Source organism: Protopterus annectens, chromosome 2.part1 (genome assembly GCF_019279795.1).
Source record: "Protopterus annectens isolate FY-2018-M chromosome 2.part1, PAN1.0, whole genome shotgun sequence".
In the NCBI taxonomy this organism is placed as follows: Eukaryota; Metazoa; Chordata; order Ceratodontiformes; family Protopteridae; genus Protopterus; species Protopterus annectens.
In genome coordinates, this window is record NC_056729.1 from 294,706,248 (window position 1) to 294,778,336 (window position 72,089).

The following is a 72,089-nucleotide window of genomic DNA, read 5'->3' on the forward strand; positions in this document are numbered from 1 at the left end:
CACTTCCCTTCTCCAGCTGAACTGGTTAGAGCTCCCTTGCCTGCTTTCTCTGACTCAACTACTTATTGCCCATACAGTCCTATACAAACCTGACAACTGCCCATCTCCATCTGACCTTGTCCAACCCTACACTAACTTAAAATCTCTTAGGTCTGCTAATAAAGTATTGTTGAAGGTTAACAGAACCCAAAACTTTCACAGCATCTCCTTATACTCACATACCATTGCCAAACACTGGAAATCTCTACCTCAGCATATTCTGTCCGTCAGTGATACACATTCATGTAAACAGTTCCCTAAAGGAATATTCCACCAAAGAGAGGTATTACTCATGTTCTCTAACAGGCTAACTAATTTAACCCCTTACTGTCTAACTTCCTTCTCTCCACCACCCATTGTCAATATTTCTTGGAGCTTGATCCTTCTTAGCTTCAGTTTGTGATAGTTTATCCTGAAAAAAAAACAAATATATATTTTTGTTTTGTCTCTATGAATAGTATAATATATTCTGCACTCTAGTCCAGTACCTAACACCTCACAAGTAGTTATGCAAAGCCCTCACAAGTAGGTATTCAAAGCCCCATAACTAGGGGAAAATGAGCAGAGCACAGTCCTCTTACCAGGTTTGCATGATGCCCAGCAGTGCTCAGCAATATTCATTGAATGCATCCGGTTTCTATTTTTGGATGTCTGGCTCATGTCTGATACGTGGGTGGTCTGCTCATGCAAACAAGGAGTACATCGCTATAACCATATGTGTGAAGCAGCTGACTGCACAAACACATGCAAAACACCCAAATAAAACAACAAAGTTACTTGACACACACCCCCTTGATGTCATCGGCATCCATGGGAAACATAAACATCGTGTAGGAGCTTAAACAAAGTTAACAGCCCTACACAGTTCCTGCTTTTTGTAATTCAACAAATCCACTGCTTTTTGCATTAATTTGCATAATAACCATGCTGCCAGCCTGGAAACTACACCATTAGTAGCGGTGTAAGCTGGGTAACACACAGGAGTATGGATTTAAAGACACAAGGCAGGGTATTACTGTACCTGTTGTGGCACTACATTACGCTCCTCTTTTCCATGATGTTTCTGCTATTCATATTTAAAACCGCAGCAACTGGCACACTGCACAAACATGGAAAAAAACATAAAAACATATTTTAAATGTATACAAAACTTACAAATCCCCTGATGCTTTTGGACAGCCACAGTGTATAAATCGCTCATTATATGTGTGATCTTACCTTTTCATGGGCATTCTATTCTATATTTCTAGACTTTTACATGCCCTTGCTTCCATGTAGACTCCTGTACATGGAAATTTTCCGTGTACACTACCAACATGGACACAGAGTTTACAATGTTGTGTTGAAGGGTGTTGGATCACTCAACCATGTTGTTTCACTTCATTAGCATAAATTTCAGATAATTATGCTAAAATTTGCATTTCACAAAAGTTTCCATTATTACGTGTGAATGCACATAATTTAGCACTGCTACACAGAGTTTACTGAATCTAAAACTCACTGTGGCCATGTTTTCATCACGCTGAGATGTGCACATGAAATAAAAGACTGTGTAAGCTTTATTGAATTTGCGCCTATGTCTTTTCCAGCCCTTATATTTTACAAGCAGCACCATTTTATTTTAATTTCAGAAAAATTATTTTCAAGTCACCTGGTACATTGCAGGATTTGCTGAGTTTTAGCACAGGATAAGTTCATAAGCTTAAGAATTATTATGAGTTCACTTCTGCAAAGCAGCATTCTAACATACAAATTAACACATTGAGCAATGTGCTAAGATTTAGCTCAGAACACACTATGAATTATGAGCTTTGAATTTATCTTATACCTTTGGTTGAATTACATTTCTCCCAGTCACAACACACTTCATAACATTTGTGTCAAACCAAGCCTTTTCAGTAATTTGTTTTCAATCTTCGTGAAAGTAGCTGTCAATTCAGTATTCATTTCAGCACATACAGCTTAGTCAAAATAAAACAATTACATCAGGAAACCATTTACCAAAACTTATCCATGAGTCAGAAAAAAGGATTCCTCCTGCAACACTTTAGCTCTCATCCCTGTGCTTCCTCTTTAGCCATACTTTTGCAGATGTTTGCACAACCACTTGTATACTTCCTTTTACTTACCAAAACTAAGCATATGACATTTTGTCTGAGTTTCACTATGATAAGCAACACAACTTTGTTTTCTTTTCTATCCACAAGCACAGCCTTTTCAAAAGTGCTTATTGGTGATTATTGTAGCATAAGTTTGTCTTGCCCAGAAAAAATAAATAAATAAAATAACTGTAGTATAGCTTCACTTTCTGTATATATTTTGCTCTCTCTTTCTCTCTCAAGTGTTGCATCCCACACACGTTTCAATATACCCAGTAACTTATAAGCATTTTCCATATATTTTTACATGGTTAACAGTAACAAGGTAAAAATGTGTCCACATTACCAACCATATGTGGCGTTGTGAGTTGTTAGCTCAACAAAATATGTACTATTTACCACATTCTCTATCTTCTCTGGTGTGCATCAGGCACAAAACAGTCAGCTTTCAGTTAATTCTCATTCTGTTTAAAGTAGTCTTTAAACAAAACTAAAACTTGACATTCTTTAGTAGAACTGATACATCACTTATTTTAGACTTTCACAAACAAAACAAGATTAGAATTCACAGTACCTGCTTTAGAGACTTAGAGACTCAAAGAAAAAAATCTCAGTCCTGATAAATTTGATGTGCACAAGATCTCACAGGTTTCTTGTTTAGTTCAGTGTTATTTATGAACAAGTAAATATACACACAGATATAAACATAATATATAAAATATAATGTATATATAATATATATATATATATATATATATATATATATACACACACACACACACACACACACACACACACACACACACACACACACACACACACACACACACACACACACACACACACACACACACACACACACACACACACACACACACACACACACACACATATAGATAGATAGATATTCATATGTATGCATCTATACTGATAACACAAGTCACTGAATGTGTACCCCTAAAAAATTAAGGAATGCATTTTTTCAGGGAGTCTAGAGTCCAGATCCCCATATGGGTATTTATCTTCCACTTCTTATCTAAATATAATACCACCAGGTTTATAGCAGCATGGGCGAAAGGGTCAAATTTTATAGGTTTATAGTTTTGTTCTAGACTATCAACCACCAGAGTCTTTATTAACCTAGCTCTTTAACCCAACTGAGCTCTGTCCTCAAGTACATTGGCTGCTTGTATGGTGAGGTTATGTTATATGGTGGTAGCTAAGGGTTATGTTGGGGGGGTATGTTAGTTTGGGATTAGTTAACTTACTTTTGGCCTCTGTTCGTCATAGACATGGGGGTCAGGCCATGGGTGAATTTACATTTTCACATCCAGTGATCAAGGTTTCACAATGAACTCTACTTTACATGGGTGGAAAGCCCGTTCCATAGTCTGGGGATCCTTTGAGAAACATATCAATCTCTCCAGCATTTTTTATTTTTGTCACAGACAAAGTTCAGGTCCTTGGATCTAATGTTCTTGGTACTGTTTGTTTTGTGACTGTGTAAGTGGTCCATTACAGCTGGGTCTGAGGATGCCTTATATGCCAGACAAAGATCACCTCTCAGTAACCTGTAGGAGACTGAGGAGAGAGATAGGACCTTAAGGTGATCTAGGTAGGACAGGGTATTCATACCCTGGATTCTCCTGATTGCAGGTGCCTGGTTAGGTACTTGCCAAAGGAAGCACTGTATTTAATGACAAGTCTGATAAGGGCTGAGTAGAGTGGTACTAAAATTTCCTTGGACCTGGATGCCATACTCTTGCTTATGAGTTGGATGACATAAAATTATTTTCTTATTATTTTGTTTACATGTTGGTCAAAGGCCAAATTACTATTTACATATTTTCCCAAATCCCTAAGTACTGGGTTTACCCTTAGGGGTGTTTTATCAATGGAGTAATTAGCTTGAGTGGACAACTTCCTTAAGGACACTATACTGCATTTCTTCATATTGAGTTATAATCCGTGGCTCTGGCACCAATTATTTGTTTGTGTCAAACCCTCTTGCAGGATGTTGGTATCATGGGGGAATCTATAATAGCTCCCAAACTACAGTTATCTGGGAACTCAGTGAGCCAGAGGCCTTTGACATTAGCCTTGACTTCTCAGACGTAGATACCAAATATGTGCCTGGCCAACACAGAACCATGGGGTTCACCACTGGATAACTGGATACTTGTCTCTTGGTGAAAGTGGCCTCACCAGTCCTGACCTTTTTTTGGTCCTATTGCAGCCAGCAATCCAATGAATTATGTTGGGATTTATGCCCAGTTCTGAGAGTTTGACAACAATACCTGAGTGGGTTATTATATTGAATCCCTTGGTCAGGTTGAAGTAGGCAGAGTGCACCATTCTTCCCTCATCCATAGCCTTGCTAACTCCCCAGAAGAAGTCTATCAGATTGAGTATGCAAGACCTTTCCTTGACAAAGCCATACTGGGATGGGCCAAGTGTCTGTAGGTTGCCAGTGTCCTTGTTGATCATTTTCATAATTCTTTAAATAGCTTTGCATGTTAGACTTGTCAAACTGATCAGTCTGTAGTTCCTGGGGTTGGCTGATGGTCCACCTTTGTGGAGAGGGATGACCGTTACTTCCCTCCTTTCTCTCTGTATGTAACCTGTTTTGAGGCTGTAGTTGAAGAGTACCAGTAGTGGTCCTGCCTAGGTCATGTTGGGGGCTATTTAGGAAGCAGCTTATATTTAGGGAGATTCACAATGTCTCTTCATGTAGATACCTCCTAGGTCATTTACACCCACATGGACTATGATAGAATCATATTGGTACATGTGGTGCAGTGACCTGAGTGCCTGCATCACATTACAGATATGTAACTAACAGTTATCTTCTCCTTGTCCGGCCTGCTGATAGGGGCATCTGTGTGTCATACAATAGAATGGCCATGACAAGCATACCAGACAAAGTGTTAGCTTGCCTTATAGATTTTATTCCTTGGGACCATTGGGTGTAGTCTTATGTGTGGTGTTAGATTTTGTTTTTATATGTGCTTTAGTGACTGCTGAGGATGGATATTGCCATTAAGTGGCTTAGGAGGTCTTTGAGGTTTCAGAAGTTTCTTATAAGCACCTCAGTATAAGAAGGTCTATGTACTTGGAAAGAGGTATATGTGTAAGATGCAGAAAGTGTGTGTGCGTTCTTGACAACCTTGCTAGTAAGTGAGATTTTAGCCTCCAAGAAAGTTATGTATGGACATCTCTGGCCTACTATTTTAGTTTCTTTAAGGATTAAAAGGTTGTCAGAGTATATGAGAGAATTGCTACATTATCTCAGGGTGCCCGTATGTACCAATCTGGTCAAAGAGACAATAGAAAAATGCATATCCATATTGTCAAGACATGCATTAGGGCTGGTCTATTATGGTTTAGGGACTTGGTGTTAGAGAGAGTCACGTGAGGTGTCTAAGATTAAGGCTAGCTGTCATGTAGTGCAATGATCTCTTATTAGGGCTGCTCAATACACTAACTTGCTAGCCTAAGTTTAGCTCCACTAAAAGCTTTACTGTGTTATATGTTAAAGTTCCAAATACTAGCTTTAGATACATTTTGCAGTATAAGCATTTGCTGCTGTACAGGACACTGCTAACAGCTTCAGCATGGTGAGTAGATGCTCACAAATGTGCCAACTTTATAGCCATGGAATAAAAACTGAAAACTAAATTCTATGCTCTGTGGCCAAATAATTACTACACTTTGAGCTTTGTGGAGTGCTTCTCAACTTAGAAAAAACAGACAAACACATTCTGCACAAGATGGATGACAGTGGAAATTCTTAATGTAAAAACACAGCAAAAATGACTCTCAAGTGCAGACAAACACCAAATAGCTAAGTCCCTGGCTAGATCGCCCTTCTGCAAGGCGATTTAAATCAAGGCAAATCAGTAAACCAACAAACATACAGGAGTTTTTCAGGTAAGCAGTTACGTAAATGCTTTGAAAATACTGTAAAACAGTAGCAATCTTTTAAATTAGCAGGTGCAAGTGCAAAAAAATACAGTAAAGTTCCTTGTCACAGCCTGCATGGCTCTGGATGCACTAAAAGCACCATGGATTCACAGGTGATGTTGCCAAGCATTGCTTAACTTTGTGGTAATGAGCTTAGCAATAAACAGCTACAGTCAGAGCCCTCACAATGTGTTTTCTAACTTGGATAGATCAGGCTACCACTTACTGGCACTAGATGATTAAACTCAGTCTTCTTATTGTAAAAACACACAAAAAAGGTATTGTCTTTAATTCTGTCAAGTAATTAAAACAGGCAACTAGTTAGTGGTAATATGGCAATTTAAGGCAAGGTAAACCAACAGCAAGGCAAAATAAGGCAATACTAGTCTACAGCAATTCCAAACAGTTTTAAATGCACCAGAAACAGTTTTATTAATAAGGGAATTTTCCCAAGATCAATAGTGGTTGGTGGGTGAGCACTCTGTATTTGCATCTATGCAAAACAATGGGAGCAAAGACATATTTAAATAGCTTATACAACTGACAATGGCAGTTGTGGGGGTATGGCTTTGGTAGTCAGATTACCATAAAGGGCAGAAATAGAGACACTGGCTGATTAAAACCAAAACAGCAAAAGGGAGGGTTGTAAAAAAGCATTAACATATCTGGTGTAGAGATACTTAGCAGCTAGATCCCTTTGCTTAGAAATTTAACCGGGAGTTGGTCTCAAAGCAGAAAGGCCGCAATAGCTAGCACTCACTAAAACACAGTGATGTATAGACTCAATAAACCAAAAGCAATCAGTCCATACCTCTCAACCTCCAGATCAGAGAATCAGGGACAAAGGACCTTATAACCAGAGACAATCAGGAACACCTAATTAACATAATATATGCATACTGAAATAAGAACATTAACGAGCATGCCCACACATTTTCAATTACAGTGAATATAGCTCAAAAGAAATCCGGACAAAGCATAAGATAACAAGGGGGACAAAGGTCCAAACATTAGCGACAGATTTTAAATATCTGTCTTATAAACCTTGAAACATGCTACAATAACAGTATATATTTTAGAATGCGTTTTTTCTGAAAAAAAAGGAAAATTAGTGACTTTGGTCCTCTCAGCCTGCAATCCATTTGCCAGAAAAGTGCAAACAAAATATATACCTACCAGGCTAGTGCTGAAATTCAGCAGGATAAATCCAAGGAAAACAACCACAAGACAAGTCCTGATGAGTGATGGCAAATCTCAGACATTTTTGTGCCAAAATACTGCTCCAAATGCAATGCCATTTGCCACATAGCTCAAGCTCACCTTTTGCCTTCAAAATACCCACTTTTAAAAATGGTCTCCTCGAGTTTAAATGGCACTGAAACAGGGATTCTTCTTTGAGCTTCTTGTTGTCCTCTGTATCATCTGTTCTGTTACTACTGGTCTTCCCCAGTCTTGCTCATCAAACCAAATTAATCAACTAACTACAGAATCCATTACTGCTGCTTATATGTGGGCTGAATGGATGCTGCAGACCTAACTGAAGACCAAAAACACATCGGGTACATGATTCCATATGTAAAAAACAAGAAACAAAATGAAATGAAGCAGCATGCAAATGAGATGTGATAAAGCAATGTTCTGATTGGCTAAGACATCTACAGCCAGAATAGAGGTTGCTTTACCAAAGATCTCTTGGGGGGGTTACCTAAACTGGGCAATCAGGGGATTAAGCTTACTTAAGCTTAAAAACTGATATTCTTGTGGAATTCAGGACAATGCAGAGCTGTGATCCAATCAAAAGTAGATCTGTAACAAGCCATTTATAACTAGACACCCTGTCTGACAGCCACACACCCCATTGTAGCTACATATTTACTGCTGGGCCTACTTGGCTAGTTTAACAAAGGTGATTTAGGTAAGGGACAAAATAATTCACATACAGGTAAAATAGAAAAAAATAACTGCTACAAGACAGAGATTCACTTATCTGGTATAGAGATACTCAGCAGCTAGATTGTGTTGTTTAAAGATGTAACTAGAATGTAATCTCAAGGCAGAGAGACCACAACAGCCTAAACTGATGACTTATGTTTCACTGTGAATGAGCTATGATGAATTATTATAAGATGCAAAAGTCAGAGGACCCTGCCACTGCAGATAACTGTGAAACAGATTGTATTTAAATACTGTTCAAACTACTTTAGATAATATGTACTTCAAACGAGTACACTAAAAGTAATATACCAAAAAAAAAAAGATTAAATAATCCAGAAAATGAACAAGATGCTCATTAATGGAGGCTGCAAGACATGAATGATATTAACTCATAGAAAAATTGAGGAAAATAAAATCTTTAAAGATATGCAACTTAAAGAGAAAGATAAAAAATAAGAACAATTACGTCTGCAGTAATCTGCAGTAGTAAGTTCAGTGCAATGTGCAGGCAAGATTCAAATCTGTTGGAGTACTGGATAGATCCCTTGTCCCCTAGACTGACGAATCTCAGTGAGCATGTTTATCAGTTTTATTTAATCAGCACATTCAGAGTACCAAAGATGGGAACATGTGAAATTGACACTTCACTACTGAACTATCTTAACTGTCTACAGATAAAAACACTTATACAAAGATATAATACATTCTTCCAAAATACATAGCCAAACTTTGAGGTGAACCTGGTTGCTAAAAGTGCTAAATGTTATAAAATGGATATCAGGTACAACCAATCAATTTGAAAAATAGCTCCTTATTTTGCTGTAGAAAACCTCACTCATCTGTGTTGAAAGTGTTGCTTATAAAGATCAAAAACTGTAAGCCCTTTTCCAAACAGCAAAGTAGAAAATAAGTGATGCAAAAATGTACTCCAAATTAAAATCTGGCAAATAAATATAAAACACATATTTCCATTATGTTTTTGTTGCCCAGAATAACTTTATTAAAATATATATAATTCTATTGAATTCACCTTGAGAGTCAATACCAGTATTTACAGACTGGTTTAATATTGCCAAATGTAAAATTCTGCCACAGGGAAATTGATAATGTTGGCTACTTTTCCCTAAATGAATGAAAATTTAAACAAGTTCTTTACCCATCATATGCCTTACCTTAACTAATTCATCACACTAAGTTTATAAGTATTGAACAAGCAAAGCACATTTCCACTTATTGAAATGATAGGACATAGTGGTATTTACACTGCATCAGAAATGCAATTGCAAAATGATTAGGTGGAACTGAGTAGAAATAAATGCGTTGAACTCCATAATCCTCCAGGCTTGCACCCATTTGATAAGGTAGAGTCTATATATTCTAAAATGATAATCCAAATAATTATATATTCTACAATCTTTTGAAGACCAGGTCAGTGCTGCATCTTTTAGAATTTTGTTTTTTGTGTGTGAGCGTGTGTATATGTGTATTTTAGTATGTGTGTGTGTGTGTGTGTGTGTGTGTGTGTGTGTGTGTGTGTGTGTGTGTGTGTGTGTGTGTGTGTGCGTGTGTGTGTGTGTAGGGGGTGGGGGTTGAAACTGGGTTAATATATATCTTGCTTACAACAGTCTACACTTAATCCAAACAGAAATGGATGCAGCTGTACTTCTTCAGAAGTCCTGCATAGCAAATATAGATATAGAGATATTTCAGATAAATAGCAGAACACAGTTTGACATCACATATTATGTAGGCCTTTTTGTATGGCAGGAAGTGTCCTCTTCTTTTGAACTTATTGTATGTTACATAATTGTGTGCATATTTCTAAAATAAGCAAAATCTTCCAGCAAAACCTGTTGGCAATCCACATGTAATAAATTTTCTGATATGAGTTATCTTAAACACATGTCACCATTTCTGTTTCAGGTAGACTGATATCTATAACAGCCCTTAGGTTAGCCCAGAAAAGTCCATGTTTGATTTTGTTCTTGGGCCATTCTAGATATGTCCTCTTTGCCATGAGTCCTTTCAGTCTGTAGTATTTTGCTGGGATTGTATACTGGGGGATTGGTTCAAGTAAAATTAAAATGAGATTATCTGCATTTTCACTGAAAAGCTTGTGATGTGCAAAATAGAGTTCATAGTGACACCACTCACTCTTTATAAAATTGGAAGACAAGACAAAAATGGACTTGTAACTTTTCTCAATGCAGTTAATAATGTTTTCTATTATGCTTTTCCCAGCAATGAAGTCTCGTTGATGCTGACAGATTCTTAAAGGTTTGTCCCCTTTCTCCAAGTTTGGTATAAGGTATTCTTTCACCCAGTCGGAATCAAGCTGACTGTAAGAAACAAAAGCATGAAACTTCATATCTGGCAACAACTGTGAAGATTTCTTTTTCAGCACTCTCCTTTTTGTCTGTGTCCATTGCCATACCATTCTGAAGTACCATGGTAAATCAAGATAGCGGCATAATGCTAGCATACTGAATGTAAAAGCAAATGCAATGATGAGAACAGTAATAACCAAAAGAGGTATATTACACGACAGCTCTGGTAAGGAGAAGTCTTTCAATCCTGTTCCATTAAACACATCTGGGTATTTACATTTGTACATATCTGGCCAGCCTACCAGTTTCATGTCCAGTCTGTTTGAGTGGCTAATGAAATTGTATAAGTCACAGGTGCATTGATATGGATTATTCCTTGCATTAAGGATTGTTAAATTGTTACAGTCTTTGAAAATTTCAGAACTAATGCTATGAAGTAAATTGTTTTCTACAACCAGCAGTTCAATATTTTTAAAGTCACTACAACCAGGGAGACTACTGAGATGGTTGAAACCAATATATAGTTGCTTTAGACATGTTAAATGGACAAGATTTCTGGGAATATACGTTATTTTGTTGTATTGTAGATCAAGTATTTCAACTTTCTCTGGCAAGCATTTAAAAACCGTGTGTTGCAAATTGTTGAAAGACATGTTTAGCTTCACAAGAGATTCCAGCCAACCACATTCCTCTGGACCACCATCATAATGAAGTTGGCTGCCACTAACATCAAAATGTTTCAAAGCTTTCATCATTTTGGTCATTTTGCTGACCTTGGAAATCTGCTTGAATTTATTGCCTCTTAATATGATGGATTCCAGAACTGGAAAATTAGGACAGACTTGAGACGCTTGATCTGACAAAACATTGTTTGACAAATCTAGAAAATGCAGTGTACTATTATAAGTTGGACAATTCATGAATACCATGGGAGCCTCTGTAACAGACAAATTCTGTATGTTCATATTTATGAATAGTGTGGTTAAGTAAACATGATCCATATAAACTATTGTAAATCTTACCTTTTTTAATGTTAAAGCCTTCAGTGAGGTGTCATTATATGTAAAGTTTAACTGTTCAACTTTACCAATAATGGTTATGTTGTTGATGAATAAAGAAATAAGTGATGAACTCCAAATGTCTTTTAACATACCCAGAAAAGATGTCCACGTTAACATAAGATTGTTAAGAATTAGGCTTGATAATTTCTGGTTCTTCAGAAATGGAGTTTCTTTCTCATGATAGATGTTATTCCCAGATGTGAATAAAACATTTGATAGTTCTAAACTTAGTGATGAGAGAATAGCATCTGTTACAATAGTCCTGGCCATGGATTCATTCTTGGGTAAGGAAATATGTAACTTTTTAGATTTTAGACCCTTTAGGCTTCTATATTCATAAACAATAATATTGTCTAAGCCAAGAAAAACTGTGTCTATTTCCAGTGGAGATTTGAATTCTAGATTATGTTTTGACAGATTTGCAGTACTCAGTCCCAAAAAGTTTAATCTTGGTAAAGAAAGAAATTCTTCTCCTAATATCATGATTTCATATTTATTGTAAGAAATATCTAAGTATGTCAGTGCTACTGTATATCTAAGAAAGGAACATTCAGTATTATGTAGCAAATTGTTTGATAAGTCAAGGTATGTCAAATCTGTATTAAACTGGAAAACTTCAGCAGGAATAACTTTAATCAAGTTAAAGGACAGATTCAAAAATGTCATCCTCATCAGCGGCTGAAAATCAAGCCTGTGGATTTCAGATATCTGGTTATGAGACATATCAAGCATTTGTATTTCTGTTGACATGTTTCTTGGAACTGAAGTCAGACCCATTGAGGCATAACTTTTTATATGTTTCCCATCAGGCATAACAATGCTGTTGCAGAATTTAAGTAGCAAAATGCAGATAATGATCTTTATAATATTACTTGCCATTATTGTATGTCATTTGTTTCATAGAATTGCAAAAAGGAATTCCAGTGGTGCTCAAGTGGTAATAAAAAGGATGCTAACCTGTGAAAACAGAAGACAGTCCATCAGACCATATATAGATAAATATATGTATACATACATACATACCATGCATATATACTCTCTAGCTTTAAATGAGTCAAGATTTGCTGTTTAAGAGCCCACATATTCACATAATCATTAAACACAGCTGAACAACTGGCAAATATAATATTAGATTGAATTTATAATTTATAAAATTTGAAAATATTTTTAAGCAATAGAAACAAGTAGAAATGATGAATTAAAATTCCTATCAGTTGTGAACTTTATTAATTTTTTTCACATAGAGATAGTCTGCAAATAATTTGCGAAAACATCTCAGAAGTTTAGCCATACAGGTTTGCTGCACATTCTATCAGCATTTTGATAAAATTAATATGGTTGATTTTCTGTTAAGTGTTCGTCTTCAGAATGTAAGGCTTATATGGCCAAAACATTAAAACCAGTTATCAAAATCCAAGAAAGAAGGTAGTTTAGATTTCTACATGGCTACTGGGGGTCAGTCTTTAAGGGGTAACCAAAAATAACAAATTATGTTGTATTAAAACTGCTTTTTTTGTATTGTATTTTTGGATATCCTACCTTCATGTGTCATTCATTCCCTTACAAAAAATATGCAAACGTCTAACTCAGACAAATGCAGCAATCTTGTTTTGAAAATTATGGATTCTTACTATGAAGTCACCAAAAAAAGGAAGAGCAAACAAATGACTGTGCAGTCAAAGAAACAGAAGTCAAGATGGAATTGAGAAAAAATAGCATATAGCATAACAAAAAGGTGTGCAATGAGTGCAACATGTAGGGAGGTGTAATTCAGAGACATAAGAAGGACCTCTGTGTTACAGATAAATAGCATGATATGCACGGCATGCATATAAGTGTTATAAATCACAACATCAGTAATCATGGCTGAAAGGGTCTATTGGTCAGCCCACCTACCTATATTAAAAATGCCATAAAATCATTATATATACAAATGGCACAGATTTAAAAATGCCATACAATCATTATATATACAAATGACAACATCAAATATGTTGGAGTGATTCAGGGACATACATTTAGTGTGAGAAGCCATGGCACTCATCTATTTTGAATGCTAGGATAGTGTAGAGCAGTATCACATATGCTATGATAGACTACAATTACCAGAAGCATTATCCAGTGGGTGCCCATCACCTCCCCTGACAAATTAATAAAGGTATTGTCCATTAGGCACTACATTTTCTCTACTACCAACATGCCCACTAGGCATTTTGTTGTGAGTACCTACTATACTGTCTGCTGTCCTTAAACTGCTGGGGCCATGGACATTGTCTACCATGCGCCATAATTGGTTATTCCAGCTGTGGTCACAGTGCTATTTACCTCTCCATGCCTATACTGAATTTGCCAGAATCATATGTTTCTGTAGAAAAATTGCAATTCAGCGATGTATCCCCAACCAATTGTCCCTGCAGGAAAATGTCTCACAACCTATAAGCCAAAATCTGAATGGTAAATGTCAATGTGGTTTAAAAACATGACTTGATGTTTCAAATACTTTTGCACGATAATATTGTATTATTATTAAGTAATGTACAATTTTATGTTTTATCATGAAACACAGGCAATTTTACTTTAGTTAGCTTTTATTACAAAACACTCTGCTTATAATTAGGATTACTGGCTTATAGTAATCATATAATTTCTTTCTGCTTCTAATTAATTTAATGTATTTTTATTTGGAAAACAAGCTGAAGACATTTGATTGTAAGTTGTTTACATTTAATAAAAATGTTTCATTATTTCAAAGGCTGTATCCTGTGCAAGTTGCACAGGACAATGTTTTACTTTTTTTATTTCATTTCTACTTTGTTAACCAGGTTGGTCCCTCTAGGCTAATGGTCACTTCTCAGGGGAAACTCACGGTAGTATTCATACTGACAGAGAGAAATTTGGCCATGGCACTAGAGAACCTCTACTCTTTTTGACTTGCTAGGGCCAACTAGAAATTCTTATGAACAGATGAAGGGGAAAGTCATGGAAAAGTCAAGGAATCAAAGAATGGAGGCAATGTTATTCATTGTATTGAGTTTGGAGAGGAATTGGAGCTGGCAATGGGTATACTATAAAATGAGGTACCAAAAACTGTTTTGAGTTTGGGAGGTTTGGATGACAGAACTCTACAAAAATGATATAGTAAGCTGATCCAACTGGACCCAAGGTTTTATCATAGTCCCAGGCAGTAGAGTGGTTTGCAGAGGAGGATCTATGTGAGTCAGAACTAAGTGAGAAGAAGAGTCTTTTGGACTAGACATGCAAGAGTCCAATATGATGTCAGCACATAGAAGGTTGTACCTCCAAGAAGGAGCTATGTTGATGTTATAGCTGTAGATACTAATAGAAGGCATCAGGTGAAGTTGAATAACCACTATTCAGATAATTGCAAAGGGAAACAAACAGTGAGCAGGTACAATGCTTGAGATAAAATAATTCAACAGCTTGCTTTTTTCAGCAGGAGCTATTTGCTTGATAAATAACAGGGAAATGGACAACTTTGAGTTTTTATTAGTATCTTTTGTCACTTTTAATTTGCTGAGCAAAGTTATGACTTTAATTGACCAAAGTAATTTACATTGCTGGAATAAGTTTATCTTTCTTTCCATAGCCGTGGAAGCCAGAAAATGAATAGCTGTATGATTTTGAAATGTTTTACTGGATGAAAAAGTTTTTTTGTGTAGTTTTGATCTTTGTGCATTAAATTTGTTTGGTTAAATAATTATATAATGAACAATCTATTTTGATGGCGGCACAGGAAATCAATTAGGAAAGGATTGCATGCCAGTGTATATTAATTGCAATAAGTGGTGGACTGGTTATGTAGGAAATGAGGACAAATAAAGTAGTTTTGAGCAGGAGAAAGAAGAAATTGCTATACAGGAACAAGAAAAAAATACACATATAATGGAACAAGTTGAGTAAGAAAATATAAAATGAATATGTGGGTGAAGGAGAAACAGTGATCTTCCAGCAATTAGTCAAGATGCAGTTTTGGATGAAATAAAAGAAAGATGACCAAAAGGCCTGTAATTTACAAAAAAGATGCTCCAGTATGGGGAAGAGTAAGGCATAAGATAAGGAGCAAATTGGTATTAATGAAAGAAGGTAGAGCAAAAAAGGAAAATAATTACTTGTATTAACTGTCTTTGAATATGAACGGCATATAGACAATGGAAAGAAGATTATTAGTGATAAAATGGTGTAAAGGATATGACATCAAGGTAGTCATTCTATTGGATACCAGACTTTTGTCAAATATACAGAAAATTCACAATTAATATTTATGGAGAAACACCATAATGAAATCACTAATATGGAAACATGCTCTTCCATAGCTCTATTACAGAAGTATGCCTTACATAACTGGAGAGACAATTAGTACTAGATTGTATTTGTGAACATGGAAACAATAACATTAGGTGACTTCAGATGTGATTTACAAAGGACCCATAAAAAGCATGAGAAGAATCTTAAGGATGATATGGAAATATGTCAAATATTTAACTGACAGTAAATGAGAGGCAGGCATATACTTATAAAAGGAGCAAATTTTGGACAAAACTCATCTTTACAATATTTTAAAATACTCTCCAAAAATGTAACAAAAAGTTATATAGTGGGTTTTCAGATAAAGATTTGGACAAAACCTTGGGAAAATAGAAAATTACTAAAATGGGATAAAGAGGTTAAAAGTTTACAGGCATATGTGAAGATTAAAGCCTATGAAAAAAGGAGAAGAATCATGTGATGAACATAAAATTAACTGCTTTTTATAAGGATTAAGAATTCATGGTGGCTTGTCTGTAAAAACAAATATAAATTAATGTGCAGATCATGAATACTACCCACATTAATAGGAAAATATGCAAGTAAAATAAGTGCAGTTGGAAAAGAGTGTACATTTATAAAGAAAAGATTTTTTTCTGATTAATTAAGTTAAAAATAAAATATTTTTATTTACGCAGAAGTTTAAAGTGAAAAGGAGGAAGGAAGATGTACACCCTTTACTATAAAAACAAGTAAAATATAGACAGAACTTTGCAAGAACTGCTATAGGGAAGAGGGAACTAAAAGCAGTGTATACATGTATTTACAAGAAATATATAGACTGAAAGAAATGAATGAAAATGTACAATGGGTACATTTCATTCTTATAATGAGTATTACTTAATTTTAATTTTATTAAAAGCACAAATGAAAGAGGATGGGTTGTTCCAATAGTTAATGGGTGATTAGGAGAAGAAATGAAATGGAAAAGTAAGTCAGACAAGGATTCTCGCTGAGCATAGTGTTATTTGGGATGATGGTAAATGCACTTATTTTGCAGGTAAAATGTTGTGAAAAGTGTGAATGTATTATTCAAAAAGGGTATGAATGCCACCAGTGATGAGTTATGCAGATGTTGTAGTGGCAACAGTTAGAATATATTCAAATGGGAATTGAGGAATTTACTAGATCATGTTGGCCTTAGTCTTAGTATAAAAAATAAGGGATATAGAGGCAGTGTTAGAATAGGATAATTTTATTTTTCAGTGAAAAAACTTAACATTTTAGGGACAAAGGAACTTTGGCTGAACTTCAGGAGATAATTTGGAAAATATATATTTTGTCACTTTGGCATAATTTAAGAATGTATAACCACGTCATTCTAGTTTTTTTAATTGAGTTACAGTGCTGGGGTTTATATGCTTTCGACCAAGATGAAGAAGGGTTTGGTATCTTTATTTTTCTTAGGGATATGATGACCCTTGTTAAATGCAATTAGAAGAGGGTTAATCTATAATGAGAGGGAAAGATGGGTTTGGGTTTAGTAAATCAGGTTATTTCAGTTCTTTTAATTTTTTCTGGATTCTGACTTTATTAAAAGAAGGAGAAGATAAAGTCATCACAAGTGTTTAAAACTGTAAGTGCTGGAAAAGTCAGTCTTCAGCAACAAGATCAAAAAGAAGAAGAAGGTGGAAATAACTGTATAATGTAAGAAATAAAAGAATGAGAAGTATGAATAAGACACTTGGAGGAAACACATAAAGAGTGGTATGACATCATTCTGAAACATTTCATTCATACTGATCTTTGTGAAGGCATGTCAGAAAAGTGTAAGGTCTCTGTAAGAGAAGGAAAAAAGATTTGAAGGTGTGAGATAGTGTGAGAATTTTATTTAGAGTGTCGTTAAAAACTATTCCTGTGAAAGGGTTAATGATGTACAGCCAACGGAAGAAACCAAATGTAAGATATACAGCAAAACTTAGACTATAGGGCATATTTTTGGGAATGTCGCAGAGCAAAGCTCTTTTGGGAAAACAGTAGAGAGATATGGGGAAGATAAAGATTAGGGAATGTTAACATGAACATGATTTTGATGGGTATTATGAAAAACGGAAACATGATAGCAATAAGTATGATATAAAGATGTTTGTGTACCTATGGAAATTATGGTTAGCCATATGTGCAAAGGTATTTTTATATAATAAGAAATGGACACTTGACAAAATTAAGGATAATAATATTTAAATGTGAACAAAAGTCTGTGGTTGAAATGAGTTGTTTGCAACATGAAGTTTAAGTTGTTGCTTCTTTTCTCGGTTCTTTCATAGGTTCATAGGTGTGTACTAGGCTAATGGCCCTGGGGCCTTTACAAGCCTAGCCATAGGATTAACCTGGCATAGTGCCGCCCAACCTTAGTTCCCAGTGTCTCTGTTGAGTAGGGCCACTGGTGTTATCCCCAGGGTGAATTTTCTGTTTCCCATCCACTCATCAAGATTTCTCTTGAAGAGGGCCAGTGAGGTGCTCTGCTCGACATGTATGGGAAGTCTGTTCCATAGCATGGGCAATCTCTGGGTAATGAACCTGTCCCTCCAGCATGTTCTGTTAATTGTGGTAATGAGATTGAGGTCTCTGGAGCATGTGGTGTGGAGAGATTGGGATTTCTTTAGATGTAGCATTTCTAACAGAGCTGGGTCAGACATGGCTTTATAAGTCAAACAGAGATTGCCTCTAAGCAGGCAAAATGAGACAGAGAATAGTTGGAGTTTTTTGAATCTGTCCCTATAGGACAAGTGTTTAAGGCCTAGGAGCCTCTTTGTGAGGTACTTTTGTGGCCTCTCCCATTGCTGCAGGTGTCTAGTGAGGTACATGCCAAATAGGGCATTGTACTCTGTGATTGGCCTAATGAGGGAAGAGTAGAGGGAGACAATGACCTCTTTCTTCCTGGATGCAAAACCCTTGGTAATGAGATGTGCCTCATATAAGGACTTTCTGACCACAGTGGCAATGTGGTGATCAAAAGTGAGGTTGCTGTCAACCTGTGTTCCCAGATCTCTTATAATGCCTTCTGTGTTCAGTGGACTACAATCAAAGTGGTAATTCATGGGAACTGGGTTTTTCCCAAAGTGGATGACAACACATATTTTGGCATTGAGCTTAAGGCCATGGTTCTGACACCAGTCATTGGTCACAGTGAGGCCATTCTGTAGAATGTCAATATCACTTGGGGAGTTAATAATAGCTCCTAACTTGCAAATGTCTGCAAACGTTGTCAGTCAGCATCCCTTCATGTTGGCCTGGACTTCAGAGAAAGTAGATACCAAACAGGAGAGGACCCAGGACTGAACCCTGTGGGACTCCACTTGTGACTAATTGGCAGCCTGACTTGGAGTCAGCTACTTTCACACTGTGGGTTCTATCTGTGAGCCAGTTTGCAACCCACCTAGTGATATAGGGGCTGATGCCAAACTTAGTGAGTTTTTTTATGATTCCTGAATGGGGAATGGTATCAAAAGCCTTAGCCAGATCAAGGTAGGCTGTGTGAACCACCTTGCCTTCATCCACAGCTCTGGTGACTGACTCAAAGAAGTCGACCAAGTTAAGCAGGCATGATCTGCCCTTCACAAAACCAAACTGTGTGGGATCCACAGTTTGGAGATTCCCTATATCATTGTTTATTTGGTCCATGATGATGAGTTCCATAGTTTTGCATGTCAGACTCGTCAGGCTAATGGGGCGATAGTTCCCAGGGTCTGTAGTCACTTCTCCTTTGTGGAGAGGGATGATTGTAGCAGTGTGCCATTTGGCAGGGACAAAGCTTGAGGTGAGGCTGTGATTGAACAGGGCACACAGGTGAGGTGCCATTTCACTCTGTAGTTCAGGTAGAACACAACCAGGGATATTGTCAGGTCTCATAGAAGCTGTATTCTTGGCCTTGGGCAGTGCTGTTTTAACCTGTGCAGCAGTAATACTGGGTGCCTGGCAATCTACTGGTATTGTGATTGGTCCATTGGGGGTGTGAGGGGGGTAAAGTTGGCACTGAATCTGTCAGTCAGTATACTGGCAATATCTGTTGGCTTGGTATAGGAGGTACCATTGTGCAGTAGCTCAGAGCAAATCCGGGTATTGCCATGGAGATTCTTTACATAACTATAGAAGGTCTTGTAGTTGGCTTTATTATCTGCTACAATTCTGTTTTCATACCTGGCTTTAGAGGATTTGATGAGGGATCTCAACTTTTTGTTGAGGAAGATAAGGGAGTTTTTCCAGTCTTGGGACTTCACCTTATTCTGGATCAGTTTCCTCCTTCTGTCGTAGAGTTTGTTTATGGAAGGGAGCCACCAGATTGTCTTCCTTTTTCTGGAGGAGAGTGGCTTGGTTCTATTGGGTAAGGAAAGATCCATACATTTGTGTACGTATTCGTACAGTGCATTTGTGTATGATTCGTCGGTCATGCAATTATTCTCCATTTGCATGGGTGCCACGAAGTTAGCCACCTCTGTTTTTAGGATCTGAAAGTTAGCTTTGGAGAAGTTTTTCATGGTGGTTACCTTTGCTGGGGGGGGTGGGAGGGATGTGGATTTCCAAGGTGATTAGTTTGTGGTCGGATCTAACCAAGGAGGAACTGACTATTGGTGTAGAGCAACAGTCGCCAATGTTAGTAATGACCAGGTCAAGGATGTTGTTAATTCTAGTGGGGATAAGAATGAGCTGGGCCAGGGCATTGGAATTAATGAACTCCATGAACCTTTGGGCAAGTGTATTGGTACATGAGTAGTTAATCCAGCCAATGGAGGAGTAGTTGAAATCATCTAGTAAGAGAGTGTTAGGTTGGACCCGAATATTCTCCAGGGTGCTAAGGAATGTGGAGTCTTGGGACATGACTGGGGACCTATAGCAGGCTATGACCTGAATCACTGCCTTACTCAATGTTAGCTGCACCTGAAGTATTTCTGATGCGTTATGTTGGGCTACCAGTCTGGAGGTGTGCACATCCTTTATGAATATGGAAACACCACCACCATTGGAGCTTTGGTCAAAGTTCTGGGGCCGAAAGGTGTGGAATGAGTTATAGCCTGGTAGTGCAGGGGTGCTTTCTACTGCCTTGAACCAGGTCTCTGTTACAACACAAATGTCAATGTTCTCCATTTTAAGGAGTGCCTCGAGTGAGTGCATTTTGAGATTTAGACTTCTAGCAAAGAGCAACACGACCCTCAGATTGCATTTGTTTGTAGCTGTTATTGTGATAATTTGGTCTTTGGAACACCACCTAAAAAAGGCACTATAGGGGTGGCAAGAGCCTTGGCCAGTATCAAGAAGCCCAGGGGTTGCAGATGCAGGTGATCTCTGGCAAAGCATCAAAATCTGTCAATCATGTCATCCCAGACAGACAGATTTTGGATTCCCTTAGAATGACACCAGAAACTTAGCTAATTGTTGAAATCAATCATTTTCTGCTTGTACTGTGGTATCATTCTGTGTGATGATAGGATGCTGCTCAGGGCTAGGGTCACACCCGCCTGGGCTACATAATCCGAGAGCTCCTCCATGTCTCTTTTCATGTAGTCCAGGGAGATACGTCTCAGGTCATTCACACCCACATGTAAAATGACAGAGTCATATTTGTACCTGTTATTGAGCGACCTGAGTGCATGGGTTATGTGTCAGATCCTGGCACCTGACAGGCAGCTGACTGTTACTTTCTCCTTATTCAACCTAGTGAATGGAACATCAGTGTGCATCACTGTCAAGTCACCTATCACTAGTGTGTTGGGCATGCTGTTTTTCGTTAGGGGCTTTGGTTGAGTGGCATACTGTTTAGGAGAGTTATGTGTCTCATGATTAGTGTTGTGGTGGTTGAGTGCATTTCTGCCTTGGATGTCTCTGCTGCTTGGGTAGATTTTTATTGAGAGCCTCCTCAAAGGTGGGTATGTGGTTTGTGTTTTTATGTGAAGGCAGTGCTGGTGTGTGTTCCAGAGTGCTATGTATTCCATGTGGTGTGCTGCAAGTTTTGACCTCCTCTTGACCAGCTATTCCGGTCATGGCTGGAGAGTGCATGGCTTCCAGTTTGGATATATAAGTGCATCTCTCACAAGTCTGAGTGCTGGAAGGTAAGAGGAGAGCATTGTCGGTGTACATGAGGCAGTTGCTACAGTGCCTCAGGATGCCCAAGTTCACCAGGTTAATAGGAGAAAGCACAAGGAACTGACCTTTAGACATGCCTGGTGGGGTGGGCATTGATAATAAGTACTATATTTGTTTCTTTGTATAAGGTTTAGTGCTGGTAATTGCTACAAGAAGTCTGGTAAAGTGCTAGACTAATAAGCTAGTATAAATGCAGGAGAGGAGAGAACTAGTAGATCTAAGGGAAAAATTGAAGAGCAGGCTCTGGCACCTCTCAGAAGCTTTCAAACAGTCCTAGATACAGCAAGTCTGTATCTGGAATAGACTAGTTACAGGAAAGACAAAAAACAAGAGCAAACATGGGCTTTTAAACCAGAAAGTTGAGATTGATGGAAAAACTGTCCAAATGGCCAATAAACTACAATTTCTGGGCCAAGAACCTCTCCTCTTGTGATAGATAGGCTACCTAGTGCTTACCACTCCCAGTGATAAGCTATAAGATTTCCCTCCGACACAGAAAGGCTTGCGGGGCTCAGAAGCTTACAGTCTTGGACACAGCAAATCTGTATCTGGACTAGACTAGTTATGGGAAAGGGGGAAAACAAGCACAAACACAGGCTTTTAAGCCATACAGTTGAAAGAGATGGAAAAAACTGCCCAAAAGGCCAATAAATCACAAATCTGGGCCAGAGACCACTCTTCTTGTAGTAGATAGGCTACCTAGTTCTTACCACTCCCACTGATAAGCTAGAAGGCTTCCCTCTAACACAGAAAGGCTTGGGGGGGGGGGGGCTCAAAAGCTTGCAAACAGTCTTTGATACAGCAAATCTGTATCTAGACTACACTAGTTACAGGAAAGTGGGGATACATGTTCAAATGCAGGCTTTTACATCAGAAAGTTGAGAGAGATGGAAAAACTGCTCAAACGGCCAATAACTACAATTTCTAGGCCCAGAAACCACTCCTTATGTAGTAGATAGGTTACCTAGTGCTTACCACTCCCACTGATAAGCTAGAAGGCTTCAATCCAACACATCAAGGCTTGGTGGGGCTCAGGAGCTTACAATCAGTCCTGGATACAGCAAATCTGTATCTGCACTAGACTAGTTACAGGAAAGGGGGAAACAAGTGCAAATGTGGGCTTTTAAATCAGAAAGTTGAGAGAGATGGAAAAACTGCCCAAACGGCCAATAACAACAATTTCTGGGCCAGGAACCACTCCTTATGTGGTAGATAAGTTACCTAGTTCTTACCACTCCCACTGATAAGCTAAAAGGCTTCCCTCCAACACAGAAAGGCTTGTGGGATCAGGAGATTACAAACAGTACTGGATACAGCAAATCTGTATCTGGACTAGATTCATTACAGAAAAGGGGGGAAACAAGCTTAGAATTTTTTTATTAAATGAATGTGTAAAAAATGAGATTTTGTGTTATATGTGAAGATTTTTTTTAATTTATTAATAAATATCTTGTACTCTTCTCATTGAGTGCAATGTGATATTTTACAATCACTTGAACTACCATCAACTCAAGTTGATGGGACCTCAGTCTAACATCTCATTCTAAGACCTGCATACTCAGGAATGCAGTACCACCACTTCCATCCCCTTTGTTGCACTGCAGTGCCAGTACCTGAAAATGAATCCAAGTACCTGGTGTGGGAATAAAATCCACAGCCTTCAGATCATTTACCACCAAAGACAAGTGTGGTACCTGTTGAACCACTACAATAATTTACAATCCATATATACCATTGACAAAACTTCCTATGTTGAGAGTGGCAAGTCAATGTGGTCAAATTTAACACGTTTCCAAGCAAATCCTCTGTGACAAAATTTCATTATTATGTTATTTCATACCTGATTTTCATATTATAATTCTTTGAAAGTTTTGTTAAAAACTCTCAATAGGAAACTGTTATGTTATACTTTATATGTAAATATAAAAAGTGGGATATTTTTGAGAATTTTACACTGGAAGTCATGGGATATTTTTCAGGTTCAATTGCCAAGACTACAATACACTGGACTTCAAAAACCTTGATTGCTATAGTTCTGTGTTATATTCTACTTCCAATATACAGATCAGTGTTATTTTTGAGGGATGTCAATTTCTGATTGCTAGTTTTACATGAAATTAATGAAAGACTTCTTCTGATTATAAGAAGAAACTCATTCAAAAGCCTTTTTTGTGTGTGATATATCTGTCACATGTTCCACCATTGATATTGTTTTCAGTAATCGGTTATTCAATCACATTTGCTCCCCCAGTGCTATGTTCCAGCTACAGATGTGTAAATAGAACTCGGTTAAGCATTACATTGCAGATCAGGAAGTGGTAACCTCTTATTAACCTACAAGAAATATAATATAATAGTTCCTGATGACTTTCAGAATAGTTCAGTTTTTTTAAACATATGATTTTATAGTAAGGAATTGAACCCTTTAAGTTCATGCAGGAGGCTTATTTAAAGACTACAAAACTGCAGTGCTGTATTCAATAATGGGTCAGATCAGTAAGGTCAAAGGGGTGCAATTATTTTCCCAAAGTGATAACTTATGCCCTTTCTACTGATTCAAAATATACTACATTTACTTACATTAAAAGTGGGATTATTACAATTGCACCAGATGTGTATTTTTGTAGACCAGCTTGAATGACATTGACATGTTTTATTGAAGTAATTATGATACTCCATTTATAATCATGAGTGCATTTGGCAATCCGTAGCTCTTTTTTTCATTTTATACCTAAAATGAATAGTTCAGACATGAATGAATCTGGTATGGTACTGTATGTAACAATACTAGTAATTCACCCTGCTGCCATGAATTGTTGCATTCTGTTTTCTGCTGTATAAGGAATTGCATATAAATTCCCGTTTGAAGAATAACATGAAAAGTCTTAGCCATGTATAGAAAACTACTAGTCACTGTTAGCCATGCATCTTGTGAAGTTGTCACATCTTCAGAGAATGCCAAAAGATTCAAAAGATAATATATCTTCTTAAAAAATATGTACTGTACTGTCCACACACTATATTAAACTCCATATCCATCTAGGGGTTGGTGTAAGTATATGACTTCTTTTCATAGTGTCATAGTGGGAAATACATGCATGTCCAGTAAAAAAAAAAAAAAAAAAAATATATATATATATATATATATATATATATATATAAAGTCCAAAAGCACAAAGCAGCAGTAGGCAACCACCAGCTTGACAAAAATCCAGTCTAACTTCTTTTTGTAAATAACAGATAAAAATGTTTATTCGGTAAGCACTTTCACATTTGCTTCATCAGACCATAAAATTTTTCACAATGAACAAAGTTACTTAAATAGTAATCATGGGATAAGGCATCAAATATCCTATTAACTTTTTAAAAATATACCAACCTATTGTAAAACTTTTACTAAAACTTATAATACATTCAAGCACCTTCCTTACAAAAGGTAAATCCTCTCATATCAGTTAACTCTCATCACAGTTTATGCGAGGCTTGTTAAAGTACGTTATAATGTAGCAGAAATATATGCTACTGTTATTATATTTAGTTGCTACAAATGTATAAGCGTACTGCTACCTCAACATTTGTTGCAGATGTAGCAATATAATAAGTATTAACCATATCCATCTGAGTGCAAATCATGCAACCCATCTACAGTTTCCATTAACATTTCTAATGTTTTAGTAAGACATCAGGATTGAGTTCTACAGTAATGTGCATAATGCCATAGCTCCAAAGTTATGTGATCATCTCACTTGCGGCTTGAAAACGAGTGCTCAAACCCAATGTTTCTATGGTTACTAAAAATTCTAAACACAAATATCAGTTTACCTGCGCTATCCGACTTTACCTCCAAGTGGATTAAAAAACATTAAGCACTGTTGTATTGAATGATATATGAAAAATATATATAAACATACACACCAAAAAGTAATAGCCTGTTTACCCATAGAGAATGGTTAAACACGGTCCCATTCTATATTAAGGACAAGTGTAAAATTTAGGCTTAAGGTAGATACGTTCACAAGTCCTTGTAGCCATATAGGTTATTAAATGAAAACAATGCATATAAACACATTTTCCATACAACACCAAATAATTTTTTATATCGAATGTTTTAATAACTGACTATTTTTAGAGCATTAGAATCATGCTTTCCAGATGCATGATAACAAATATACAATAAACTGCAGAAGTTTTTTAAAAATAAGCAAGTATGAAAGTAATATTTATATTAAATTATAATGAAAATGTATTAGTGGAACTTCCTAAATGGCCATTGAGTAAAGATAAAGGATATTAGATACTGTTTTTTAAATATAATATTAATTCAAATGATTCAATATCATATATACAGGTGGTATATATTGCAGATAATTTTAATGCTATATCAGATATAAATAGCTGTAATACATTGTCTGTATGATATAGTAATCTAAATCTTTTATGATGTTTCTCGAAATGCATATAGTAAATTCTTCCTATAACTAATAACCAGAATAGGATGTCATTTTGTTTGAATACTAGATATAATAGATTAGTACTTTAAAACAGTAAAGACTAAAGGAACTAAAATACTTTGTAGCTTGTAATATATAGTTCTCTTTACCTGATATTAATTGATCTATTTCTTAAAACAGGTTTAATTGAGGCTCTTTCATTAAGGCCTTTGCCTTTATCTGCCCGCATTCCAATTATCCAAGTTATTTCTTTATTTTCTGTATTATTTCTTATATTTCCTTCTCTTACAGTTGGTTGATTAATATCAATGACCATAAATTTAAAAGTATGTTCTTTACCATATAATTGTACGTGTTTAGCTAAAGCATTGTTATGATATTTTACCCTAATAGCATACAGGTGCTCCCTTATTCTATCTCAAAGAGCCCTATCAATTTTTCCTATATAATAAGAAGAGCAGTACTGATAGAATGCCAAGTATACCACATGCATGGTATTACAGTCTGCTGTGACTTTGAAATGGTAGATTTTGCCCATATCAGGATGCACAAATGTGTCTGTTATATTTATTTAGGAGCAATAATTACACCTGCCACAGGGAGATGTTCCTATATGGTGTTCATTTCTTATTGTAGTTGTTTGATAGCACAATAATCTTTTGAGGTTGGGTTTATTTTTAAAAAGATATCTAGGTTTATCTCCTACAATATTTTTGAGGTCTTCATCTTCATCTGTAGTAAGTATATGCCAGTGTTGCTGTATAATCTTCATGATGTCATAATTATTATTATTATTGAAAAGCATATAAGATTTAAATATGCAAATTAAGCCAAGTAGCACTAGCGTAGCGATAGAGACGTTGGCCAAAGAGGAGGTAGTCACGGTTCGAGCCCCCAAAACATCATTTTCCATTTGTATTTAAATAATCATGAAACAATCCCCTGACATATATATATATATATATATATATATATATATATATATATATATATATATATATATAAATATAATTTAAGTAAAATGTAATGAAATGGGCCTTGTATTTTTGAAGAAATCCGACATAATAAAATATAAAAAAAAGATCAGAATTGCCCATAACTTAGCAAGGCTTTAGCAAGCTGAATATGGGTGCCCGTAGGTGAGCAGCGCTTTAACAAGCTTAATATGAGTGCCTATAGGTGAGCAGCACTTTAACAAGCTTAATATGAGTGCCGCAGGTGAGCAGTGGTTTAACAGGTTTAATATGAGTGCCCGGAGTTGAGCAGCGCTTTACCACACTTAAAATGAGTGCCCGTAGTTCAGCAGTGCTTCACCCAGCATAATATGAGTGCTCATAGCTAAATAACGCGTTACCCAGCTTAAGCCATTTGTGCGGAGCTGTGCAGTGCGCCAACCAGCTTACCAGCGGGCAACATTGGGCAAGCTGTATCAAAGCCGCCTTTACACAGACACACCTCCTAGCCTGTCTAGACAGTAGTAAAATAAAAAAAGCAATGCCCAGGGTCGAACCTGGGATACTGTGCACCATAGTCAAAGTACTGAACCACTAAGCCATGACAGTTGTATTGAGAAATGCAGTATTAGCATATATATAGGAATGAATGGAAATAGAAGCATGACAAAGCAGGTTTTTTAAGCTGATAAATATCCAAAACGGCCAATCACAGATAAGTGTGGGAAAACAGGCATATATATAAGCCCCATAGGCGGGAATTCACAGCATAACTGATTGTGATACCCATTTGCAGTCACGATGGCAGGTGCAGGAGAGGGAAGTCGCTTTAGAGCACAAAGGTGGGGTGTTGAGGAATCAAAATATATGGTTTGGCTCCTAGTCCATTATCATGAAGCACAACTCATGCAGGGCCAGGTTCACTGGGGTGTATACAAGGCAGAGGTGTGGAACCGGTTGGCACATGATCTCACCAGTGCCACAGGCATTCCGAGGACTGGTGAACAGGTCCATCACCACCATGCAGACCTGAAGCGACGGAAGGAGGACCAACTGAACCGTTGGATCCAGGAGGCCCGCCAAATGCCCAACACCCCACTACTGAGTAAGTATTTATGTAATTAAGTATGTAAGAAATGCTATCCTAGCCTATAGTATGGAGACATATGTTCCAATATTACTTCCTTTATATTACAGCTGCAGGTGTTTGTTCTGCGAATCAGCAAGCCTATGCTGATAGGCTGCTGAGGTTGCACCACCAGGCAGGTTAGTAATTATTTAGCTGGTATTGTCATAGAATATAAGTGAGACAGATTGTAAAAGAGTTCAGTGTTGTAACCCACTAATAAAGGTCAAATAAGAAGAAAGATTCTGCTAGTATTGTAAGATTAGATAAGTGATGCAGCCTGGAAAATAGTGTAATGCAATCCAGTAATAAAGATTAAACAAGTATCAAATAGAAGTTTCCACCTGTATTGTAATATCAGATAACTGCTACAGCCAGAAAATGAGTGGTAATCAATCAACAAGGTACAGACAAGTGTCAAATACATCCTTGTAAATTCTGCCATATGAAATAAGTGAGTCAGCTGGAAAGGGTTGTTGTAAACCAGTAATAAATGTTAATAAAACCTAGAATTAAGTACCAGTCTGAAATGTAAATATAAAATAATTGAGAGAGTGTGAGAAAGACAGTTTGAAGCTACCAAGAAAGCTGTAATAAGTCTGGAATAAAGGTATACTGCAGTCACTACATTATGAAATGAATGAGACAGCCACAACTAAAGAGTGTAATGTGTTAAATAAAACACAGAACATGGACTGTGCCCGTCCCACAAATTGGATATGTTGCTGTACCCTTGCATTATGGAAATAGTATGGTTGTATGAAATGCTGAACATCCACAGTTGTCTAGACCCATATAAATTAAATGTAGCAGGATGCTGTACCTGAACACAGCCAGATATAAACATATATGAATAAAAATGGAATGTATATTAATGTAGCAGTAACATCCCCATCACCAACATTCCTAAGGTTACATACATGAAACTGTACTAATACATGTAGGGGATATATATCTGCATCTACTAGGCATGCACAGTATATGTATAGGTAGTTTTAGTTGTTAATGTAAAATTTCTCCACTTTACCCTATTTTCACAAATGATGCCATTCCACACCAAAGCAGGTATGTGTATTCACAATTAATTCCCATGGACATTTGTCCTGTTGGTTCATACATATCTGCATGTACATTGATGCATGTGTCCCATTCACATATCCAAACCTGATGGCCTGTTGCCACCAATCAACCCTGCATGCTGTTGGAATGTGCACTGTTTTTCTAAATATGGATGTGTTATGCTTGCTGCTCAATGTTCGGAATTCATGGGTGTTTGGTTAATGGGAATACTGATGCATGCTGTTACAACTAATTTTGAATGGTGTTGTTTGTTACTAACCCAAAATGCCATAAAATACTGCTAAACATAGGACAACAGGGAAGGTGGGTTTCAGCGGACCCACCTCTCCCACCTCAGCTGGCGAGTGCACCTGGCACCAGTGCCCAGGCCGGGACCTCCTCCTCCGGTGGCCCTGTGCCACCTTCAGGTGGAAGCACTGCAGGGAATGGGGCTTGCCCCCCTCTGCAAGCGTGGCCGGAGGAGAGCCTCCACTCTCCCTCCATAAGGTCCGGTCTGTGGTGCGTAGTGAGATCAGGCGTTCTGTGACTGATCCCCTACGCCAGCTTGAAGCGAGGGTGGCGCAACTCACGGGTGTGCCTGCCCTTCCTATCCAGCCCCCAGCACAGCCCCGGCCTGGGCTGTGAAGGTGCAGTGGTAACTGCCTATGGGTGGGGATTTCAGTTCCACTGTTGCCATCTGTGGGCTCATGGGCTTGTGATATCCAAACATCTGTCCCCGTCATTTGTTTTTACCCCCCACATGTGTCATACTCCGCCCCTGTATGCGTCTTGTTTGTCTTGTCTGTTAACCTCCCCAACCTACCTCCTCAAATATACCTACTTCCTGTACCTCACATTCCACTCTCACCTGAAAAAAAAAATAAAAAAAGGGCACTCTGTTCCTACAAAAAAATTACGCCCCATACATAGCTACCCAATTCACACACATGTCCACTGGACATGTAAACTGATAATTCTAATTGGTAGTATAACATATTTTGTTGTCCTCACCCGTCTCTCAGGGGTGGAAGGTTTCAAATTCCACACCAAATTTCACACATATGCACAGCTGTTGCTGATAAAGAAATGGGCAGCTATGGGCCTTCCCTACATCTTTTCTGCACATCCCGAGCTTGTTTTCCTACTGTCCTACCCTCTTTGTGCCCCCTTTTTTACCACTTTCCTATCTCCCCATTTTCTTTTCTTTAAAAGAAATTAGCGCGGGTGTTAGCGGGAGTAAGCACTTTTAAGCAGTAGTCAGCGGGTGTGCGCTTGCGCTTAGCTAGCGAGTGTGCTCAGCTAGCGGTGTGTAAGCATCACGCAAACCAGCGTAAACCCACTTACAACTGCTTAAAAGTGCCTTAGTCACTTTGTATGACAAGGCCTGCAGTCTGCTCATCAGCAAAATAAAATACCCCTGTCAGTCTCGAACCCCGGACCTTGGAACCACTAGTCTGCATGAATTACCACTGAGCCATGGCAGATATACAAGAACTTGGTGCTGAAAGAAATATATCATAAAATACAAGGAGTGAATGTAAAGGGAATATAGGAAGGCCATTACACAAAGCTTGTTCCCTGAATCCTTACTGGCAATTCTTGTGGAATTGCATTACATTAGTGTGATAAGAGAAACAGCCATGCTAGGAGGTAATAATGTTACAGTAGCACCTTACAAACCCCACACAGTATCAGAACAGGATAAACACCACCGTATTTGAATAGGTATGAGGCCAGACTTCCCAACTGTGACTGATTTACAGGGATGTCCCTGATTTGCAAAAAAATGTTACCTGCACCCCACTGACTCCCTGTGAAATGTACTAACAGTAGGCAGAAAGGTGGGGTATCCCACGTAATGGTGACTGTCAATAAGTTAAAGTAGACACTACTTGCATGTCAGAAATGGTGTAGTAATACATATGCTCAAAATACCCCACAGTCACAACTGCAGAATATCTGAAATATATCATGGGTGTATCCCACTGATATGTACCTTTCCCTGAGGCTGGTCAAATATATACCTGAGAGTATCTGAGGCCTGCAAGTGTCAGAAATACACAGGCATATCAGCCTGTCTGCTGTTACACACTCTGTGAATAGCTGTAGAATTACTCCCACAAGCACACCCTCATGTAGGAGTAAAACACAGAAATATCAAAGGATGTAGCCATCTAACAAACTAATGACAGTATAGACGTTTACAAGCATTGCATGTGCCTGATATTCATAATTGTTAGTACAAAATACAAGGCCCTAGTACTGCTCAGCAGCAAAATAAAATACCCTTGTAAGTGTCAAACCCCAGACCTTGGGCTCACCAGACTGCATGCAGTGCCACCAAGCCACATCAAACATATAAGAACTTACTGCTGAAAGAAATATATCATGCATTACAAGGAGTGAATGTAAATGGAAGATAGGAAAGCCATAGCAACACATTCCAGTAAAGACAAATATCAGGCCTTCAAGGAGTGAATGTAAAGGGAAAATAGTGAAGCCATAGCAACACATTGCAAGAACTACTGTTGTATACCAGTTAATCCACAACTCCCACAGGAAAGTACATACTCCCATGTAAACATTGTTAGCATTAGCAGGTGTGAGTTAACATACACACTGAGAAGAGTGAAATGGAAAAAGCAGCAGTCACGTTTCAGTACAACATGCATTTCAGTGGCTACAACACAGCCTTAGATATGAGAGACATACCAACCTTCTGACTGACACAACAGTGTACACAGCAAACCAGCATGGTCCCCACCTTGCAAAACTGAAAGGCCTATGCCTACCTAACCTAACATTTTATAGCAGCGTCCTGAAATCACAGTGAGAACTACAATTACCACACAGCAGGCTGCATGCAATTAGTAAATGCTGGCCACCAATTGGTGCAGAGGCCATCACATGCACATGTGCAGATACCTACAAAAGCAGCCTGTACTGCCAGTCCACACATGCAATAATATCATTGCAGTAACTGGAGGGAGAGAGAGAGAGACAGACAGACAGACAGAGACAGACCAAAATAAAACAATAAAAATGAAAAACCAAGCCAGCCAGCCATCCAGACAGCCAGCCAGCCATCCAGGCAGCCAGCAAGCCATCCAGGCAGCCATCCAGCCAGCCATCCAGGCATCCAGGAAGCCATCCAGCCAGCCATCCAGGCATCCAGGCAGCCAGCCATCCAGCCACCCAGGCAGCCAGCCAGCCATCCAGGCAGCCAGCCAGACATCCAGGCAGCCAGCCAGACATCCAGGCAGCCATCCAGCCAGCCATCCTGGCATCCAGGCAGCCATCCAGCCAGCCATCCAGGCATCCAGGCAGCCAGCCATCCAGCCACCCAGGCAGCCAGCCAGCCATCCAGGCAACCAACCAGCCATTCAGGCAGCCAGCCAGCCAACCAGGCAGCCATCCAGCCAGCCATCCAGGCATCCAGGCAGCCATCCAGCCAGCCATCTAGCCATCCAGGCATCCAGGCAGCCAGCCATCCAGGCAGCCAGTGAGCCATCCAGGCAGCCATCCAGCCAGCCATCCAGGCATCCAGGCAGCCATCCAGCCAGCCATCCAGGCATCCAGGCAGCCAGCCATCCAGCCACCCAGGCAGCCAGCCAGCCAGCCATCCAGGTAACCAGCCAGCCAGCCATCCAGGCAGCCAGCCAGCCAACCAGGCAGCCATCTAGCCAGCCAGCCAGCCAGCCATCCAGGCAGCCAGCCAGCCAGCCATCCAGGCAGCCAGCGAGCCATCCAGGCAGCCATCCAGCCAGCCATCCAGGCATCCAGGCAGCCATCCAGCCAGCCATCCAGGCATCCAGACAGCCAGCCATCCAGCCACCCAGGCAGCCAGCCAGCCATCCAGGCAGCCATCCAGCCAGCCATCCTGGCATCCAGGCAGCCATCCAGCCAGCCATCCAGGCATCCAGGCAGCCAGCCATCCAGCCACCCAGGCAGCCAGCCAGCCATCCAGGCAGCCAGGCAGCCATCCATCCAGCCAGCCAGCCAGCCAGCCAGCCAGCAAGCTAGCAAGCCAGCAATCCAAAAAAAAAAAAGCTGTCAGAGACAAAGGTAATGTAAACTACATAATCTAATAATCTACATACTGTGAACTGTCCATATGTGTTAGCAGTCTGTATCTATATGTATATGAAGATGTGCATAGGGCAAGGGACATACTGCAACTGTTAGTGAAGGCTGGACATACATATGCAGTTGAAGGTTGCTATGTGCACATATCAATGTAGGTTGTAGTGTGTGGCATTGAAAACAGCATGCAGTGCAGGTATATATCATGTGGTGGTGAACTTCTGTGGGACTGAGCCAGTGAGGCCTGCTACACCTATATGGCTTGAGGACAGCATAATGTATTATGCACAACAGTATGCAATATCATTACAGAATGGTACGTCTCACAAATGTTGCAGAAGTGATATTCCCACCATGAAAGGTGGGCAGTCCATGTGCCTACATGTGCATGTATATGTACAGCATGGATGTTAAGAAGTGTGTGTATACATATATATATATATATATATATATATATATATATATATATATATATATATGTACATAGACAGAGAGGTATGTATAGATACATAGAGATATATGGATAGATAGATAGAGAATATGTATATACATATAGATATAATAGACAAATACATATATAGATATAAATTTAGATACATACATGTATACAAATACATATGAATGTCTATAGATATGTGTATATATATATATATATATATATATATATATATATATATATATATATATATAGTTATATATAGCGGTATGTATATAGATATATATACATATATGTAGATATGTATATATAGTTACATATATATATATATATATATATATATATATATATATATATATATATGAAGAGAGAGTGAGAGAGGGGGACATGGGGGCAGATGTACTGCAACAGGTGCCTGGTGACCAAGGCATTGACAGAACACCAGTGTTGATACTGCAGTACTATACCCCATTCCAAAGCATGTTACCTACTAACTACCACATAGGTGGTTGCCTGCCTACCACTGGAGGTGTCAGAAGGGAACATGGGACACAGGTGTACAATAGCCTCCCCTTTGATATCCACAGTGGCACACTAGTCTTGTAATCCTTGTACATGGTACGTGTCATCACAAAAGGTGTGTCAGCTAGGGAAATGTAAGTCAGTGTACCCCTGTACACCTCACAATGTCCTATGCAGTATGTACCTCCCATGAGAACTACAGCAAATGGAAAGGCCACAGACATACCTAACAAAGACTGATAATGGCCACAAACACATTCCCTATGCAGACTGACTCACAAAACCACAGCTAGAGTGCCTTGCATACTGCTTACACAGAGGTTACCAGTGCTGGACATACAGAGTTATGTCACACCCATACCAGTTGGCCAACCACCATGGCAACACCTCACAATTCGTCCAGCCTACATGACCTAGGGCCCTAATCCCTGTCACCGCACTAAACAGCACATGCTGGAGGTACAGGTTTCTGTACACAAATATGCCATACCCTGGACTAAACCACCCAGCATTAACAAACAATGCTCCTCATTAGTAGATGTCATACATACCCCTGATGAATGTCATGGTGATAGGTAATATGCCCTGTGAGTCACCTGTGTGTAACCGTTTCACAGGAGCAAGTAAAATCACAGTACATGTGTACCAAAGGGCAGGGTAGCATATGGTTAGGCTGCCCTAGGCCCAGGGCCAATAGCATAGTACCTACCTATGACACAATGCACACACACATGTACTCAGTGCAATACCAGCTATGTGACATAGAATGAGTGTGACACTGACTGTGTGCAAGGTTTGTAAAGGTGTGATAGCTTAGCATGAGTTTGTGTTTGTCATGGTAGATGGTGTCCTTGGTGTGAGGCCAGAGAAAGATGTGTCAGTTATTGGGATGCAAACATAGTAGATTGGTATATGTTGTGCCATAGTTCCCTGTGTACGACTGTGGTGTCCCATCATAGGCAGAAGCAATACATGAATGCTTAGTAAGTGGTACTGCTGTTGAATCCAGCTCACATATGAACTGTTGTACTACCTGATGTTGTAGGCCTAAACACTACAGTATGGTGTATGTTCACATTCTGTGGTAACACTGTTTGGTGTGTTACCTGTAGTCTGCACAGATTACATACCTCATGCACAGGTATCTATAAGTAGGGGCACACAGTACTATAAGGTACACAGTTAATGCTCATCTGTGTCATCATACATTTGTGTGTTGTATGTATGTGTAATGTGTGTGTACTGATGCCTGTACCATGGCCACAATCACATGTGTGTTACAGGGTATGTGTGTGTACCTGGCAGCATGTATACTCTGTGACAGCAGTATGCTGGCTTTAGTAACAACTGTGCACGTATGTCAGGTAGGGGTATGACATCAAAGACTAGGGTGGATTACCATTGAAACTGTACATGTGTATTGCATTCATTGAATGGGACGACAATATTCTTCATCCGTTAGCTTGATACATACCCCAGTGTGAGGTTGTGCATTGTATCCTAAACAGTGTGCCGAGTGCTGGTGTATACTAGTTTGTTGTATGGAGTGTGGCAGGCACTGTCAGATAGTTGTGGGCTGAGCACTGATATGTGGTATCAAACATGTGTATCCCCTGATAGGCAGACAGATGCTATATATGGCAGTGAAGTGATATCAGTGCATTTGAACATTAAGTGTGCCACATGACTTCCTCACATATTTTTCTTTTCCTTCCTTACAGGGTGATGGTACATCAGAGAAACCCACCGTATATAGCAGCAGAGGATCAGGAGATCCACCAGAGCCTGGTGCATAATTACTCTGTGCTGTTTTCCAGGACCAGCCAGAACCAGCATGAGAGGGCTGCACTGTGGCAAGGACTTGCCCGTCGGGTAAATGACATAGGCATGCATAACCGGACATATGAGCAGGTATGCCATCACTGCAGTGATTTAATTAGACATGTCCGGAAGCGTGTGTCTGATATCCACAGACAACAGCTTGCCACAGGTGGTGGGGTACCTATCCACCCCCACCTCACCAGTATGGAGGAGCACCTCCTAAGTGTTGTGGCTCCAGGCCAACAACAAGAACATCCACAAATGTGTCATCATGGAGGCCGGAGCCACCCAGCATGTTGAAATGGAGTGTGCAGGTAACATCCCATTTCTGTAGTTGACTGTTCTCTGTACTGGTAGTCTATGCATGTGTGAGATGTGTACTGTTTGTGTAGCTGTTAACCTGCCCATTCTTCTGCAAGATTGATATTCTGAGCATAATCTGTACACCTGTAAAAGCCACCTGTTGTACTACTGTACTTTATCATACTCACAGTATCAAAGGCACAGTTGTGGCCACTGGCAATCACTCTCATATGTTTGCAGGTCCCTCTGGAGTGACAGCAAGGCAGCCAATCCATGCTGGTGAGTGTGTAATAACAATACTATTGCTAATGACGTGCATGTCATATGGAGGTGTAGTGTGTGCACATGTAACACACCTACACATAATGCATGCTGTGCATGTTTGCTGTGAGACTATACATATCCCATTATTCTCAGTAGCTGCCTCACTCACATGCAATACACAGAGCATGACACACATGTGTGGCAACACAGTACTGGACATTATATAGGCACACCAGATACACATGTACACAACACACACATGTTTGGCATACACACTACACCTTAGCCTGCTACACATGTCCAATTATGACATCTGCTCTATGGCCAGCTTTCAGCACCCCACTTATCTACGCAGCACACATAATATACCTGAGGGGTAGAGGCCTATCATGTCTTTGTGCAACAGTCTGGAACAAATAATACATTCATGTTAGGCAATGCTCACTATTGGCCACCTTACACACCCATGTAACAAGTGACTGTGTAATTGTGGATGTAGTCATGCTACTGCACTTCAGGTACAGCATGCTAGCTGCCTGTCTGGCACACATTATTATTGTTGACTGACCACAAGAAGCATGTTGATCATGGCTCACATTACTACACCATATCCAGTTCCACTGATCACAAAAGTACACATAGCTGTTATTGTGTAGCACTGTCATGTGTTTTGTGTGTGTGTGTGTGTGTGTGTGTGTGTGTGTGTGTGTGTGTGTGTGTGTGTGTGTGTGTGTGTGTGTGCAAATCTATGCACCCACAGCCTGTAACACGTGCACAACATTGTTATGTCCATGTACACATTGTGTCCCACGGTGGAGACAATCAGTAAACAAGTACACACAAGCATCAAGTACACGTATACTGTTATTAACAAGGGCTGTCTACACTTGCACTGCATGTTCCTGTGCAACACATAACCTGCATGCTGACACGTGTGCAGTGATGTTTTTCCTTGTGAAACGGTCACCCACCCTAAAACAGTATTGTGTATGTGTTGGATTGCAGGTGTGTCTGTGTTTGTATCTGCTGTACTGAGGAGTGTGCCTGTGTGCATGTGTGCATGTGCGCCTGTGTGCATGTGTGCCTGTGTGCATGTGCGCCTGTGTGCATGTGCGCATGTGTGCATGTGTGCATGTGTGTATGTGCGCCTGTGTGCATGTGTGCATGTGCGCCTGTGTGCATGTGTGCATTTGTGCATGTGCGCCTGTGTGCATGTGCGCCTGTGTGCATGTGTGCATGTGTGCATGTGTGCCTGTGCGCTAATATTGTGCACACATTTGTAAACTGTGTTTTCTATCTTCCTCTCACAGGTTCTGATGTTGCTCTGGTGGAGTGCAGCAGGGAACCTGAAGCCACTGCTAGAGATAGTGCTAATGATCATACATGTGTAATGGCACAGGGAGATGTGACAGGGTCTGTCGTTGGTCATCCAATTGACAGTACACATCAGTCAACCCCGTCAATGGGCACAGTCATCCTGCCGATACATCCACTGTCACCAATGCCCTTAGCTGAGGGACAGCATACAGTGGGCATTGACCAGGGTAGTGTGGTATCATTGGCACATGCATCCCCTCACAGCAGCCATGGCCAGATTCCTGACATGGTACCACACAGGCAGATGTCCAGGGGTTCTCATGGGAGCATCTGTGGTCGTACTGCCCCTGTCAGACGTGCCCACAAAGGTCTATCAACCTCAGCTATGTTCCAGGCTGTAATGTAGGCACAGGCACATATGGAACGGTACACCAGACAGGGTCTAAGGGAGCTTAGAGCATATCGCACCACTATGAATGACACTATGCATGACGTTGCGTCTGCCATCCGTAACACCAGTGAGGTCATTGATAGACATTGGGAGGACACATTAGATCTGTTCCACAACTACATGTCCAGGAGCTAGGACAGTGCAGGACAGTTGAGGCATCGACGTGGACATCTGCCAGCAACATTATCAGCTGCCAGTCATCACGGACAACAACAAACCCGGAGCCGCTCCCATTGTGCCAGTACCAGCCCCAGCAATGCTGGGTCTGTGCTGTCATTAGACCGTCCTAGAAGACCACATGCATGTGGCTCTGGACAGTCCCAGCAGGGACATGTGTCCAGTCAACAACCCACTGCTTCTGATGACAGTACCCAGTCTGGCATAATACCTGATACTGTCCGTAGCACCCCTGCCAGGCACAGGTACCGTGTCCGTGGCCAGAGACAGTGACCTGTATGACCTGGCAGGTACAGTCTGTGGCTGTCCACAAACACCCGTATATGGCAACCACATGGTGGAACTGTGTGCATGCATACGCACACACATAATGCTAACACCTAGGGCTAACACATACACACACACATTGCAGCAACATTGCCCCATCTTGTGCTGTTGTCCCTCACTAACACACACACACACATACATGCCGATTGGATGTGTCAATGGCAGACTCTGGCAAACCAAGTACACATTCTGTGCATATGATGAAACTGTGCCACCTCCTGCCATCTGTAACATTGATGCTGGAACAGGATAGCATGGTACTGATGCACAGGGTGACTGCATAGCACTGTAGTAATATTATCATGTTGTTAACAGTACAGTGTAATGATATTGTTGTGGGTAGATTCAAGCATGCATGATGCATTAACTATGTTTGTCATTGCAGTTTTGTATACAGCAGTGTTAATTCCCAAAGTGTACTGTCTGCACATGTGCCACATGGCTGTTGTGTGTACCTGTGCCTGCATGTGTTGGGGTGTGGACAGTACATGTGCGATGTTTGCATCACCGATTTGCAGGTTTACATTTGTGAACATGGTCAGCATGGAACATGACATGGTTTGACAGTATGCTGTGGGTGATACGGTTTCCACATGTCAATGGTCTGCATTCTGGTAGTATACACAGCTTACATAGCCTGACATTCAGTGGTCATTACATGGTGTCTCCTCAACTGATACACAGACATAGCAACCTGGTGTCAGTGATATCCCTGCAGTAATACACTATACCAGTAGCCATTGTTACTGAGCCCCACACATCCCTGGGAACAATACCCTTTGGCATATAGCAGTCTCATGTACATGCCAACACACTATGGATATGTCCATCCATGACTGCAAATACATACAGTGGCCTACAATGCATTCTACACATGACACACCTAACCACCACAAGGGTATCATACGGACAGATACCTGTTGTCCAAGCCATGGTATATTGCTGTAACACTACTGTGGCATTGTCATTGGCATGTAGTTAACATAGTATTCCAACAGTAACATGTAGGTGGTAGCACCCATCATGTAAAACGGGTAATGGTGTGCACATGTGGACAGGTGTTATCTTGTCTATCCTGTGATATTCACATTTCCAAAGTTATTCTGCAGTCCCTCTGTGTATCACCTAAGCAAGAAGTTGTCTGTATGCATATCGGCAACAGTTTCCATACACCTACACTGGATGGCCATCACTCAAAGACTTTGCTGTGTTTTAACATGTCTGACATATACTGCAGACATGAACCATCACCCACATTAATCTATCAAAGCTTTCATGGGTGTGTGTCACATAGTTGGCCTAGGACACAAATCACTGCAGTAGCTTGCATTGTCACCAACATACATGTATAGCCTAACGTCTCGTAAACTGCGGCACATGGTGGCAAAGGTAACAACTGTATTCATATGGGGCAGACTTCACACATAGGAACTATTATAGGTCACAGGTACATATCTGTATGTGGCAAACACATACCTGATGTGTGCATGGCAATTACTGTTATAATAATATGTCATACAATAATGAAAGCAAAACACACAACACATTCACAAACTGTGTGACAAACATGCACATGGCATTTGTAGGATTCAAACCCCTACCTAACTAGGTTATGGCACTTGAGAGAGATGCATTAATACAGCATGCTATTCACATTACTGGATGATTTTCCTTCTCCTGCTGTATTTATAGGGTGCTGACATCATCAGTGTTTCCAAAGAAGAATGCTCATCTTTTAGTGTGTTATCCCAGTCTTCAAAATGGCCATTCCTTTCACAAAGAATTGCAGACATACCCCCACGCCAACACACAGCGTTTGCAGGATTCAAACCCCTACCTAACTATGTTATGATACTTGAGACAGACGCATTAGTATAGCACGCTATTCACATTACTGAATGATTTTCCTTCTCCTGCTGTATTTATAGGGTGCTGACATCATCAGTGTTTCCAAAGAAGAATGTACATCTTTTAGTGTGTTAATCCCAGTCTTCAAAATGGCCATTCCTTTCACAAATAATTGCAGACATACACACACACACACACACACACAGTTTGCAGGATTCAAACCCCTACCTAACTATGTTATGATACTTGAGACAGATGCATTAGCACAGCGCACTATTTGAATTACTGGATGATTTCCCTTCTCCTGCTGTATTTATAGGGTGCTGACATCATCAGACTTTCCAAAGAAGAATGTACATCTTTAACTATCCTTCAGTATGGGGGATAACAATATCTGTGCATTCTGAGAAACCTAGTCCAGGGTCACATATGCACACAGGCACTGCCAGGTTATGTTTTATACCATGCTTCGTGACCACAGGACTTGTGACACAGAACACAAGTAGGGGGTGTATCCATATACATCACTTATACACACACCTCTGGGTTGGTCCCACTGCACTAAGCATGACAGGCCATACATATACACCTACCATTGTGCAAAACTGCCTTTTGGTTTGGTGTGTAGTTCAGACCACCCACCCATACCCAGTAACCACACTTGGCTTTCCTGGGAACAGTGTCAGATATGAAGGTCTTCACACACACCATTATAGTGGTTGACTTCAGGTACACAAATATTGACTGGATACTACTCAAGCCCTCAACATCACCCTACAGCCACTACAATTTGTGAATCCATGTGCTATGGCACAACCAGTCACCACACCCACTAGGGGGAATACATATTGGACCTGATCATCACCAACATGGGGACTCTATATTCCACACCAGAGGTAGAACTGTCATTATTAAGATCAGACCATGATCAACTTTCCCTGGACATCCATATCCCGTCCCCACACCCAGCCTAGGAAAGCACTGTAAAGAATTTCTCAAAAGCAGACTTTGCACTTGTGAAGACTAGGGTGGAATACTTCAGAGGCCCCGTGCTGGAGGTTAATACAGACCAAACTGCAGAATTCTTTACAAACGCATTGTATGAGCAGCTGCAGGTATGCATTGATCATGCTATCCCACATAAAACCATGACTCCTCCAAAACAGGAGACCTGTCTGGTTGACCCCAGCCATATATAAGCTGTACAACAGAAGGAGGAAGCTACTACATAACAGAGCAATATCCCACAGACCCAGATAGATCATAACCTCTCCTTTGCTAATCACATTGACAGAGAGTCATTGCTAAGAACTTTGTATAGCCCTACTTCTCACATGGGTGTTTGCATGTAGATCATGTGAGGTCATTGTGGCCCTCTACTACTCACTCATCAGGACCATGTTTGACTACAATGCCCATTTTGGGGTGTACCTTACCCAACACCTGTGGCAACTACAGTGAACACAACACTACCTCCCCAAGAGAATCATGGGCTACACACAGATGTCCTATGCAGCTCAACTAAAGGATCTCCAGCTCTACTCAGTTGCTTAATGCCTACTCAGAGGTAATCTATGCCTGACGTACACAGCCATTTCAAACCCAGAAGTAATGGACATGCTCCACCTCATAACATCCAAGACCCTTACAGCTACACACTCCAGGGATGTAAACCTCAGCACAAACATAAATAGGACATGCTGCAGGGACAGATTCATTACTCACAGGCTCCCCTCACTCTGGAATTGAATCCCAATTAAAGTTAGACATAGCCCCTCACCAACCCTCTTCCAGCAAAATACAGCTGCATGGATGGGAAATTGCAAATTCACCCCTGGGATCTCCACTGTGTCCCTGCTTGACAGAGGCACAGCAAAGTAGCCTTAAAGGGTGCCTTCTGAGACCTACTTTACAGAGGCACAGTAGGCTACTGTACTGGGGAGGCAGACGCCAAATACACTCTGCCTAGGCTTATGAATTCCCCAGGGCAGACAGCCTAGTATTCACCTCTGCACCTATGTTTATGTTTGGGATGCACAATATTTGTTGCTGCTACTGTTTGCAGGTCTTTATTGCTGTAGCTTTCACAGTTTCTGTGAACAACATGTGTATCTGCATAACATGTTTGATCATGACAGGGTTCTGGTATATTAATATATGTGTCTGTTGTCATTTAACTGTGTGCACAGGGTGGATTGCTGGATCGTGGGAGGTTCCTGGATTAACACATATAACTGCCAGATATGTGTGACTGACTGCTATACTCAGACATGGCCTAAGTGTGTGAGCATGCCCAGTTCAGGCTTTCCATGGTTTGTTGCCTGACATGTGTCTCATTTATCCAAGTGTGTGAGCATGCCCAGTGTGACCTTTCCATATGTTGTGATCTGAAGTCCACTACATTTGTGGTTGTGTGTGAACATGACCAATATTGACATTAATACTGTGTGTGTTGGAAGTCATGTTGTGTTCTTACTACCAGACTCCTTTGTGTCATAACTCAACAGGGATTATGCTGTGCTTGCAGGGTTTCCATGGTATAGTTTGCAAAGTCTTGGCAACATTCTCTCATACTGGCTAAACACTGCAATACTGTCATGGTGTAGTGGTTCAGTACTTTCACTATTGTGCACAGTACCATGGGTTTGAGTTCCATCACTGCTGTAAATGCTCATACTGAGCAGACCAGACTAGTTAAGGGCCAGTTGGGCAACTATGAGCATGTTGCATTTTGTTCAGCTATGGCCTACTTAAACCAGGCTTGTCTGACATTGCTGTGTATTCACCAATTTGGGTGGACATTGGCAAACATTACTCCACAGTGACCACAGTTGTACTACTTGGTGTGTGTGATTCTGTTCATAGGTTCATACTAGGCTATCTGCCCTAGGGCATTTATAATCCTGGCCAGAGTGTGTTTGGCTTTCAACACACATTGTAAGTGAAGTTTGCCATTACATTTTTCATGGTTAGTATACTGTGCCTCTGGCTAACAGTGACATAGAAGTGATACCCAGGGTAAACCTACAATCTCCCATCCACTTATCAGAATTCCTCTTAAAGAGAGTCAATGAGGGACTCTGGCTAACCTGGAGTGGGAGTTTACTCAAGAGTGGGGGGAGCCTCTGGGTTATGGATCTGTCACTCCAGCATGTCTTATTTATTTCAGTCCTGAGGTTCAGGTCTCTTGAGTGCATAGCTTGATGGGATTCTGATTTTCCAAGGTGCAGCATGTCCATTGATTCCAGGTTGGACACGGCTTTATACATCTGGCACAGATCATCTCTGGGCAGGCAGTATGCCACGGAGTGGAGCTGCAGTTTCTTTAACCGGGCAGTGACTGGCATGTGTTTGAGCCCTTTGATCCTCCTGGTGAGGTACTTTTGTGGTCTTTCCAGATGCTGCAGGTGTCTGAAAAGGTACATCCCACAAGGGGCATTGTACTCAATTATGGGCCTGATGAGAGATGAGTTAAGAGGCACAATGACCTCCACTGATGTAGATGTGATTACCTTCATTACTAGGTGGACTATATGAAATGTTTCTCTGAACACTTTGGCCACATGGTTGTCGAATGGGTCCCCAGGTCCCTTATCACTTCTTCCATACTTAATAGGTTACCACATATGTAGTAATTTGTGGGCACTTCGTTTTTGACAAAGGGGAGGACTATACACTGTTTTGTGTTTAGCTTGAGGACATGGCTCTGGCACCAGTTGTCTGTTTCTATGAGGCCCTTTTGTAGGATGCTTGTGTCAGCTGGAGGGTCAATTATGGTGCCCAGTTTGCAGTCATCTACAAACTTGTTCACCAACAGTCCTTCTGTGTTGGCCTGTACCTCTGAGAAATATATACCAAACAAGGGAGGTCCCAGGACTGAGCCTTGTGGGATGCCACTTGTAGCTGGTTTGTGGTCTGACATGGCTCTAGCATTTCAGACCATGTGAGTTCTGTCCTTGAGTCAGTTTGCAACCCATCTAGTGACATAGGGGTTTCTATTGAAGCTGTTGATCTTATCTATGATGACCAAGTGGAGTACTGTATGGAAGGCTTTTGCAAGGTCCAGGTAGGCTGTGTGGACCACCATCCCCTCGTCATTGGCCTTGGTGACTGTTTCAAATGACTCAACCAGGTTTAAGAGGCAGGATCTGCCCTTGACAAAGCCAAAATGGGTAGGATCCAGTGTCTGTGTGTCCCCAATATGTTTATTTCTGAGGTCCATGATGATCCTTTCCATAGCTTTGCAGACCAACCTAGTCAGGCTTCTGGGGCAATTGTTTGCAGTATCCGTTGAGGCACCACCTTTGTGGAGAGGGTCCACTGTTGCTGTACACTGATCTTTGGGTACATATCATGTGTTAAGGCTGACATTGAACAGTGGTTTTATGTGTGTGTTCAATTCTTCTTGGGGTTCATGTTGGACACAGCCCAGGACACCGTCTGCTCCCATTGATGCTGTGTGTTTTGCTTTGGAGAGGCTGGCTGTTACCTGAGCATCTGCGATGTCAGGGACAGCACTCTGCTGGGATAGATATTTGCCCTTTTGGTGGGGGGGGGAGAAGTTTGCACTGAACCTGTCAGCTTGGATGTTGGCAATGTCTATGGGTTTGTTGTATTGTTTGTCATTTTGGACTAATTCTGAACATACCTGGGGATTCGCACACAGGTTCTTACAATAAGTAAAGAATGCCTTGTGATTATCCTTGGTGTCCTGTATGATTTTTATCTCACAGATGGCCTTAGACAATTTTATGTGTAGACGCTGTTTTTCAATAATACTGGTCAAAGATGGCTTCCCTTTTTGTGATTTGGATCTATCATATAGTAGCTTCCTCATTGTATTGTATGGTTTGTTTATGGCTGGGGTCCACCAAACAGGATGCCTGCCTTTGGAGGATTGGGTCTTGGTTTTATTTGGGATTGCATGATCCATGCATTCCTGACAGTGTTCATAGAATGCGTTTATAAAGGGTTATGAGGTCTGGGCTGTATTTTCCACAGACACAGGGGCTGTGAAGGATTCCACCTCAGTTTTGAGGTGTGTGACATATGCTTTAGTGAACATTTTTCACTGTGGTTTTCTGGCCATGGGCTGGGGTGGGGATGTAAATATCCAGTGAGATTACTATCTGGTGTGATCATACCAGTGAGGGATACACTTCTGGTCTTGGGCATAGAGTCCCCATGTTGGTGATGATCAGGTCCAGTATGTTTCCCCTCTTGTGGGAGTGGTAGCAAGTTGTTCCATAGCATTTTGGTTTATAAATTCTGGGAACCTTTGGCCTAGGGTGTTGGAGCTAGGGTAATGCTTCCAGTGTATGTTTGGGTAGTTGAAGCCGCCCAATATAATGGTGTTTGGGGAAGTCTTCATATTTTCATGTGTTCTCCAGTCAGCCAAGTGTGGTTCCTGGGTTTAGGAGGGTGGTCTGTAGCAGGCTATGAACTGGAAGGCGATTTTACCCACTGTTGGTTACACATGGGTAGTCTCTGATGCTTCATGCTGTACCACCAACCTGGAGGTGTGGGTATCTTTGACAAATATTGATACTCACCCTCCTTTTGTAGTTTGTTCCATGTTTTGCAGCTGTAAAGCATGGTATGAGGTGTACCTGTGAATGCTAGGGTGCTCTTGGGACCCTTGAACCAGGTTTCTGTTACTGCACAGATATCAACATTCTCCATGCTGAGGAGTGTTTGGAGTGCATGCATCTTGCAGTTTAGACTTCTGGCATTGAGTAGCATTACTTATACTTTCTTATCTCTTGTGATACCTATGGAGGTGGTTTTTTGTTTTGAGCCTTACCTAGAAAAGGCACTATGGGGGTGACAAGAGCCTTTGGTAATATCCAATAGGCCACAGGTGATAGATGAAATCCATCCCTAGCAAAGCATCATGTCTTGTGGAGCATCTCATCCCAGGCTGACAGGCATTGAATCCCCTTTCACTGACACCAATACTTAAGCCAATTGTTGTAATTGATCATCTTGTCTTCATATTGTGGCCTCATGTTTGGTGAGGGTAGGATGCTACTGAAGGTCATCAAGTTTGCATATACAGCATGGTGGTAAATGCTGTTTAGCACTACCTTACATTGCTTAACACATGGCAATCATGCCTCAGGTGGTGCTGCAGGGCTGCCTATGTCAGATGTGCATACTGCACTCCTTATACATGTTTGGCAACAGGTAGTGTCAACTTAGGCATCCCTTTTACTATATGTGCGAGTCAGAGAGAGGTATCATTTCCAGGGTTTCTACTGAGCCAGTGTATGTGCTATGCGTTGCCTCTTTGCCAAGGCCAAGGCATACTGGGCAGGCCTACATCTGCCTACTGGGGCAGACTCAGGTTGTTCCTCTTCCGAGACACGCTCTGCCTGTGATGGCCTTGGCACTGGTGGGGGGCTGTTTGGCCCAGGCCTGTGCTGGCCCTGTTGCAGCTGTTTTCGCAGGATCATATTATGTAGCATAGCGCATACCATGACAATTTTGGTACATGTAGTTGGTGAGTATTGCAAGGCTCCACCAGATGTGTCCAGGCACCGGAACCGTGACTTGAGCAACCCAAACCCACGCTCAATTACATTTCGTGTTTGTGCATGTGCCTCATTATGGCGTTCTTGTTCAGGTGTGTGTGCATTTCTGATGGGTGTCATCAGCCATGGCTCCAGTGCATAGCCAGCATCCCCCACTAAGTGACCATGTGGGATGTCCCCATTGGCAAATGTCTGGTACAGCTGCGTCAGATGCCAGATATGGGAATCATGGTAGCTTCCAGGGCAGCCAGCACACACATTCATTATTATGCCCTGGGCATCACACACAACCTGGCAGTTGATGGAGGGGAAGCCCTTACGGTTAATGTAGGCCCTACCATGCTCACCGGCTGGTGCTTTGATGCGTATATGCGTGCAGTCTATTGCACCCACTACCTCAGGGTATTCTGCTATTTGCTGGAAGAGACGCATATTGCTGGCCAATACCTCACGGGAATTGGGGAAATATACATGGTCACCAACATGTGCTGACATGGCATCCAGGAACTGCTGCAGTACCCTGGATGCTGATGCCTGTGATATCCCCATCATATCACCAGTTGGTCTCTGAAAGGTACCTGTTGCTAGTATTCTTAGGCCAACACATACCTTGGTTTACACTGGGATGGGTTCCCCTCTGTTGGTTCTGTGTGTGAGGCGTGGCCTGCACAGCTCCACAATTTGCTGTAGGAGGTCTCTGTCCACTCTATAGTGCTCCACTATCTCCAGCTCATGTAACCCCTGGTAGGTGACCCTGGGCCTGTAGACTCTTCTCCGTCTCCTTACTGTGGGTTGTCCGGCAGCATTTGCATTGTCACCATCCTCAGCATGTTGCATATGTCGTCTTATAACAGCAATGGCAGCCCCTAGAATTTTTTGTCTGAGTGAAGCTTTTTCAGTGTTCACTTCTACTAGCATACTCCAGTGTTTCAGTGTCTCTTGTGAAAAAAAAACTGCACTGTTGTTTGCAGAGTTTTAAGTGCTGGGCTGGGCTAGGCTAGTGCTCTGCCTGTGTTATTGCCTAATTTGGATTGTTTTCACCTACTAGCTCTACTAGTATCACCTGGTAGCTTCCTGATATTTGTTGTGATTCCTTTTTCCTTTCTGTTTCCTCAGGGGGAGTGACGTGCATACAAGCGCAAACATGCTCACAGCAGCTCACACACGCGCATACATGCTTAGATGGACTAAAACTTGATTATCCAGGCTAAAACACGTGCACACCAGTACAAACAAGTTTACAGGTCTTCCAACAGCCTTATACATGCTTACTCCGGCTTAAACGCATGCACTCACGCTTCCACGCATGCACTCTGTCTTACTCACATTTACAGGCACGCACACGCATGCATACCTGCTCAGCAAGAAACTTTGGTGTTATCCACAGTATACACCTTCCATTTCTTGGCTTTCCCTGGCCTACCTGTTGACACACCTCTTTCCATGATGTCTAACTGACACCTAACAGATGCCACTGTCCTCCAATGAGCTGCACTACTTTCATACATACCCCCTTGTGATGTCACCTATCCCCTACTCTGTTCCTCCCCATATCCTACTCCTACACTCCACTGACTGTGCTCATTTGCAATGTAAAAGTGCGATTCACTATCCTAACACTCATTTACATAGGATTGCCTACTAATGCTTGGTTACATGTCTTAGACTGGGCTTCTCCCCTTAGCAACCCCTACTCGGTGGCCATGTTGTCTTCAGCCTGCTATTCTCTTACACTGAAATTTGACAGTTTTCATAAATTCCATGTTTGTAGCTTTTATTGCCTTATTTTATCATTTTTATAGCACACCCCGTTTGAGCGGAGCTGCGCTACGCTTAAACATCGGAAATCGGCGAAAAAAAAATTATTTTTATTTTAATTTTGCATCAGGGAAACTTTCCAATGGCCGTATATTTGGCCATTGGCATGCTTCCTCAACCATATGCAACCTTTATTTGGAGCTGACAAGACTCCATTGTGCTATTTGCAGAACGGTACTCAGTTGTCAACTGAGTACATTTCTGCAGCTAACACATCTCCTACTCAGACAGGTTTCTGCTTCCTGGATTGCAAATTTACCTCATTTGCATGGCTTTCAGCTGCAAGTGAGGTAATTTGCATATCACAACCCTCTCCGTGTAGGAGACATGTTAGGAGCTCTCTTACATGCCCCTACAGGCTGTTCGTGGATTGTTCGTCGGACATGATGGCTGCATGGAGTCTTACTCTACTCGTAGACTCCGTGCAAGCCATCGTGAATCCGGCCCATTATCTTTGTAAAATCACATTGGCAACACACTCATTTTTTAAAGAAACCCCTAAATTAATGCATTATTTATATGAAACGTGGCAAAATATGAAAGCAACGGAGCGAAACAGGTAGTCTTCTTGAATTAAAAAAGAAATAAATATTTATTCATTTTATTTTTGGTATTATTATTTATATGAAGTTATCCACAATAAATCCAAAACTGGAAATCTAACTTCAAAGTTATATAAAATCTTAATAAAACATCAAATAAAATGGCAAAACAAATATTGGAATCATATTACTGAGGGTCATATTACTTACTTGTCTCAAGAGAACAAACCTCAATTTTTTTCATCCATCAAACTCACATCTTGGTCACAATATTGGTGTATATTTCCCTGGAAGTTTTTGCATAGAGCTTTCCTAACGCCAAAACAAAAATATTTCATGTTGGAAATCCATGCAAGAATGTAAAGCTGAGTGACTTCATATTTTTATCACTGTTCTCTGTTAAAATAATTTTCATGTGACTTAGATGATTTTTTAAAAGCTTTATTTTCTGACTCATTTTTATTATCAAATTCTTTAATTTTATTTAATGTTAATGATGACCTTGCCTTGAATAAGAATAACCTTTCTTTACTTTGGACTATACTTGCAGTAGCAAGGAAAACTATAACCAGAAAATGGAAATCCACTGCTGCACCACTTTTTGAAGACATTTTAGCTTTCCTAAAGGAAACATCTAATAAAGAACCAAAGTTAAAGAACACAGAATTCACTCTAATCCTTTCATCAGCAATCTTTGGAAGAAAGTGATATCTCTTATTGACATATTTCAACTGCATTCTGTCTCTCCTTAATGAGAAATCAAAGTTGTTTCTATATTTCTTTATTTATCTATCTAGGAATGTAAAACTTAAGTCTATTTCAGACCCTTGTACATATTGTGTATAGTTTAATTTTGGTTAAATTATTTCTACTAGTTGGTATATTATTATAATGTATTAATTCATGACCTTATTATCAGAAAAAGATTAAAATTTCCTTAAATAAAAAAAAATCACTTTTGCCACAAAACGTTGCATATACAGTGTTTACATTTGTGCAGTGAACACTGGTCAGTGCTGCAGTGTTGTTGTTGAGTATTTATGCAAAGAATCCATATAGAAGCTGTAGTTAATTTAAAAGATAGTTAACACACTATTAATGGATTCCTGATTATTCAAACTGTATTAAAAGATCAGGATGCCCAAATACATGTTAACACAATAACCATTTAACACAATTCTTAATGTGATTTTGATAAAAGCAATACCCCAGAATTGCAAGAAAACATATTTTATATTTAACCTAAAAGACTGCAACCTATAACTCAGTCAGGGAGCCCATTATGGATATTTAGTTAAATGAATTTTCATCACAAATATCAAGTTTAATTTTTAAAGTAAACCTTGAAGCAGGCATCTTTCTCCAAGTGCATAAGGATATGCATCTATAAAGCCAGGAACACTAATGGCTGCAATGCCTTCACTCAAAACCATTGAGTGTCATGAACCAAGTCATTAAAACAATGAAAGGATAGTAAGTAGCTTGTGTGTTAAATTTCCACAGTTCTCTCTGTCTCCATGTACACAGCTGTAACATACAAAATCAGTACTGCACTCCTCTTGCTGTTTAGTGTTGACTGGAGTAATATTCCAGTCCTGACACCACATTACCACCTTACATCTGTAATATATAGATATGTCACATCTCATATTGTTACGCCTCCAGTTCACTCTTTAGCTCCTACTTTACCTTACTCCACAAGGTGATAGGTTTTGAACCTGTAGCTCTCAGCAATTTCACTAGCAGTGAAGTCATATCTCCTAGATGTAGATATACAACTTGGATGTCTGAAAAGCTTCAAAGTTCTGGCAATACACATCAATTTTATTATAAATCCATATCACAGTCCTTCATCATTGGGCTCTCACTCCTTATCATTTTCACACTCAAATTGGAAGAGTGGATTGAAAAGAGAAGGGACAGTGAGCCATTATTTATTTAATTTACAACATTTTTAACATTTAAACATCCCAACACTCACTTCATATTTCAAATATATTATTTCAATACATCTTCAGTACCTCCTCATTTTATTATGGAGTATCTTTGGCTCCTCTTTCTTTGCATAATCCATAATATACTGCCTACATTTATATTTACTCTATCCATCCTCTCATTTCACCATTTTCATAAATTCCCAAAACAATCTTTCTCAAACTTAAAATCTTTTCTATGTTTGAAATGATAGCCAATTTCTTTCAAAGAAATGCTTAATCCTATTACACTCAAAAAATGTGTTACTATCTACTTCTAGTCCATACCACTTAAATCATATTATGCATCAGCTGATGCAGTGGGTTAAAGTACAGGATGTTATTCCCTCAACCGTCATTTCCCAGCTGTGTGACCTTGAGCAAGTCACTTAACCAGACATTTCTCCTGGGTCATCCTCGAAAAGAGACTATGTGTCTAGTTGGCCTACCTGATTAACGAATGGGCATGGGTGTAAATTAGCACGCAATCTCCTCCTTAGCTTTGTATGTTTCATGACTCCTTTTATTGATACCTTTTATGTGATAATCTCATCAAAACCAAACATAGCTTCACATCATTTTGAAATATTTTCTTTCTTTTATTGATACTTTATTTTTAAATTTATATCTAATTTATTCTAATGTTCTTCTAAATAAACATTGTTTAAAATTTTACCATACCATTTCTTCATATTATAACTTTCTTCTTGCCATATGCCATTTTTCATTTTATATTCATAGGTTCAAAAGCTCATAGGTAGGTACTAGGCTATCTGCCCAAGGGCATTTATAACCTTAGCCAGAGTGTGTCAGCTTTCGCCGCCCCATTGATTAATTAACTTAGCCTCTGTCAAGAAGAGCCAATGAAGTGATCCCAGGGGTGTATTTTCTGTTACCCATCCACTCATCAAGGTTTCTGTTGAAGAGTGTTAGTGAGGGGCTCTGCCTAATGCAGTTAGGAATTTTGTTCCAAAGTATGGGGAGTCACTGTGACAGGAATCTATCCCTCCAGCATGTTCTATTTATTGTTGTGGCAAGGTTTTGCTCACTAGAGCGAATGGCTCATAGTAACTTGGATTTCTTTAGATGGAGCATGTCCATCAATTCTGAGTTGGACATGGCTTTGTAAGTCAGGCAGAGATCACCTCTGAATAAGCGATATACCATTGAGTACAGCTGGAATTTTTCCAGTCGGGCTGCATAAGACATATGTTTGAGGCCAGTAATCCTCTTGGTGAGGTACTTTTGTGGTCTTCCCAGCTGCTGGAAGTGTCTTGTGAGGTACATCCCAAATGGGACATTGTACTCTATGATGGGTCTGGATGAGTGACGAGTAGAGGGGCACTATAACCTCTTTATTTCTAGATGCTAACCCTTTAGTAATTAGATGGGCTACCTAGAAGGATTTCCTAACTACATTGGCAATATGATTGTCAAAGGAGAGATTACTATCTACCTGGGTCCCCAGATCTCTTATTACCTCTTCTGTATTAAGGGGGCTGCCACCTATGTGGTAATTCATGGGTGTTTTGTTTTTCCCAAACAGGATGACTATGCATTTTTTGGCATTTAGCTTGAGACCATGACTTTGACACCAGGTGTCTGTCTCAGTAAGGCCCTTTTGGAGAATGTCCGTGTCAGCCGGAGAGTCAATTATGGCTCCCAGTTTGCAGTCATCGGTGAACTTGGTTAGCCATAGTCCTCCTGTGTTTGCCTGTACTTCTGAGAAGTATATGCCGAACAGTAGGAGTCCCAGGACTGAGCCTTGTGGGACACCACTTGTAACTGGTTTAGAGTTGACCTGGAGCCCGCTATTCGTACCATGTGAGTTCTGTCTGTAAGCCAGTTGGCAGCCCATCTCATGATGTAGGGATTTATGTTCAGGCTGCTGAGTTTTTCTATAATTCTCAAGTGGGGAATGGTGTCAAAAGCCTTGGCGAAGTCAAGGTAGGCTATGTGAACCACATTCCCCTCATCTATGGCCTTGATGACTGTCTCGAAGAAGTCAACCAGGTTTAGTAGGCATGATCTGCCCTTAACAAAGCTGAACTGGGTCGGGTCAAGTGTTTGGAGGTTCCCAGTATCTTTGTTAATGAGTTCCATGGTGATGCATTCCATAGCCTTGCAGACCAATCCAGTCAGGCTTATGGGGCGATAGTTAGCAGGGTCAGTTGTGGCCCCTCCTTTGTGGAGCAGAACAACCGTTGCTGTGCACCATTCTATGGGCACATAGCCTGTGGAGAGGCTGAGGTTAAACAGTGTGTTTAGATGGGGGGGGGGGATTAGTTCATTCTGTAGTTCGTGCAAGACGCAGCCTGGGGCATTATCTGGCCCCATTGACGCTGTGCTTTTGGCTTTTGAAAGGGCTGTTTTCACCTGTGCATCTGTGATTTCCAGGACACTACACTTTTCCAGTATTGCTGTGGGCCCTTTTGGGGGTGAGAGGGAGGTGAAGTTTGCACTGAATCTATCTGCCAGGATGTTGGCAATATCAGTAGGTTCAGTATGTTTTGTGCTATTTTGCACTAGCTCAGAGCATATCTGCGAGTTGCCACTTAGATTCTTGACCTAGCTAAAGAAGGCTTTGTGGTTATCTTTCAAATCCTTGGCTATTTTTCTTTTGAAGTTAGCCTTGGATGACTTTATGACGGATGTCTTTCCTTCTTGGGATTTGCTTTTTTTCTCAACTAGTTTCCTCCTTCTATTGTATAGCCTGTTTATGGCAGGGGTCCACCAGACTAGTTTTCTTCTCTTAGAGGAGTGAGTCTTGGTTTTGCTAGGGAAGGCACCATCATTGCATCCTTGTAGGTGCTCATAGAGTGCATTTGTAAAAGTTCCTGCATCTTGGACACTGTTATCCTTTAGCGTGGGGGCTGTGAAACCTACCACCTCTGTCTTAAGTAAGGTGAAGTTTGCTATAGAAAAGTTTTTCACTGTGGTTTCCTTGGTTGGGGTTGGTGGTGTGGTATGGACATCCAGAGTGATTAGTTTATGGTCTAATCTAAACAGTGACGGGTTGACCTCCAGTGCGGAACACCTGTCGCCCATGTTGGTGATGACCAGGTCCAATATGTTTTCACCTCTGGAAGGAGAGTTTACCAGCTGATCCAGGGCATTTGAGTTGATAAATTCCAAGAAGCGATGGACCTGGGAGTTTTTACTTGAGTAGTTTTCCCAGTTAACGGTAGGGTAATTTAAATTGCCCAATATCAGGGTGTTCGGTAGGACCTTCATGTTTTCGTCTCCAGAAAGGCGGAGTGGGTGTCCTAGGTCATGGAGGGTGATCTGTAGCAGGCCACAATTTGCATTGCAGATTTGCTCGATATTAGTTGCACATGGATGATCTCAGCGGTATCATGCTGCACCACTAACCTGGAGGTGTAGGTATCCTTGATGAATATGGATACACCCCCTCCTTTTGTGTTTCGGTTCATGTTCTGTGGCCGAACTGTGTGGTATGAGTTGTAGCCCAGTAGTGCTGGGGTGCTTTGTGGAGCCTTGAACCAGGTTTCAGTTACTGCACAGATGTTGACGTTCTCCATACTGAGGAGTACTTCAAGCATGTGCATTTTGAGATTTAAACTCCTAGCGTTGAGTAGCATAACCCTCATTTTTTTATTGGTACTGTTTATGGAGGTGGGTTTGACTTTTGAGCCTTGCCTAAAAAAGGCACTATGGGGGCAGCAAGAGCCTTGGCCAGTATTCGAAAGCCTAGGGGGTGACAGGTGCAAGCCATCTCTTGTGAAGCAACGAGGCTTGTCGAGCATGTTGTCCCAGGCTGACAGACACTCGATCCCCTTTGAATGACACCAGAAGCTTAGCCAATTGTTGAAATTGATAATTTTTTCTTTATACTGCGGTATCATTCTTGGTGAGGGCAGGATGCTACTCAGGGTCAGGGTCATACCTGCCTGGGCTACATGATCATAGAGCTCTTCCATGTCTCTTTTCATGTAGTCCAGGGAGGTACATCTCAGGTCATTCACACCAACATGAACAATGACAGAGTCATATTTGTACTTGTTCTGGAGTGACCTGAGTGCTTGTGTTATGTGGTGGATTCTGGCTCCCAACAGGCAGCTAACAGTAACCTTCTCCTTGTCCAGCCTAGTGAGTGGGACGTCAGTGTGCCTGACTATAGAGTCGTCTATTACTACTGTGTTAGGTATGTTATTTCATCTTATGGGCTGTTATTGTGCAGCACACTGATTTTGTGTTTTATGTGCTGTCTGGTTTGTGATGGGAGGTGCAGTTTTTTGTGTGTCTGCTTTGGAGGTCTCTGATGCTTTTGCAGGTTTTTATGTAGAGCCTTCGAGTATGATTTTGCATATTTATGTGTATTTTTTGCCAGTGCTGGTTTAGTATGTCGTTGTGAGGCTGGAGGTGTGGTGCAAGTGTTAACCTTCTCCTCATGACTGCCTGTTCCAGTCTTGGGTGGAGAGAGCTTAGCCTCCAATTTAGCTATATAATTGCATCTCTTGCATATGTTAATGTTTTGTGGTAAGAGGATAGGGTTGTCTGTGTACATGTAACATTGCCTCAGGATACCCAGGTTCACCAGCTGGACTGGAGAATATACCTGAAATTGCCCTTTGGTCATACCTGAATAGTAGGATGAGCTGCTTAGTCACTTATTTGGTGAGGGGTAAATAATGAGCCTTGCCCTGCTGGGTAATCAAGTGTTGGGGTATATTGATATTAGGTCTGAGCAAGTGCTGGACTGTAGGATGCTTTTTAAGTGCTTAGGTTGAGAGTTAGACTACTTTCAAGGGAAAAACAGAAGAGGAGATTTGGTGGGGCCGGGAATAATTTAGCCCTAATTAACCAGCGCTGCCCGGATGTGCAAAACCGTGCAAATGCCTTTTTTACAGCAGGGAAATGAAAGAGATATAAATTAGCCCAAAATGGCCTATAAACTACTAACTTCTGGGCTGGAACCACTCCTCCAGGGACAGATGGCTGCTCAAAGCTCCCTCTCTCATAGGTGAACAGAGAAACCTCCTGCTATCCAAATAAGGTATGGGAAACTCAGAAAGTTGTAACACAGCCCTGAATTCAGCACTAGCCTGACAATTGGACTAGACTAGCTTAGAAAGGTGGGAAACAAGGTTGAGAGTTAGACTACTTTCAATGTAAAAACTGAAGAGGAGACTTGGTGGAGCCGGGAATAATTTAGCCCTAGTTAACCGGCGCTGCCCCGATGTGCAAAACCGTGCAAATGCCTTTTTTACATCAGGGAAATGAAAGACATATAAGTTAGCCCAAAATGGCCTATAAACTACTAACATCTGGGCTGGAACCACTCCTCCAGGGACAGATGGCTGCTCAAAGCTCCCTCTCTCATAGGTGAACAGAGAAACCTCCTTCTATCCAAGTAAGGTATGGGCAACTCAGGAAGTTGTAACACAGCCCTGAATTCAGCACTAGCCTGAAAATTGGACTATACTAGCTTAGAAAGGTGGGAAACAAGGACAATTTTTTTATGAAAAATAAGGCAAAAACCGTAAAAAAATGCACTTAAAACAGCTTTAAACGACTACAAACAGTAAAAAATACACTTAAAACAGCTTTAAATGACTACAAGCAATCAGAAAAGACTTTTAAACAAATTACCCAATTAACCAGTAAAAAAACCTCAAAACTGAGCCCTGTTCCTGTAGTCTTCAATCAGACAAGTTCTAACTGCACACTCCTGCCGCTGGGGTGCATGGGAACTTTCTCCAAAAATGAAGGCCTGGACTAGTGCTCAAGTTATACAAACAAAGCTAGATTCAGCAGGCCTGAATCTAGTTTATGCAACAGCAAACAAGGTACACCAATTTCAGTAAGAAACAGTTCAAATATGCAGGCACTATAAGCCTCTAACCAGATATTCCCAGCTCAGAAGGGCAGAGTCCTGCCTCTCCCCCCACAAGAGTGCAGACCACAAACCTTCTTAATGTAAAATGACTAGCCTGAAGCCCAAGTACTTAAACCAGAACTAATACACTTTTGGAATAACAGACACTGAGCCTTCAATCAGCAGTTCCCAACTTACAAGGATGTAAGCTACCTGTCCTGCCACAACAGTGCAGACCACAAACCTTCTTAATGTAAAACAACTGGTCTGAAGCCCAAGTGCTTAAACCAAAAGGCTTAGAATGATAGTTAGACCAAGCAGTAATAAATACAATTGATTACTTTTAAGATGATGCAAAAGCAAAATACAGTAATAAAGTAGGAAGAAACACAAATACAGTAAAAGCAGATGAATAAAGTGCACATTTTTTTTTAAGTGAGCCAATGAGATGGGCCCTGGAGGAGTATCCAAATGCAAATTTACAAGAGGGGTGGGCAGTTTCAAAGCCACCAAGATTAACACCAAAACAAAATCAGGGATGGTGGGGAACTAACTGAAAAAACAGAGCCACAACTTCCAGCTAGATAGTATTCAATGCAACACAAATAAATCGATTTAAATGCTGTATTATTTGAAAAAAGTGCAGATAAAGATTTACTTAAATTCACTTATACATCCAGTTGATTGCAGGTAGGTCTTAGCCGGACAAAGCTCAGAGTTTAAGCAGAAAATAATCCAAAATGTATCAGTTATATAAGGCAGAAACCCAATATCAGTGAAGTGAAACTACCCCCACTTATCACTGGCTATGCAGGAATTTTAACAAGCACTAAATTCTAACAAGCATTAACTGAAAAAACAGAGCCACAACTTCCATCTAGATAGTATTCAATATAACACAAATAAATCAATTTAAATGCTGTATTATTTGAAAAAAGTGCAGATAAAGATTTACTTAAATTCACTTATACATCCAGTTGATTGCAGGTAGGTCTTAGCCAGACAAAGCTCAGAAGTTTAAGCAGAAAATAATCCAAAATGTGCCACTATATTCAATCTCTTCCTTTCTTACTATTTTACTATTTCTCTCCTCAATATCAGTTGCAAATGCTTCAACATTTCTTTATATTAATTTTTACAACAATCCCTTCCTTCATAATAATATCCAATATTCTCCATAAATGTAATGAACTGAAAAACTAACCCACTTCATCAGTTTCATACTGTAGCTTTGTTTTTATCAGGTTTTGTTCTGAACTTTAAGTCACTAAAAACATTATTTCTGCCTCTAACTTTTCCAGAAATAGATGCACAGTCCCCATGTACCACCATTTAAATAGCAATACTAATTTTTAAAGTTGTCTTTCTTCATATATGTAATAGCACATGTCTTCTGCTGTCTTGTAATTTTCATTAATTCCCATAAATTCTCTCTACTTTTCTACCAACTCTGCATTATTCAAACATTTTATATTCCCATAAACTTCACATATTTCATAGATGTAGCTATATAACTTAGCATGTCTGAAAAGCTGCAAAGATCTGGAAATACACATCAATTTCCTTGTAGATCCATATCACTGTCCTTCACCATTAGGCTCCCTCCTTGTCATCTTCACACCAAAACTGGAAAAGTAGATTGAAAAGAGAAAGGACAGTTTCATTATTTATTTAATTTACAGCATGAACTCTAACCCTATCTCATTTAATAAATTTGCTAAAACTTTTTCATTATCTATATACTTTTTTCATCATTGGTTGCATAAAGCATATCATCTGCATATGATACAGTTATAGGAATCATAATCATGCCACAGATATATATGTTAAGGATTTATGACTGACCACATTTGCACATTTTATAAACCTGGTGCCATCATAACCTCCCCATAGTACACCAAGATCCTCCAAGAGGGCCTTTCTCAAAAAAATAACTGGAATCAAAACAATAGACTAAAACTGAATTCCAAGAAATTTATAATAGTATCCTTTGGCAAGCAAGAGGTCACGTGTAACTATCACATTGGCAACACACCCATGAAATTCATTCAGTAGTTAGAGACTTGTGAACTCATGCAGTCAATGGACAATCCTATGATCACCATGTATCCACTATTTTAAGAAAGTGTTTTTTCCATTGCACAGCTTATTACTAAGGGTATGGCACCCAGGTCTAAGGATTTGCTTATTCATCTGTATTCTGTACTTATCAGGCTAACCATTGATTATAGTGCCCCCTTTAGTACATTTAGTACATTGTCATAGATGTAAAGCTTGCTTTGTTATTACCCGGGAACAACAATTCCAAAATCCAGGATTTGATTTTACATTTAAGCCCAGGTTCCATGCAGACTGTCAGACTCAAAATGTGGTATATTTGGACACGTGCAGAGCCTGTTCCTGCTTCTATGTAGGGAAAACTGTACACAAATTTAAAGATAGGATTTTGAGGCATCTTTATGATAACAGGAGACATAATGTTAAGAATGCCCTAGCAAAACATATACAAGAGAATCCACAATATAGATTCTCCTTTAGGGTGTTGTAATATGTAAAGGTGAACCCTAGGGGGGTGATTGGAACATGTATTTTGAAAACCTGGAGCTGAAATGGATATACTACAAGCTCAAAAATTCCCAGGCATCAATGCAAATGTTTGTCTAAAACCCACCTTGAGAAGGAGGAAGTTATATACATAATGTTTCTATGATTTCATTGGTTCTTTAATTCATGAGCAACATGACTGGATAGTCTCTGTTTTAAATGTGAGAATATTTGTTTTAAGAAATATGTGGATCTGATGAAGCATTTGTGAACATGAAAACACTTATCCTTGTTCTTAATAAACTTATCTATTTTAATTTTATGGTCATGGCAGCCATGCTGGTTATTTGTCTTTTTAGTACATTGCTGTCCAAACATTTGACACAACTTAAATAGCCATAACACTTTCTTACTCAGAAAATCAAGGGCCTAAACCATAAAACTAAGCCAACTATTTCAAAGCCTTGTCCCTCTTATCAGTGTTATACATTGCTACTGAGAGGCAATATCTGACCCACGTACAACAGTCCAACTCCTGTCAGAGTTATTGTACATTCATAAGTCAATTGGAAGCATAAACACTCACTCAACAGGTCTAAATTTCTTTTGAAAGATATATAGAACATGTTGGAGGGATAAATATGTATCACAGGGAATATCACTTCTTTGTAATCATCTTCCTCCTCACATAAATCAAAGTGCTTCTTTTGCACTATTCAGACATAATCTGGATGGTAACCATACATTTACCCTGCTTTAGCTCGTATGTCCTTCCTGGGTAGAGGCAATATGTAAATGTCCTGCTCAGGTCTGAGTTACTTGTACTTAAAATATAAAGGCTAAAAGCATCATGGGAATGCATGGCTAAACTATTAAAGATCCTCAAAGATCAATTGACTAGTAAGTACCTATGAACCCGTAATTCTCCTTAGAGTCCACATGTAAATGTCGTTTCTTGCATCTCAGGCATTCTGGAGTACATGTAATAAACATCTGCCCTCTCACCCAAGTACTTAATATCTTTTTCATGGATATAGTATTACTAAGTGATCAAATAATCCACAAAATAAAAATCTTTAGGTAGGTCATGGTAAAACATGGTCCCTCTGTAACTATTTACCATCAAAGTATTTGGAATATGCATTACATTTCCCCCCTTCCATGTTTAACTTTAAATATACAATTCAGCCCCTAGTCTTAAAACTAGAAAAATACCACTAACTAGTGGTATTTTTTGTCTTTTTTATTTTGGTGGTATTTGTTCCTAGTCTTAAAACTATCTGAATCTCACATTTTATTGATTGAATGCACATTTTATCATAAGATCTCTAAAGATCATCTAACCATAAGTTTTGTTGAATGTTAAAAAATAAGAATTATATATCAACCCTTCTTCCTGCAGACTGCCAATAAGTTTTAAACCTATATCTGTACTGAGATGCATTTTCCTGCCATTCCCAAAATGTTCTGTTGGCATTGAAAAGAACAGTCTTGTTTTAAAAGTTAACATCATAAAACGGCTCATTTTCTTAGAGCACTATTGTACTAATTTGAACTACAGGCAACACCATACTGGTAGTCCATCCAAAAACATATCTATTTGGAATACCTTCACCTGAAAATTTGAATCATGTCAAACGTTTCCTTGGTTGCAGTTCTGCCCACATCTGTTGCCTTATGTTAATTGCAGCTGTGCATGTGTTATTTCCATATTGCAAGCTAAAGTACTATTTCCATTATATAATCTATTGTTAACTTCCTCAGAAATCTCATCTGACGCAACCACTGTCACTGATACTGTCAGTGCCTCATCTAGGCACTTCATCGTAGTGTCAGTGGAGCAACAGGTAACATACTTGTCTTTGGTGCTGAAGGCTGTATGTTCTTTTCCCACACCAGCTGGAATGATTTCAGACACTGCATTGCCAAATAAGGCAAGCACTGAACTTGTGTGTGTCATCCTTTAGATGAGATGTTAAACCAAGTTCCCATTTGTTTGAGTCAGTGATAGTTCAGCGGATGTTAAAGATCCTATGAAAGAGATAGCTTCCTGATATCCTTGCCTAATTTTCTACTAGTAGTATAAATAACACCTCAGATCTTCTTTGAAAAGAGGTTACTAGCCTATTGGGTCAACAAAGTATAAATAAATAAAATAAATTCATAGTCACTTCCATTGTCTCCATTACTGACTCCTCTTTTACCACCAGCTGAGAATCCCTCAACCCACCTTTCTGCAATTCTATTACCACAATATCATGTGAACAAAGATTTGCTCCATTGCTCAAAGTAACAGTATCTCTCAAAAAACACACACATACTTTCCCCATCATCCATCTTCTCCCAGCTCCTCTTGTGCAAGGAGATGAATAATGAAGTAATAAGAAGAAAGGAATTTTCCTGGTGCTACTGTCAATGTTTTCTAGTCATTATGACTACTATATTAGGTCTTCTTTGAAATACTCCATAGGCCTATACCCTGGTCATCAGAACATAATTAATAAACAAAATATAGGTCATCTTGGTCATAGACAGGACTTTATTGAGGTGTGAAATGGACCTGAGAGTTGTAATGATATTTGTAATCAATACTTTATATTTTGATTTGTTTATGTGTACATGAAAATATTGTTTCATTCCTTTGAAAGTTTGTTTTAAGGCATGCATTAATAATTTGTTTTCTACCACACTGTAAAAGCTATCCTTGTGATAGAGAATCACACCTGTGAATGAAATAACATAAACTGACATTTAATAGTATTCAGTAGACGGTATTGTTTTATCTATACATCACTCGCATTTCATGTATATGCATCAGCCAGTCAGGCTACAGGACTCCACTTATGCACTTTATATGTCATTTTTACTGTTATGGCAAAACGCAAACTTTACATTTTCTGACAGTCATGCACCTCTTTGAGATTAAACTGTGTGCTTGCCTTACAAACTATTTGCTCATGCAATATGCTGCATAAGTTTGACTATCCAGCTGACTTATCCTGAAAATCTTATAAGACTATGTTGAAAAATCTGAAGTATTATTGGAATTTGTAGGTAAGGTCAAATTTAGACCAGATTGGTTTCTTGAGATTAACAAACCACAAAATTTATAAAAATAGTTTAAAAAATATTTTTTCTTTAGAGTAAAAATATAAACACTGTCAAAAACATAAAATGTTGTTGTGACTTCAGGCCTAAAAAGAATACGTATTACTGAATTAAAGTAACATTCACATTACTTTAAATACATTGTACCATAAAATGACCTAAACAATTTGTTTTCATTTAATTTCATGATGCAGCTGATAATTTTCATTTAAGGAAAGGAACATAATCTAAAACTGTTTATATGTAAATATCTAATGAATATTGACTAAAAATGTAATGAGAATGTATCAAAACATTTTGGAGATACCAGCTTTCTGAACAAGGAGACATGGAGCAAAATAGGTACAAAAGTTAGCAATCAAAGTTAGCAATCTGCAGACATTCCTTTTGAAAATACATTAAATTTAGTGTTGTACAAAGGTGCCTTTAAGAAGACTGAGATATCACACCAGCTGAAAAATGCAACATAAGAGCCTTCAACCTCAGAACTTATCCTGGAGATTCAATAAAGTCTGTGTAGGCTTTGCATGAAGCCTACATGGAGTTTACATGTTAGACCATGAGCAGCAGCTCTAAACACATATTCATGCTGCTCATCACACTTACACAAATGCAAATATGGTTTTCTGGCCAGCAACACTGTTGCTATCCAGGAAACCATGCAGGACAGTATGAACTCAGAAAGAAAATGCATTAAAGTTTGCCATTGGTCAAATTTGCTGGAAACCAATGAATGCCAGGGGTGCAAATACTGCAAAACCAGTAGCAATAACACAGTAAAGAAAAGTGCACCCAGTGCAATATACACTACAATATTATTTGCAGAATGAAATAATAGAGGGGGTTAAAAGACAAGGGCAAATACAAGGAAACATACACTAGGCAGGGAAAGTGTGCTGGTGAAAATGGGCACATACGTGAATGACAGGAATGAATAAAGTGGAAGAGGGCATGAGGAATATGATGCCTCCAAAATAAGATATGTCAGTGTATGTAGACTTCCAGGATAAGTCAGTAGCTTAACATTTAGCACATATGTAGACAGCACAGTACTTACTGCTGTTCAAAACTCCTGTGTAACTATATTATATCAAAAGACATGATAGCATATATGTGACAGTCACACAAGGTTACATGTCAATGGAAGTGAATGGCTGTGATATAAACAGCATTCACTGGAGAGGGTATTTAGTAAAAACAGCATACAATTTGCAGGTGCATACATATGCTGAAGATCTACAAAATCACTTGCTTGGATATGACTGACATGTCACCATATCTCTCAATCAATCAGGGACACATAGCAACTCCTGGACAAATGTAGAGAGAAACAGGCACAATCATGAACACCTTTATAATATTATGATTATTAATCTGCAACATTTATAGAATATATGAGTGTAACTTCTTATACGTGTTCTGCAGGAACAGACATCTATAACTGTAGTGACTGCCAGCATTCTGTAAGTGGAATTCACCTCCATCTCCCCAGCAATTATCACTTTTTGTGGGTTTAAGAGGGACAGTGTTAAACATGGAGTTGAAATCAGGGCCAAAACTGGCCTGTTAAGAGATATGCATGACACATAAGCCATAATCACCACCTGCAAGAATCTAGCCCATGCCATCAATGTTGTCACTGAACTGTGTATTTACTGGGTGCAACACAGAAAGATGAAGCATCTGAAACTGATGTGTGAATTAAGAAGTGATCCATTATAACGAATGGTACAGCAGTATGTGAGAATGATGGCAATGTATCAAGTATGTCCATGTGCACAAAAAGCACAGCAGTGCAAAGAAAAATATTGAATGATTGAGGAAGCTGTCACTATAATATTGTACACATAACAAACAATACATGGAGCATCTTCTATAACCACATGACAAACCTCAAGATATGTGCCACATGATCACTGTCACCCTGACATCGCCATTGAAAATGCTATACTGCCATGAAATCCTGACATGCATCCATACGTGTTCATACAAACTATCAAGTGGTAATACTTATGCAATATAGCAGTAGATCTGAGATGCAATACAGTCACAATATAGCTACAATTATGCTTCATATGTTCATAGGTCCATAGAACAGTACTATGCTAAAGGCCCAAGAGCCCATGCAAGCCTAGCCAGATTTAACCCAAGCTAACCAATGTTTAATAGCTAGATGAATGAAGTTCACAGAGGCATGAGCCTCTGCTATGGTATCTAATACTGACTGCTTATGTCCATAAGGGACATGGGTGCCACACCAGGAGTAAATTTACAACTACCCATCCACTGATCTAAGTTGCACTTGAAAAGGGTCAGAGAAGAGCTTTGCTTTACATGAATGGGAAGCTAGTTTCAGAGAAGGGTAGTCTCTGAGAGACTATCTCTCCAACATGATTTATTTATGTTAGAGGCTAGGTTAAGATCCTGCAATGAGTCACCCTCATGCAGTTTGATTTACAAATGTGGAACATTTCCATCAGGGCTAGATCAGACACTGCCCTGTGGGTCAGACACAGATCTCCCCTTAGTAGTTTGTAGAAGACAGAATACAATGAATGGGCTTTAAATCTTTCCATGTACAACTTGTTTTTTTATACCGTATATCTTCCTGGTGAGAAAACTCTGGGGTTGCTCCAGCTATTGTAGATGTCAGGTGAGGTACATGCAAATGGGTGCATTGTATTCAACTATTGGTGTGATGAGGTGTGATGATTACATTGGAATTATAGTGTCCTTTGATCTTGATGCCACACCCTTACTTTTGACTTGTGCCACATAGAAGGACTTTCTCACCACTGCAGACACAGGGTGTTCGAAGCTCAGATTACTATCAACCTGAGTACCCAACTCAAGTACCACTGGGTCTATTCTTAGGGGGTGTGCTGTCTATATTGTAATTAGCTGGGGTATTAGCTCTCCAAGAGGGAATAATTGTGCATTTTTTTGCATTCATTTTCGGCCCATGGCTCTGGCAACAGTCATTTGTGCGCATTAATCCTTCCTGCAGTATATCAGTATAAGTCATGGATTCAATGATTGTCCCCAAGTAGCTGTCATCTGCAAACTTGGTCAGTCAAAGACTGTCTATATTTGCCTTGACTTCTGAGAAATAAATACCAAACAGGAAAGGATGTAGTACCGAAACATATGGTACGCACCTGGTGGCTGACCTCTTGCTAAAGATGAATTTGCCCACTTTAACAGTATGTGTACAGTTGGTGAACCATTTGGCTACCCACCTGGTGATGTAGGGGTTTATGCCAAATTGAAAGTATTTCTCTAAGATACCTGAGTGGGGAAATGTGTCAAATGCCTTGTCCTGGTCAAGTTAGGAGGGATGCACAGTTTTTTCCTCATCCATGGCTTTGGTGACTTTCTTGAAGACGTCAACCAGATTTAAAAGACGTGATCTACCATTAATGAATCCAAACTGGGTTGGGTCAAGACTAGGGAGATTACCTGTGTTCTTGTTGATAAGATCCATGATGATTCTTTCCATGGCCTTACTGATGAGGCTAGTCAGGTTTATGGGTCGATAATTCCCTGGCTTGGTTGATGGTCCCCCCTTGTGCACAGGGCTGACTGTTGATGTCCACCATTCTGCCAGAACATAGCCTGTCTGGAAGCTGTGGTTAAATAGGGATTTAACTGGGTCTGCTTAGTCAGGTTTTAGTTTATTAAAAAGGCAACCTGGGATGTTGTCAGGGGCCCATTGAGGCCATGTTTTTAGCTTTAGAGAAGGCAGAGATGACCTGCAATTTTGAGCTTATAGGCTGAGAAATGGTGGTAGGTATACTTTGGGTGACTGCTGATGGGGATAGGGAGGTGAAGTTTGATCCAAGTCCATCAGCTAGCAAGTTGTCTATTTCCTCTGGTTGAGTATGGGTGGTGCCATCCACAACCAGCTCTGCTAATAGCTGTGTATTCCCCTTAAGAATTTGGATGTAGTTGCAAAATGCTTTGTGGCATCACCTCCAAATACAACATTGGGTATGAATCACATGTAACACAGTGGAACTGTTAACACAGTCATACAACTCTATCTATTTCATATCATTAGATCAGTTGTACATCAAATGTCTGTAAGTTTATCAGTGGAAATGTGTGGGTGAGGGTCTCTATACCATATACGGACACATTACAACTGAGGTGGATGTGGTTCATGCAGAACAGTCAATGACACAAATTCTGACAGTCACACAATGCTGCTAGGCAACCGCTGTATATTCTTGTGAAAAGCAACATAATACTGCATAGAATGAAATCTCCAAGGTTGCAAGAGAACCTCAATATGTCATATGTTTGTGTATACAACACCATTACAACATGTGGATGAACCCAGGCATATGTGCCCATATAATCAGTATGACATAATATTGCTTTATGTCAGATAACATTTCCAAATGCTAGGTATACACATGCACACCTGTGCCATACTTCAGCTGTCACTGTGATGGTTGAATGAGAACTATGTACCATGCTATAGTAAGGCAAGAATATACATAGCATCATCCCATGTCATCAGTTCTCAAGAGGCATATTACTGCAGCTTTTATGGAAGGAGCATGCAACCAAATGGCAGCAGGGACCATCAATGCAGTAGTTCAAATCACAGATTGGAATACGCTGTTGTAGGGTTATAGTACATCCACACTCAGCATAACACATGTGGATGACAACAACATTGACATGTGCAACGTTCAGAGGGTCATGATCTTGTTAGGCTAACAGTCAAGAGCACATACAATCATAGCTATTATTATAACATTTAAACCAAAATCTCTATATCTATGTCATGGAAGATAGTAGGTGTATGTACATATCTGTGTATGACGTTGAGTTTATTACAGACTGCCTATGTCCATATGTGACATATGCACTACCCCGTGACAGAATTAACAATCACACATACTGTGGTGTGGGTATAGCTTGCACAGGGCAATGGATGGCCTCTGCTTTATGATGTGTGCATGCATCATTGAGATGATGACATCCTTAGTGTTCTGCAGAAAGGGTGGTATGTGTACAGAGGGAAATGAGGATGTTAGATTCATGGAACTATGTAAAATGTTCTTCTATGTCAAATAAAAAGAAACTCAAACATCATACAATTACCTAAATATACCACCAAACACACACCAGTTGACTGAGGACAGACTCAAACCCAACATCTGTGTAGGTATACAAGCAGAATTCCATACAGCATAAGACTAGCACCACCACAGATGGCTGACTTTGACACTGTCAGAGTTCACATTATAGAGGATGACATCATGGCTGTATGCTAATCAGAATAGCTTGGGAGGATTGTGTGACATAGATGTAGGCTCAAATCACAGTGTAAAATTGTCTACAGACTGATAGTCAATTGAACACACACACACACACACACACACACACACACACACACACACACACACACACACACACACACACGCACACACGCACACACACACACACACACACACACACACACACACACACACACACACACACACAAACTCGCCACTTTGAAAAAAACAATAGTGAAGGATGGAGGTTCATATTCAAATGAAGGTATGTTCACATTAATAGAACTTACTGACAATATCCATGGGAACCATAGAGCCAAAGGGAGGGGGAGCACCCCCCCCCCACTTTTACAGCTGCAAGACCTGTCGGAAAAAATTAATGAAGTGGAATTTTCACACTAATGTGGATTCACACGTGAAAGTTAAACTAACTAAACTAGTTGTACCTGTTCCCTTATTGCTCTGTGTTACAGGAGTTATGCTGCTGCTGTTCCGTTGGTGCTGCCAGAGCTATTTGCAGGAGTTATGCTGCTCCCGTGTGTGTGTGTGTGTGTATGTGTGTGTGTGTGTGTGTGTGTGTGTGTGTGTGTGTGTGTGTGTGTGTGTGTGTGTGTGTGTAAAATGCCCCCAGTTAGGTATACCTGGTGGTTAGTGTTAGGCTCAAACAAGAGCCTGAATTCTCCACCCATACCACCATTTGTGATTCAGGGAGTTAAGTCCATAGTTCTCAACTGTTCAGATTTTTCCACAATATTTGGCTCATACTTTTGTTCTGTTCTTCTTAAAATTTGTGGTTTTCTGGCAAATCATTGAGAACTGAATTCACTAAATAATGATAGCCCTTTAAGTTTCAGTTTTCCTATCTTTCAGGAACACATGGTAACACAAAACACATTATTCTAGCAACTTTCTATGATTATACAAGCAATATTTAAAATGTTTCCCTGGTTTTGGGCATTTGCCCCCCCCCCCAGATTTATTGTGCTTCAAAGTTGAGATATTTAGTTGAGTTTCAAGTGGATTTTACAAGGAGCTGAGAGCTTCAAGGGAAGAGAAGTTTAGTGCTACTTATGCTAAGTTGCTTGTATTGTTAGTAGCACAACAGGTAGTATATTAGCTTTTGATGCAGAAGGCTGTGGGTTCTGCTCCCACAATATGCAGATGGATCACTGATACTGTACTGTATTGTACTTTAAAGGGAGTGGATGCTGCAGTCATATGAATGTCCTCCTTCAATATCAATGTGATATGATCATGGATGACCAATGTCAAGTGTCACTATAAACTTGCAACAATGCAGTTATGCTCTGTAATTTTGGAGTCTGTTTGACAATGGCTCAAGTACTGATATATCATTTGCAAGTGCATTGATGCAGGGCACACATGAATATCAGAAGCTATGTGTTCATTCAAGCACACATGTCACTGCCCTTCTCTTGTATTTATGAATGCATTTCCATGTAATGGAAGATTACAGCTCAGTAACCAAAGTAAGCTCTTCATGAAGTGCATCGCCAAGAAGCTGAATGCATGCATGACAGCAAAGTATTAGCACAAGCATAATTCAAATTACAGGAATTCGACTTAGACGTGAAGTAGCTGGTAGCTACTATGATGTCGATGCTGTAGTCTATGATTGAAATGTTGGGGCCAAAGTTTTATTGCATAAATGACTGTTACTGTTGCTTTCCATGTTTGCATGATGTTAAGCACCAAGCAAATGCAGTTCTCTGCTTAAGGAAAACATAGTTTTTATTTTAAGGAATATTTTTAAATAAAACTTTCAAGTGTTTTAGCTGGAATTTGTTTTTCCTGCGGCTGTTGTTTCATAAGGAAAACATGAAAAATTTAATTTGGTTCAACTTCCTTCACACAAACAGGCTAAGCAGCAGTGTGTGGCCATCAGCACTCTGGACACTATGGAGTGTAGAAAATACAGGTACTGCCTAGTTGTTTCTGTGGTATAGTCTGTAACAGCAATGAGCTCCTGGTCAGAGCACATGTGAGCTAGGGCTCAAATCCAGGTCATTCACTTTTTTTTACAAATGGTCTCAGGATGACATTAGCTAAGTAAATGCGATCAGGACTGCAGATGTGACAGTTAATCACTACACTAAAGTATGTGTCTTCTACACTACACTTGTACAACTCGAAGCTGTTTTGCAGGCCTCACTGCAAATCACAAGTTAATTATGTATACAGCTTTCTAGAAATGACAAGAGGTGGTACATCTTTTGAAATGATTAGTGTGACTGAGCAAATATGCTATTGGTGTAGGAATGGATATAATGAAAAGTGTGTGCAGTATGCTTCTTCACAGTAAGGACAGTTTCCACATCACATTAGATGAACATTTCATCCATCATCACCTGAATATGACACAAAGGGAATCCTACAACAAATTTTGAAACCTCACACAGGGACATTGATAAAGTATTGAATCAAGGCAGCATGCTTCTATCATCCATCAGCAGTCATGTCAGTATGCAAAAACCAGGAAATGACCTGTACATTCATTAGCCTAATAGAAACATACATATAAAGAGGGATGGTAGTGAAGGGGTGAATACAAGTAAAGATGGACATAAACATTATAATGTTTCATGTAATGGAACATTCATGGACATGATTTAGTCTGCTCTCATTATTAAGCTGCCATGCTGTGTATCACAAAGTGACTGATACAGGGGTAGAGAAGCATTAGGAAAGGGACAACAGGCTTACGACAAGCAAAACAAGGTTGGATAAATATGCCATAGTTGTGGGGATGGATTTTTTTGGCCAATATTCAATATATTGCCTCGAGAACTCATAACTGTGGCAAATGTTAAGATATGGGTGAGAAAACATATCATACAAATATAACATCACAATAAGAAATGATGTGAGATACATCTGGAATTGAACCCTTGATAGTATGGGCAAAAAAAAAAAACTTCAGTCAAGTTCTTTATGTCAACACTCCAGATAGAAAGCTGCATTTTGCTACATTTAGTAGTCTAAAGAACTTTCAGAGTAACTGTTTCAAATCAGTGCCTTTACTCTGCTTTAACTCTGTGTTCTTGTATTGCAATAAGTTTAAGCAGCATTGTGCTGATAACAGTACTAGTGTGGCCAATTGTAAAAACTCAACAGGTTTTGCCATAGGATGTATAGATCAATTTACTATTGTTCGTCATTGGTGTGAAGGCAAACTCCATGCAAATGCAGGGGACAAAAAACTTGACTGCTTTTTTTATGGGTCTTTTATGGCCATGTGTGTGGTACATGATTCTATTTTTTGACTACATTAAAGGTGTGAAAATGAGGTTGATAGGAAAGTGGTGAAATGCAAGCAGCGGAAAAAACAAAGGGGAAGCAATAAAGGAATCTGCAGGAAGGAAATAGGAAAGAACCATACATATCCACTTCCTTAACACCATAATGTGAACATATAGAGAACATTTGATGAATTTGGACTGTCACCACAACA

The 72,089-nt window shown here is 39.9% G+C and overlaps 1 protein-coding gene across 1 annotated transcript; it reads right to left on the minus strand.

Moving 5' to 3' along the window:
• Positions 1–9,574: 9,574 nt before the first annotated feature.
• LOC122794029 (toll-like receptor 1) lies at positions 9,575–50,170 on the minus strand. The gene is made up of 2 exons (XM_044062141.1): positions 50,073–50,170; positions 9,575–12,381 (listed from the first exon to the last, which is right to left on the minus strand). The coding sequence occupies exon 2, from the start codon at positions 12,301–12,303 to the stop codon at positions 9,931–9,933; it is 2,373 nt and encodes a 790-aa protein (XP_043918076.1). The 5' UTR covers positions 12,304–12,381; positions 50,073–50,170; the 3' UTR covers positions 9,575–9,930.
• Positions 50,171–72,089: the final 21,919 nt, after the last annotated feature.

Coding starts and splice junctions, on each gene's coding strand:
- LOC122794029 (XM_044062141.1), bottom strand. CDS start 12,303: ATGGCAAGTAATATTATAAAGATCATTATCTGCATTTTGCTACTTAAA.